The sequence below is a fragment of the Sorex fumeus genome, unplaced genomic scaffold, assembly GCF_029834395.1.
Source record: "Sorex fumeus unplaced genomic scaffold, SorFum_2.1 ptg000047l, whole genome shotgun sequence".
Taxonomy (NCBI): Eukaryota; Metazoa; Chordata; class Mammalia; order Eulipotyphla; family Soricidae; genus Sorex; species Sorex fumeus.
Window position 1 is genome coordinate 43,175,424 of NW_026606104.1, and position 69,700 is coordinate 43,245,123.

The following is a 69,700-nucleotide window of genomic DNA, read 5'->3' on the forward strand; positions in this document are numbered from 1 at the left end:
TGGAGCCCAAGCCTTATGCAGGTAAAGTAAATGCTTTACTCCTTTGAACCATCTCAGAACTTGACTAAATCCTTTAGGCCAGCTTGCAAGATTGGGGTATGGGGGCAGGGGTGTATGCCTGTGACTCTCAGAAGGGTTTTTGTTTTTGTTTTTGGGCTATACCTAGCAGTGCTCAGGGATTACTCCTGGCTCTGCACGCCGGCATTACTACTGGCAGGTTCTAGAGGCAGAGAATCCTATAGGATGCCGGAGATTGAACTCAAGTTGGTCATGTGCAAGGCAAACGCCTTACCCCTGTACTATCACTCTGGCCTCTATTTTTCTTTTTTTTTTTGGTCACACCCAGCGATGCTGCTCAGAGTTACTCCTGGCTTTGCACTCAAGAATTACTGCTGGTGGTGCTTGGGGGACGATATGGGATGCTGGCAATTGAACCCAGGTCGGCTGCGTGCAAGGCAAACGCCCTACCTGCTGTACTATTGCTCCGGCACCTCACTCTGGCCTCTCTTGTCCCTTTCTGATTTTACCCTTAACCACCCCAGAAGAAAACTGGGCGAGTACATGTGGGGTGCCCCTAAGGGAAGTCCCCCCTCTCTGCACTCAAAGTCAACACTAACCTGAAGTTCCATAAGGCCTCAGCTTCCGGGCGATGGCATCTGCTGTTGTCTCCTGGGAGATCTGCACTGTCAGTTCTAGGGAGGAAACATGAGTTGGGGAAACGGTCAGTCACACCTTTGCCATCACAGCCCCCTTCCACTTCTGCCCTCCGCCCCGGGAAGGAAGGGCCCTGGACGCAAAGGCTGTGCTGGAGGACTACCAATAGTACAGACACGCATGCTCATGTGCAGTGACGCCAAGCCAGGCCTGGAGGGTGGCAGGTGGCAACTGAGGACAGATGCCTCTTAAGGGATGCAGAGTTGAGAAAAGGTGAGGAAGATTAGGAGTGGTGGTCAGAGACTCCACTATAAAACCTGCCAGAACCTTCGTCACCTGCTCTCTTGGTTTCCGGGGCTCCACCTACCGTCCTGGCTCAGCCCTGAGCCCACCATGGTTTCGTGGCCACTATCGGGGGCGGTGACAGCTGGCGCAGTAGCTCGGCTTGAACGCCCTTCTGCCGTCTGTGGACGGGCTCGGCTCTTCCGAGTGCTGATGCGAATGATGCCTCGGACCAGGCGGCCCTCAGCATCCTGCTCGTCCAGGTGGTAGTCCTGGGTGATGCTGCTGATAAGGTCCGAGATTTTACTGGTCTTCTCCAGGAACACGGTGTCCGATGTGCACTTGGCCAGCTCATCAATCTGGTGCACGCTGAACAGCTCCGTTAGCTTCTTGAAGATGAGCACGTCGATCTCTCGGCTCGACATGGAGCCGCTGCCGATGTCAGGTAGGTCCAGGTCCGACTCATGGAAAGAGTAGTACTCCACTGAGTCGCGGGGGCTGCTGGCCAGGGTGCTGGGCAGGCTGTGCCGCAGGGTGGGGGGCTCGGCTAGGGGCTCCTTGCAGCAGGAGTCCACATCTGGGGCCGGGGAGGTGGCGCTGCGGTAGGGGTAGACGGGGATGCCTTTGAGCTTGACGTCAGGGTAGCTGAAGCTGCTTCCCATGGTGGACTTGAGTCGCTGGCCATCCCGTTGTCTTGGTGGGGCCCGGTCTGGGCTGGGGGGCACCCCATTGTGCTCTTTGGCCCAGCTGGCTTCAGTGGCCCCCTCAGTGGAGTCCCCAGGGGACAAGCAGGGACTGCCATCCCGCACACAAGCTCCACAGCGCTGGAGGCATCCCCGGCAGCGACGGAAGCAGAAGGCTGCTCGGCACCAGTCCCACACCCAGGGGCGCCAGAGCAGGCAGCAGGCGGGGGGCTCAGCCGCCGCCTCAGCGGAGCCTGAGATGAAGGTGAGGCTCTCTGGCCCATGGTGGCCAGGGTCCTTGGGGTCTGGCCTCCGGGTTCGACGGCTTGGTGGGGGCCGGGACGGCTCATCATACGTCTCCAGGCATAGCTCTGATGGATGACCCCAGGGGCCCAGGCGTGGGGGCCCAGAGGATGGGCGGGGGGCTCCTGGGCGGGGCATGCTCACTGCATGGTTTGCTGCAGCCAGACACCTGTGGGGCAGGAGGCCAGGAGAATGAGGAGTAGCAGTCAGGGTGTGATACCTGCATTATTGGGAGGGCATTAGACTGGGACTAAGTATTTCACAAACCCTCAGCTAGTGTTCCTGGGCTCCCCAAAGAGGGGTTCTTTCTGTAGTCCAACCAGACGACAGAGGGGCCAGAATGACTGTATAATGGGTAGGGTGCTTGCCTTTCATGCAGCCCACCTGGGTTCAATCCCAGCATCCCATATGATACCCCAAGCACCATCAGGAGTGATTCCTGAATACAGAGCCAGGATAACCTCTGAGTATTATCATAGCCCCAAAAACAAAACAAGCAAACAAATAACATAGCCAGATGACAGATTCTCCGGTTCACCCCATCAGGTGATCTGCATGGAACGCACACAGGGCCAGGGAGATGGCCCAAAGGACTGAGCATGTACTTTGTGTGTGGAGACCCCAGGCTTGATCCTCAGCTCCACGTGGTTCCCCTGAGCACCATCAGGAGTATACCCTGGGCATGGAACCTAGAGTATCCCCTGAACACTAATGTGATCCTGAAATCAAACCAAAAAAAAAGAAGAAGAAGAAGAAGAAGAAAATCAGAGCTCTTGTGCACAGCTGATGTGGGAATATGAGGCAGTGCAGCTGCTATGGAAAAGAGCACGATGTGGAAAAGGTCCCTCAAACACTTAAACAAAGAACTGTCACACAGGGCAGGAGAGATAGTTAGGGCACTTGCTTTGCATGCGGCTGACCCTGGTTCAATCCCTGGCACTGTATATGGTCCCCTGAGGCAGCCAGGGTGATTCCTGAGGAGTAAACCACTGAGTTCATGAGCATCACTGTGTGTGGTCCAGCACCCTCCCCCCCTCCACACACACACACACACACACACACAATAATTCACATAAATCCAATCATTCCACTTCTAGGTATACAATCAAAAGGACTAAAAATAGGAATTCAAATGGATATTGTATACCCATGTTTATGGTAGGGATATTCAGCATAGCCTAAAAGTAGCAGCCAAAGGGGCTGGAGTGATAGTACACTTAGAAAAGGTAGGATGCTTGCCTTGTACACAGTGACCCTGGTTTGATCCTAGGCACCAAGTATGTTTTTCTGAGCACTGCCAGGAGTGATCCCTGAACACAGAGCCAGGAAGTGTGTCCTCCCTACCCGAATTAAACAAAACAAAAAAAGTGGCAGCCCAATGTCAACTGATGGATAAATGAATAAACAAAATGTGGTACAGTTTCCTTGACTGGTGCTACCTCTGTATGAAGCCTTAAGCCTGGGGCTGGAGCAATAGTACGGCGGGTAGGGCACCTGCCTTGCACCCAGCAGACCAGGGTTCAATCCCAGGATGCCATATAGTCCTCTGAGCCCTCTTAGGAGTGATCCCTGAATTCTGGTCAGAGCCAGGATTAAGCCCTGAGCACTCCCCGCCCATCCCTCCCCCTCAAAATAAGTAGCCTAAAGAGATTGGAGCAATAGTACAATGGGTAGGGCCCTTGTCTTGTACATGGCTAACCCAGGTCTGGCATCCCATATGGTCCCTTGAACCCATCAGGATGATCCCTGAGCACCACTATGTGTGGCCCCCCGTTTTTTTCCCCCCGAAAGCCTTAGTCAAAAATACATTTAGCCAGGGATCTGGCTCAGTGGTAGCAGGCCTGCCTCGCATGTGTGAGGCTCTGGGTTTGAACTCTGGCACTGTAATTAAAGTAAAGGTAAAGGTAAAGGCCCTCCCGTTGATCGTCGATTTGCTCGAGCGGGCCCAGTAACGTCTCCATTGGAGACTTTGTTGTTACTGTGTCTGGCATATCGAATACTCTCGGTAGCTTGCCGGGCTCTCCGAGAGGGGCGGAGGAATCGAACTCGGGTTGGCCATGTTGGCTGCTTGTAAGGCGAATGCCCTACCGCTGTGCTATCGCTCCAGGCATTAAAGTAAAAAAAGAAAAAGAAAATAGAAAAAAAATAGAAAATCATTTAGCCTCTGTGCATCACTAGATGTCACCTTGGTGACCATGGAAACCATTAGGCCTGCATCTCGGGTTTATCAATAGGGGTGGCTCTTTTTTTTTGTTTGTTTTGGGTCACACTTGCTGATGCACAGGGGTTAGTCCTGGCTCCTGCACTCAGGAATTACTCCTGGTGGTGCTCAGGGGACCATATGGGGTGCTGGGAATCAAACCCGGGTCAGCCACATGAAAGGCAAATGACCTACCCACTGTACTATTGCTCCAACCCCTCTTATTTTATTTATTTATTTTTTAATGTATTTAGGGGCTAGGGATTTAGCCAAGTGACAGGGCACATGCCTTGCATATATGAGGTGGTGGGTTCCATCCCAGGCACTGTTTGGCCCAGTACACAGTAGAGCTTTGGCTGTTCACCGTGTGAGCAGCGTGACTGGAGCTGGACTCACTGCCACTGCTCAGCATCGCTAGTCCAGGCCGCTAGCTGAGAAAAAGCTCAAACTTCAAAGTACAATTCTTGCTGAATGCGTACTGCTTTAAGCACAGTATAAAATCAAAACACTGTGAGTTGAACCATGGTCTGTAAGGGACCATCTGTATACACATCAAGTGAACTATTATTCGGCCTTAAACATGAATGCAACTGTGTTGTTACAAATGGGTAAACCTTGAAGACTTGATTCTAAGTGAATGAAGCCAGACCCAAGAGGACAAACGTTGTATGGTCCCACTTCTATTCTTCTAGAATAGTCAGATTTATAGAGGCAAGAGGTAGCAGAGCGGAGGCTGGGGCAGAGGAAAGCTGGCCTTTAGTCTGGGAAGATGAAAACGTTCTGGTGATAGTGGTAGGGATGAGGATACACTCGTGTGAATGTGCCTAACGCCATAGGACTACGTGACTGAAACAGTCATTTAAAAAAGGGTTAAGGCCTGGAGTGATAGAACAGGAAGTGATAGAACAAGAATTGCATTAGGCTATCTGGGTTCAATCCCCACCACTCCATGTGGTCCCCTGAGCCCCGCCAGGAGTAAACACTGAGCACTGTAGGGTGTGGCGACAACATAAAAAGGTTACAAAATGATACATTTTCTGTTCTATATCTTTTACTACATAAAGTGAAACGTTTCCTGGGCTCTCACTTTCTGATGGTCTCCCCCATTTCTTCTTGCCATTGGTAAGTCCACTCCACACTCAGTCTCATCTGCTGCTGCTCAACAAACAACCTTCTAGTGACGAGCTGCAGAACTGATCATTAGCCTCTTCCCTTCCCCTCCTTTAAAACTGATGTAGGATGGGGCTGGAGCAATGGCACAGCGGGTGGGGCTTTTGCCTTGCACGCGGCCGACCTGAGTTCGATTCCCAGCATCCCATGTGGTCCCCTGAGCACCGCCAGGAGTGATTCCTGAATGCAGAGCCAGGAATAACCCCTGTGCATTGCCGGGTGTGATCCAAAAAGAAAAAAACAAACTGATGTAGGATATCACAGGACCCTCTCAATAGCGAGTCCCGTTCAGATTTGCTCTCTTTGCAACACTGAACATCAAGGACTGTTTTGCTTCCTTTCATTAGAGAGCTAAGCCAGGGCTGGGGATGTAGCTCAGTGGGAAAGTATTTGCACTGCACGTGTGAAAGTCTGGATTTAGTCCTTGACACTCCTCCCCCCTTACCTCCCCCCCACCCCCGCCCCTCTCCATGTAGTACTAGGGACTGAACCAGTATCTCCTGTATGCAAAATATCTTTCTTCTTTCCCTTTTTAACGAGGCTACCGGTAGACTCGGAAGAGTCTACCCCTAACCCAATACTTCATTCAGTCCATAAATACAGATCCTGGTTCCATGTCAGGAACTGGAATCAAAGATGATAAACCATAGACCCTTTCCTTGTGTCTCACAACTGGCATTGTAGGGAAAGCTGAAGCTTAAGAACTCAGGGCATTCGGGGCATCAGGGGAGTAAATACCTGCCTGGGAGGACGCGGAACGCTGTGTGGTGATGTATTTGAGAAGTTCCATGACCACCTTTAGGGTGCTGCCAGAGTAGCTATCCTAAACTTGGATTTCTGAGACACTGATTTAATGATCCTAGAAGGGGTGATGCATAAGGCACCTTTCACTGGGCTTCAGGATATCTGTGTATTCTGGGTGCTGGGAGATAACTCAGTGACTGCCTGCAAGTGTGAAGCCATGAGTTGGGTCCTTGGTGCCCCCTGCATTTGCCAAGCAGACCCTGATGGCTGCTGTTCATGATGGGCTGTTCTGCTGTCCTGACTCCTGGCACAGCAAGTTATTTTGGGCTGCAGCCCAGCTGGGTCTGCGTGAACACTCCTGAAGGGTGTGAGTCTTGGGGAGCACACAACAAAGAGATATGTGAGCACCAGTTTGACCATTGCAGAACCCCAGCAAGGGGCAGTACAGTCTGGCATGGATGCAACCCCTAGTCACTGCAACATCAACAGAGTAAAGGGAGGGGAGAGAGAATATTCATGTTATAGTTCTGATTTTGGTTCTATAGGCAAAGTGCCTTGAGAAAATCACTGTCACTCCCCTAACCCAATACCATCAAGGCCCCCATTCTTGCTATTTCCATTCCCTTCTACTTGCTGCACAGCCAGTAACAACTGAAAAACAGAAGGCCAGAGTGATATACAATGGGTAGGGCATTCGCCTTGCACATGGCTGACCAGGATTCAAGCAGTGGTCCCCTGAGCCTGCCAGGAATGCTCCCTGAGCACAGAGCTAAGAGTAAGCCTTGAGCACTGACAGATGTGGCCCAAAAACAAGAAAGAGAGAGAGAGAGAGAGAGAGAGAGAGAGAGAGAGAGAGAGAGAGAGAAAACAAAACAAATCACCACGAAACTGGAGAAACCTGACAGATATTTTAGTCCAAGAGTCAAGGTTAACACTATCAAAAACACGAAAAACTGACATCGTGTACCTCCTGACACTATGTACTTAGAAGAACATAATCTCATTCAGGATATAATAGGAACATATTATAAAGAAACATCAGCAGGACACAAGCTGAGGGTCATGATAACTATATGTGATCTTGTGATAGATTCTGAAAGCTGGAACTTGGACAAAGTAGAAAACTGGTGAAATCTGATGAGCAACCATTTATTATGTCACTGATAAATGTCCGAAATTTGATTACTGACTATAAAGCGCTTTTATTCTTAGGGAATATACACAGAAGTATGTATTAGTAATGGAGTATGTATAGTAAAGGTATAGTATAGTATGTATTAGTAAAGGCCTGTAACCTAATTCTAGGCCATGTGCAGATAGAGCGAGGGAGAGGGAGGGAAATTTAGCCATGATGAATGGATTGGGGGAGCAGACACAGGTGTTCTTTAACTATTCCTACTATTCTTCCAGCCATTCCTCCTGCCCAACTCCAGTGTTTCTTCCCAAGAATACTCAAGAACCCAGAGTCAGGGGCTGGAGCGATAGCACAGCTGGTAGGGCGTTTGCCTTGCATGTGGCCGACCCGGGTTCAATTCCCAGCATCCCATATGGTCCCCTGAGCACCCTCAGGAGTAATTCCTGAGTGCAGAGCTGGGAGTAACCCCTGTGCATCGCTGGGTGTGACCCAAAAAGCAAAAATAGCAGCAACAACAAAACAAACAAACCAGAATCAGATTCCCCAAAGTCTACTATTGGGTTCTGTTAGCTGAATATGACTCTGAAGGGCAGACATTGTGTCTGTTTCCTGTCTGCTAAAATGTCTGCAACAGGGTTGCGTGGGATAGTGTGTCTGTGGACTGATAGTGTGTCTTTGTGATCTTAGAGTAGGGGCAGGAACATAGGATGGAAAGAAAAGATCTTGACTCAGGCTAACCAATTAGGAGGTGGGGAAGCATATGTCTGGAGTGTGAGTGTGTGTGTGTGTGTGTGTGTGTGTGTGTGTAGTGTGTGTGTGTATATAAGAGAGAGACAGAGAGACACACACAGACAGACACACAGACAGACAGGCGGGCAGACAGACAGACACACACGTACACACACACACAGATCCAAGGGCAAGCAAACTAACATTGTAACAGATGACTTTAAAGTCCCTAAAATCTCTCAGCTCACAGACAAAAACCTTTGGTTTGAACAAAGTGCCAGAAGGTACGAACTCCTTCAATTGCTCAATAAACAGATTTCCTGAGGGCCTACTGTGTGCCAAACTCTGCTGAAATTCCACAGAGACAGTGATAAAACAGACAAAATCCCCTAAACTCAGGAGACTGTACTTTAGTGGCAGTTACATTGTTGTAAGTGCTTTACATGCATAAAAACAATGAAGCCTCACCACCCTGGAGATATTCTTGGTATCACTGTACCGAGACACAGGGCTATGAAATAAGTTGCCACACTCCAATTTGCACCCAAACAGCTGGCCGGACTCTTCTCTAGCTCCCCATCCCATCTATTCCTTTGGGAAAACAAAGGCAAATGAAAGTAGCCAGTTTCTGGCATGGGACAAATCTGTATCCACTGAGGAGTTCTGCAGGGAGCCCTGCATTCTCTAGTCTCAAGGGCAGGATGAGGAAGGACGCTCGGCTCTACACTGTTTCAGCCATAGGAACATCAATGGGTCACTAAACATGGGTCACTAAACATGGCTGGTTCAGTCACTATCTTCTCCCCACTCCTCGAGGGTTAATATTCAGTAAATTCACCGACAGTATTTGCTGGCACCTACAAGTGTCCTCACAGTACTAGATGCTGGGAAAACTTTGGTGAAGGGGATGGAAGCAGGCTCAGACCCTCCCTGCCGCTCACACTGCCCTGCAGGTATTACAGCTTCACTTTACAGACCAGGAGCCTGAAGCTAAGAGAGGAGAGAACTACCCAGAGATGCCCCTTGAGAGAGGGAGGGCTGTACTGAGTCAGCCGCGTAGCTGCTCTGTGCCACATAACTTAAGAAGGGGTGGAGAGAAAGGGAGCAAGGCCTGGGGGTAAGGACAGGGCCTGGCCTCAGTTTTCCCCTATCCTCTAGGCCCTGAACCCTTTTAAAGTCAAACTCATCCATTTTGTCCCAGTTAGGTGAGTTCTATGCCGCTGCCCCCAAGTGGCCTTAGGACCTGTCAGTCTTAGGAATCCGCGTCACTGGAGTCAGTGAGGTGAGCCCCAAATGACTCGGTGGCTGGAACCTTGAGACTGGGATTCCTGAGTTCAGTGAAAGTAAGCCCTGAATCCCTGAATCTCCGGGGTCCGTCTCTCCCCCCCCCCTCGCCCCCCCAGATATTCTCTGCTCTGGGTGGAGATGAGCCCCACTGTGGCCACGGGGTAAGACTCTTGGTCTCCATTTACTCACCTTTACCAAGGGAGAGATTAGTCCCTTCACAGGTCACCTGTATGCCGAAAGCTGAGCCTGATGCCTGACACCTGGACCCCTCCCGGGCACTGCGGGAGTGAGAAGTTCCTAGTCCCAGACCTGCCCACCTCAAATTTCTTACTGATGCTCCCCCGAGACCGTTTCTGGACAGTACTCCACAACTCCTCCCTGGCACAGACCCCGGTACTCCTCTACCTCACCCCCGCGGCGCCCCGCAGTCTTACACACCTGCCCTGCTCCCAGAACAGTTGTTGGCTCCTGCAGGGGCACCTGTGCCCCCTAGATCGCCTGTCCCAAAGATTCAGCCCGTGACTCGCGCACCGGTGGGCATTGTCTCGGGGACCAGGGAGAAGAAGCAGACCGGGCAGTGCCCCCGGGACGGCCTCAGCGTCTGCAGCAGCAGTGCCCTCGGGGCAAGCACGCCCTCCCCTCCCAGGCCCTCCCTCCAGCCTGCCACCCCCTCCCCATCCCGGCGCCGCGCCCCCAGGCCAGCGCACTCCCGCCTCCAGCCAGAGCAGCCCCGAGGGCGAACACGGGCCCCCCTCACCCAGCTCTGCGCGTCCAGCCCAGGCACCCACTCAGGCCGCTCCCCGGCCCGGCCCGCGCACCCCGGAAGTGGGAGGGTGGTCCCCGAGGAACCTGTCGCGGGACGCCCCGCCGCCGGCGCGTTGCCTCGAGGGTCTCTCCACACCGGTGCCGCCCAGGATCGCGTCCTCTCGGGCCCTCGCGGGGCTTACCTGTCCCGCCAGGTGAGCCGCCCCCGGCTCGGCCCCTCCCCCCGCCCCCTCGCCGCTCACCTGGAGCGCAGGTGTGCGTCTCGCGGGAGCGCTGCACGGGCCGCCGCTGGGGACACACTTCCTGCCTCCGCGAAGCGCCGCCGCCGCCGCCGCCGCGCACCTGGGCCGAAGCCCCGCCCCGGCTCTGCCCTGAGCAGCTGCGGGCCTGCACGCTCGGCCTCGGCTCTCGGAAGGTTCTACTGGCACCCACAAGACAGTTTTGCTGGCTTGGGTGCTGGGTCTGGCTGGCAGAAGTCAAGACTCGCGGGAGGGGCGGAGTAGAAGGGGTTAGACGGACGCTGGGACTCAGGCTCCAGATCTGTTAAATGGGCGTGTGGGTTTGCTCTTCAACCCCGTGTTCTCCCTTGGAAACGTATCTCACTTGTTTGTCTCTCTGTTGCTTTGCTCATTTCCACTCTGGAAAGCCTGTGCTCTCTCTTGAACATGTCACTTCTCTCTCTCTCCTTCATCTTTCCAAATAAATTTCAATAAAACTATCTTGTTTCACCCCCCAAAATTAAAAAGTAAATAAATGGGCCTGTGATTCTACCTTTCTCTAATTACCTGGGGAGCCCTTGGCCTGACCTAAAAGAGTCTGCTCCGAGGACTTATGTCCGTCCTAGGACGCCTTTCCTAAACCCTGGGCCTATCTGTTATGTAGATAATTTCCCTGCATTTCATATTTATAATCCTCAGCGCACTGTGGTTTTCTTGTCTTCCGTTTCCTTCTGCCACCTTTATCATCTGACCTTGAGGACAGGGTCTGGTCTGGTTCCCAGTGCTCCTGGTGCCCAGAACAGGATCTGGCACATGATGCTCAGCAAATATTCTCCATGGAATGGAAGGCTACACTCCAATTTCTCCTCTGCCCTGAGACAGACTTGAAAGCCCAGGTCGTCTGCTTGCAAGTGAATTGACCTGTTTCAGGAAAATCTGCAGGTGAAGACAAGTACTTCTATTCTGGAGCTAGAGAGTAGGGTGGAGGAGGTGACTACCTGTGTTGCCTTGAATGACACATCTCAGAATCAGCAGAGGGTTCCAAAATGGGCCTTACTCACCATGTCCCGTGGGGTCTCTGTGAGAAGCTACATCATCAGGTGACAAGAAGTGAGGGTGCAGGGTAACCTGCTCTCCTTAATATGAACTTAATGTAATGACAATAGTAATACCAAGAAACAAGTGACCTGTGGAGAGCAATTTCAGGACTCATGCTCAGCTCCTTACTTGCATTGAATTGCATTTTTAATCCATCTACTCTGAGGTAGCTTGGGGACCATTCCCTCTTACAGATAGAAAACTAAGGTTTCAGGAGGAGAAAATATTTGTTCAGGCAATTGGCACAAATGCTGTGGCATTGGGCCAGGTACTTTTCCTCTCTTAACTCTTTATCTGTGGAGATGATATATCTTGCACATAATGATGTTTTCATCAGTGAGGGATTACATAGACACCAGTGGTCTCTACTGAGAGCCCAGGTGGGTAGTAGGTTAGGCAACCAAGGTTTGTGTCAATACATTCTAAGATATTTGCACATGACTAAATGGCCTAATGACACATTTCTACTTCTGATTGTATCCCATCATTAATTGAGACTTGATTGTAGTACTCTTTCTAACTGGGGAGATTAAAAAAGACATGACTGAAGAGAGAGAACGGCAGGTAGGGCTCTTGCCTCGCTCAATGGCTTATCTAGGTTCCATCCCCAGCATGCCATATAGCCTCTGAGCTCCACCAGGAGAGATCCCCGAGCATAGAGCCAGGAGTAAGCCCTGAGCATTGCCGAGTATTGCCCCAAACACACACACACACACACACACACACACACACACACACAAAAGACACTAAATGAAAAATGAGATACACGAGATAGGACGAGATCTCCTGATACTTACTCAGGAATTCAGACTCCCTCCCCTCCGGGTGTAGCAAAGGTGCAGGCCCCAATCCAAGGCTCCCTCTCATCCTGCAATGGAGATGCTGCCTGTCTGAAAGAGGTCTTTTTGGGGAGGGGGGGTGGGCACTACACCTGTGCTTATTCCTGGCAGGAGACCACATGGGGTGCTAGATTCACCGCATGCAAGGCAGGTACCTTTCCTGCCCTACTATCAATCTAGCCTCAGAATGAACCCTTTGCTCCACCCACTTGAGTTGCCCAGTGGGGGGTACACTTCTTGGAGAATGATTCTCAGGCAGCATGTCTGAATGTTTCTTCTCCCCTCTCAGAACACTCTCAGAGCTGAGCGCAGGTGCCCCACCGTGGGGCTTCAACTCACACCCAGAACTCTCTGTGGCAGCTTCTCCCACTTTGTCTTGGCTTCTTTCCCACCTGGGGTAAGAGGCACATTGTGAACTTGCTCAGCACTCCCCGTGAGTCACAGCAGCTCCACTGGAACCTTGTGGGACCCAAGAGCTGCAGATGCTGCTGGGACATAGTCACAGACACTCCTGGACACGCACCAGGGGACAGGTGGAGTATTAACAGAAGCACTCTTTACAGGAACCCTGAATGGAAAATGCCCCAGTGCTATTGACATTGACAGGAATCAAAGAAGTGGGGTGGGTGGGAGAGAGACTACAGGGGGTGAGGTGCAGGCACCTTATACACGGCAGACCTGGGTTTGATCCTGGAACTCCATATGGTGCCCAGAATACAAGTTCAGATTCACCAGAAAGTTTTGGCTTACAAGTAATCAAGAACTGTGACAATTACCCATGAACACAGAAGCAGAAATAACCCCTGGGCACCAGCCAGGTGTGACTTTAAAATAAAATAAAGCAAAGAAATAGGGAATAAATAGACAGCAGTAAAACATGAATAAAAACAGAAATACGGGCTGGGGAGAGAGCTCAATGAGCCAGGACACATGCTTTGCTTGGGGGAGGCCCGGGTTCGGTCCCTGGCACCAATAGTAACTGGTGTATCGAGAGGAATAATCCAGGAGCACTATGTCCAGTAATCCTGAGCACTCCCTGTGGGGCCCAAAAACAAAACCAAAAAACCCCAGGGGCTAGAGATATAATACCGGAGTTAGGTGCATGCCTCACATATGACCAACCCTGAATCAATCCCTAAGCAATGCCCAAGCACTGAGCACCTCAGGATGAGGCTCAATACCTGTTCACACATGTACCCCGCTGTTGGATATCAACCCTAAGTGTTTTAGGTTTCACCGGTGAATTGCGGCTTTTCTCCTCCCAGAGAAGCTTAACGTGCCCTTGCTAATATCCCTAATTTGGTTAAAGTCTATCTCCAACTTTTCCTTTGTGTTGGATATTAACCCTAAGTGCTTTAGGCTTCATCAGTGAATTGCCCCCTTTCTTCCTCCCAGAGAAGTTTAACATGCCCTTGCTAGCATCCCTAACTTAGCTAAAGTTTATCCTTAACCTTTCCCTTATATTTTACCTCTCATTGTCACAGTTCTTGATTACTTGTAAGCCAAAACTTTCTGGTGAATCTGAACTTGTATTTGTACTGCTTTGTACTTGAAGTGCTGTATATTTGTACCTGCTTTTCTATCTCCCCTATAGCCTTTTTATATTTTACTACAGAGCAATGTTCTTTGGTTAAACACAGAAAGACCATTAATGCCATGCTCCTAATATTTGGGAGTTGACTGACTGAAATTTATCTGCTCCTGGGCATAATTATTTGGTCATAATTACTTGACTCAGGCTTCAATTTCTGTAGTTCCTATCACCCCAAAAAGGAGGTCCCGCCGTGGGATTGGGATGGACCCCAGAGCAAGTGGCAAAGCTACTCAGCATTGAAATGGGACATTCTAGAAAGCATAAATGCATGGTCTTGATGCAAACTGTTACAACCTAGGGGACAGGACCCCCATGGGGAAGGGCAAGCTGAACTGGCCTGAGGACTTAGTCTAGGATTTACGATAAAAGACTTTGCTTGCAATCAGACCCCAGAGAACTAAAGTGTTAAAGGATTTGCTTGCTCTCAGCCTAGAGAACTAAGTGTTGGGATCTTTGTCTCTTACTGAGTTTATCCAAACAATTGCAGGTATTGATAATTAATACAAATAGAAGGAAAGATAAAAGCAATGTACATGTCCCTGGGAGACAGAGTGTCTTCTTGAGTTGATCTCCCCAAGAGAATTTCCTCTGCCAAATATTTATCTATGTAAATAAACAATCACACCTGTCCTTACCTCAACCCCCCTTCAGATGTTCTGTAAGTCTGCTAGCAGCTCTGCATTAAACAGACCATTTTCATCATCAGACTGTGGTCCCCTTCCTCCCGGTCTCCCAGTCTCTCTGTGTCTCTGTTGGGGAACCCTGGGGAGGTGGGGAGGCAGGGAGGCGGCTCAGGGCCACTGAACGCACATGCACAGGCATGTCACAGCAGCAGCAACCACGGATTACTTTGTGAACTTACATCTGGCATGCCTGGGTGGGCACGAACCACCAACCTTTCGGTTAACAGCCACCGTGGGTTATTTTGTAAATTTACAACCCCCCCCCCCGACAAAAAAATCCAAAACCAGCAATATGATTGAGATATGGAATATAAATATTGAGTGAAAGAAAGAGAAAAACGTCCCCAAAGACTATCTGTGGAATGGAATTATATATATAATAAAAAGTATAAGGCAAGGTAAAGGTAAAGGCCCTCCCGTTGATCGTCGATTTGCTCGAGCGGGCCCAGTAACGTCTCCATTGGAGACTTTGTTGTTACTGTGTCTGGCATATCGAATACTCTCGGTAGCTTGCCGGGCTCTCCGAGAGGGGCGGAGGAGTCGAACTCGGGTCGGCCATGTTGGCCGCTTGTAAGGCGAACGCCCTACCCTCTGTGCTATCGCTCCAGCCCAATAAAAAGTATATATTTATTATATTATATATATACTTTATATAGATACTTTTCTGTTTGGTTTGGGGCCACACCCAGTGATACTCAGGGCTTTCTCCTGGCTCTGTACTCAGGGTGACTCCTGTTGGTACTTGGGGGACCATATAGGATACCAGGGATTGAACCCACGTCTGCCATGTGCAAGGCAAGTACAACTATACACTGTACTATCTTTCTGGCCCCTGGAATGGAATTATTATTATTATTATTATTTTTATGTAGGAGTACTGCTATTTATTCAGCTACTGATTAGCTGATTGAATTGGGCATGAACTCCACTGGAATGGAATTATTTTTATAAAGCTGAAAATGGAATTAATTTATTTAGCTATAACATTTGTTGGGTTATTTGCTTTTTGATGCCATACCTGATGGTACTCAGAGTTTAATCTTGGCTCTGTGCTCAGGAGTCACTTCTGACAGTGTCTGGGATCAAACCAGGGTAAGAAGTATGCAAGGCAGGCACCTTAACCCCTGTACTACCTCTCCAGGCCTTAGTCATAAGTTTGGGTTTAGGCATATGAAATCGGTGTTCTTTTTTAACGTAAAAATGACAAATTCATAAGGTTCAACCCTGAATTGTACAAAGGGAAAAAATTTTAAAAGAAAGGTACTTCCTGCCCCCACCCCCAGCCTCTTATTTTTATAAATAAAACTATTTACTACACACACACACACACACACACACACACACAAATAATTAGGGGTGAAAAATCCAGATTAGTAGTTACCTGAGAGTGTGGTGAGGGAGGGATTCAGGATAGGGGAGTGGGGCCATAAGTAGATTTAATTTTTAGTAATGTTCTGGTTCCTAGGTTGAGTGTTGGATTCAAGAGTTTCATTTTTTTTCTAGTTAAGCATAAATTTATTTTTTAAAATTTTTAAAAAAATTTTTATTAGTGAGACACCATAAGGTACAGTTGTAGACTTACAAATTTTTGTGCTTGGGTTTTCAGTTACACAATGATCAAATACCCATCCCTCCACCAGTGCCCATTTCCCACCACCACGGATCCCAGTATCCCTCCCACCCCCCATTTCCCCCTCCTACCCTGCCTCTGTGGCAAGGCATTCCCTTTTGTTCTCTCTCTCCTCTTGGGTGTTGTGGTTTGCAAAAGAGAAATTGAGTGGCAATCATGTTTGGTCTATAGTCTACTTTCAGCATGCTTCTCCCATCTTGGGAGGATCCTCCCAACACCCTTTATTTGGTGTTCCCTTCTCTATCTGAGCTCCCTTTCCCCCTAGCATGTGTGGTTGGCCTCCAAGCCATGGAGCAAACCTCCTGGTACTAATACCGGCCACTTTTGTGTGTTAGTCTCCTGTTTTGTTACTTTATGTTCCCCAGATGAATGCAATCTTTCTATGTCTATCCCTGTCTTTTTGACTCATTTCGCTTAGCATGATACTTTCCATGTAGTACCACTTGTATGTAAATTTTTTGTCTTCATCTTTTCTAACAGCTACATAGTATTCCATTGTGTAGATGTACCAAAGTTTCTTTAACCAGTCATCTGTTCTCAGGCACTCAGTTTTTTTTCCAGATTCTAGCTATTGTAAACAGTGCTGCAATAAACAAACAAGTGCAGATGTCACTTCGACTATACTTTTTTGCCTCTCTGGGGTATATTCCCAGGAGTGGTATTGCTGGGTCAAATGGGAGCTCGATTTCTAATTTTTTGAGAATCGTCCATACTGTTTTCCAAAAGGGCTGAACTAGTCGGCATTCCCACCAGCAATGAAGGAGGGTCCCTTTCTCGCCACGTCCGCGTCAACACAGGTTGCTTTTGTTCTTTTGGATGTGGGTCAGTCTCTGTGGTGTGAGATGATATCTCATTGTTGTTTTGATCTGCATCTCCCTGATGATTAATGATGTAGAGCATTTTCTCATGTGCCTTTTAGCCATTCGGATTTATTCTTTTAGAAAGTTTCTGTTCATTTTGTTGCCCCATTTTTTTCTCTTTTTGGGTCACACCCAGCAATACACAGAGGTTACTCCTGGCTCTACACTCAGGAGTTACTACTGGCAGTGCTCAGGGGACCATATGGGATGCTGGGAATCGAACCCAGGTTGGCCACGTGCAAGGCAAACGCCCTACCCGCTGTGCTATCTCTCCAGCCCCAGTCGCCCCATTTTTTGATGAGGTTGGATGTTTTCTTCTTGTGGAGTTCAACCAGTGCTTTGTATATCCTTGATATCAACCCCTTGTCAGATGTGTATTGGGTGAATATCCTTTCTTATTCTGTACTATCTTTGTATTTTGGTCAGTGTTTCTTTTGAGGTGCAGAAGCTTCTTAGTTTAAGATAGTTCCATTTGTCTATCTCTGTTTTCACTTGCTTGGCCAGTGGTGTAACATCTTTGAAGATACCATTAGCTTCAATGTCATGGAGGGTTTTGCCAATTTTGTCTTCAGTGTATTCCGATCCGATGTTGAGGTATTTAATCCATTTTGATCTTACTTTTGTACATGGTGTAAGGCAGAGATCTGAGCCCATTTTTTTGCATATAGCTGTCCAGTTTTGCCAGCACATTTGTTAAAGATGTTTTGCTTGCTTCACGTCACATTTCTTACTCCCTTATCAAAGATTAGATGATCATATGTTTGGGGGGGAAAAAGAATCAAGTTTTGATGCCTGCTGTGACATGGATGAAGCTTGAAGACATAATGCTTAATGAAAAAAGCCCGACCCAAAAGGACAAGTAGTGGATGATCTCACTTGCATAAAAGTGGGAAAAATCAAGAGACTCATTCATAGAGACAGAAAGATTAGAGGTGATGAGGGACTGGGGAAAGAGAATCTGGAGTTATTACTTAATGGGCACAGATTCTGTTTGGGATGATGACCAAATTTGGAAAGAGATGATGATGATGATGATGATGATGATGATGATGATGATGAGGAGGAGGAGGAGGAGGAGGAGGATGTGAATCTAAAGCCACTTTTTTTTAAACATTTATTTTTTATTATTTATTTTTGCTTTTTGGGTCACACCCGGCGATGCACAGGGGTTACTCCTGGCTCTGCACTCAGGAGTTACTCCTGGCGGTGCTCAGGGGACGATATGGGGTGCTGGGAATCGAACCTGTGTTGGCCATGTTGGCTGCATGCAAGGCAAACGCCCTATCCGCTGTGCTATCTCTCCAGCCCCTAAAGCCACTTTTTTTTTTTTTTTGCTTTTTGGGTCACACCCGGCAATGCTCAGGGGTTACTCCTGGCTCATGCACTCAGGAATCACTCCTGGCGGTGCTCGGGGGACCATATGGGATGCTGGGAATCGAACCTGTGTTGGCCATGTTGGCTGTGTGCAAGGCAAACGCCCTACCCGCTGTGCTATCGTTCCAGCCACCCTAAAGCCACTTAAAATTTTTTTTATTGAATCACCGTGAAATAGTTACAAGCTTTTATGTTTAGGTTACAATCACTTAATCACTTAATCACTTAACTTCCCGTTAGTCGTCGATTTGCTCGAGCGGGCGCCAGTAACGTCTCCATTTGTCCCTGTCGCGTGCTAGTGTAGCCCAATGGCATCTCTTCGCTCCGGGAACATGGAGGGCCTCAAACCGATCGTTCATGATCTTGACAAAGAAGTCTGACCATCTGGTAGGTGGGCGGCCACGCGGTCTCTTGACATCCCGTGGAATCCAATCAGTAACAGCTCTAGTCCAACGGTCGTCTTTAAATCTCATTACGTGACCAGCCCATCTGATTTTCGACACCTTGGCATATGAGACAGCGTCCCTGATCCTTGATCGTCGACGGATGTCAGAACTCCGGATTCGTTCTCTCATTTGAGTGAAACGTGTTATTCCAAGCATAGGTTACAATCACACAGTGATCAAACACCCATCCCTCCACCAATATCCCAGGTATACCTCCCCTTTCCCACCCTCCCCCTCCTCCATGGCAGACATGATTCCCCATAATCTCTCTCTACTTTTGGGCATTATGGTTTGCAATACAGACCCTGAGAGGTCATCATGTTTGGTCCTTTATCTACTTTCTGCACACATCTCCCATCCCAACTGATTCCTCCAGCCATCTTTTTCGTAGTGATCCCTTCTCTATTCCAGCTGCCTTCTCCCCTTTGCTCATGAGGCAGGCTTCCAGCTATGGAGCAATCTATCTGTCCCATGTATCTACTATCATTAGGTGTCAGCCTCATGTTATGTTGTTTTATACTCCACAAATGAGTGCACTCCTTCTATGTCTGTACCTCTCTTTCTGAATCATTTCACTTAGTATGATACTCTCTGTGTCTATCCATTTATAAGCAAAGTTCATGGCTTCATTGCTCCTGATAGCTGCATAGTATTCCATTGTGTAGATGTACCAAAGTTTCTTTAACCAGTCATCTGTTCTAGGGCACTTGGGTTGTTTCCATATTTTGTAAAGCCACTCTTAATATCACTGAATTGTAATTTTTTTGCCACACCCAGCAGTGCTCAGGGCTTACTCCTGGCTCTGCATTCAGGGATCACTCTTGGTGGGGTTCAGGGGACAATAAAGGTGCCAGGAATCAAACCTTGGTTGGCCACACCTAAGTCAAGAAGCACCCTACCCCCTGTACTACCGCTCTGGCCCAAGGATTATATATTTTAAATGGTTAGAATGAAGGGGCCAGAAGATAGTACAATGGTCAGGTGTGTGATTAGTGTGTTTATCCAGGTTTGATTCCCAGCACCACATGGTCCCCTGAGCATTGCTGGGTGTAGCCCTAGAATTCCCCCAACAGCACCAGCTGTGGTTCTGGTCCCTAGCACTGCAGGAGTGGTCTGAGTATCCTCAGGACCTCAGGGTTTCAAGAATAGCACTTCCTCAGGTCCTTGCACTGAACTAAGCCCGTTGCCAGGAATTGCTGGTAGGGTTCCTGGGCCTCCTGAACACTTGGGGGTCCAAAATGAACAAATAATAAAGTGGCAAGTTGTGCTTATATCTATGTATAGATACTTTACAAGAGGCACACCCAAGGGTGCTTAGGGAAACATGGAGCCACCCCAGAAAGTTTGACAGGGGGTGGGGTGGGCGTGCAGCAATAGTAATCAAACTCAGGGTCTTGCTCAAGTTAGACTGTGTTCTCTACCACTTGAGTTGTCTCTAGCTCATGTTAATACATATGTATGTATAAAGGTAAAGGTAAAGGCCCTCCCGTTGATCGTCGATTTGCTCGAGCGGGCCCAGTAACGTCTCCATTGGAGACTTTGTTGTTACTGTGTCTGGCATATCGAATACTCTCGGTAGCTTGCCGGGCTCTCCGAGAGGGGCGGAGGAATCGAACTCTGGTCGGCCATGTTGGCCGCGTGTAAGGCGAACGCCCTACCCGCTGTGCTATCGCTCCAGCCCATGTATGTATATATTTACATATAAACACAAGGAGAAAACAAATCAGAGCTGGAGATATAGTGTAGGAGGTGAAGCACTTTTTTAAAAAAATTTTTTACTAGTGAAACAACATGAGGTACAGTTGTAGACTTACAAATTTTTGTGCTTGGGTTTCAATTATACAATGATCAAGTACCCATCCCTCCACCAGCGCCCATTTTCCACCACCAGGGATCCCAGTATCCCTCCCACCCCCCATCCCCCCGTCCCACCCTGCCTCTGTGGCAGGGCATACTTTGAATGCAACTGACCCCTGTTCAAATCCTCAGCAACATATATGGTCCCCCAAGAACTGCCAGGGGTACAGAGCCAGGAATAGCTACTGGACACTTCTGTGACTCCAACAATCCACTGCCCCCCACCTCCGGGCCAAAAATAAAAGGGAAAACCCAAACTAAATCAGTGATATTCTTAAAAGCCAAACATGGGATTCAGGGATGTGATTCAGTGGCAAAGTGCATACCTGCAGTGCTTTAGACTTGGGTTTAATCCCCTGCAATTCAAAAACAAACAAACAAATAAACAAACAAACAAACCCAAACTTTGAGAATAGCAAAAAAAAAAAAAGGAGTCTACTAGAGTGCGGTTCCTGGTAACAGCTCATTTCTCAAAGGACTTCCCTTTTTGGTTTGGTCCTTACCATAGTCCTTGAGGCAGGCCTTATCATGATTGTCTTGTCTTACAAATGGTTACCCTGACGTTAGGGACCCTCACGTTAGACCCTCTGCTAAGGACATGCTTGCTATGAATGTAACAGTGGAGATGAGTGTGAACCTTGTGCTTTGTGCTCCCAGCGCACTCTTTCCTCCTGGATCCCCCTCTCTTCCCTTCAAGCAGTGTCTGGGCTGCCTTTCTTTTTCTTTCTTTCTTTTTTTTTTTTTTGCTTTTTGGGTCACACCTGGCGATGCACAGGGGTTACTCTTGGCTCTGCACTCAAAAGTTACTGGCAGTGCTCAGGGGACCATATGGGATGCTTGGAATTGAACCCAGGTTGGCCGCGTGCAAGGCAAATGCCCTACCGCTGTGCTATCTCTCCAGCCCCTGCCTTTCTTTATTTTTTAAAGTCACACCCAGCAGTGCTCAGGGCTAACTCTTGTCTCTGAGCTCAGGAATTACTCCTGGTGAGCTTGGAGGACCCTATGACATGCTGGGGATCAAATCCAATGGTTGCAAGAAAGCAAGTGCCCTACCCCTGTGACAGCACTTTAACCCCTGGGCTGCCTTTCTAAACAAAGCCACACAGCTCAGTTTCACCTCTTGGCCGTGACAGGGGTCCTCATCATGATTCTCTGCTTGCACCGATATTGTTCTGTTCTGAATGACGATTTCTTTTCTGGTCTTCTTTCCTGGTCACCGTTTTGGGTTCCTGGGCTGGCTGGTGACAGATAGCACTGTAGCTCCCGTTGTTCATTTATTTGCTTGAATGGGCACCAGTAATGTCTCCATGGTGAGACTTGTTGTTACTGTTTTTGGCATATTGAATACATCATGGGGAACTTGCCAGTCTTTGCCTTGCAGGCTGGATACTCTCGGTAGCTTGCTGGGCTCTTCGAGAGGAATGGAGAAATCAAACCCAGGTTGGCCGCGTGCAAGGCAAACGCCCTACCCGCTGTGCTATTGCTTCTGTCAGTCATATACATTGTACACATACTCAGGTATAAGATCACTCAGCCATATTACATGTATACACAGATATACTCACACCCATGCTCAGGGATAAGTTCACACAACCATACATCACCCACATATAAACTCACATACACCGAGAGACATAAACTCACACATGGGCTCATACACATATATACACACTTAGACCCACACTTAGACACAAGCTCACACAATAATCCACATACTCACATACAAAGTCATATTTAGATACACATAAACTCACACACATGCTCACACATATACACACATATATTCACATGCATCTACACACATACACACTCAGATACAGTTTATAAGTCATATCACTACCCACATATAAAATCACACATTGCTATACTTAAACTCACACACATAATTACATACACTCAAACATGTATTCATAAGTATTTACTGACATGCAGACACTCATATTCACATTTACATAAATATATATACAAAATAAAAGAGAGAATAAAAAGATAAATGTATATACACATTCACATATATACACTCACACACATATTCACACATACTCATACACAGCCCCTCACACTCCAGTGTTCTGCCCAGGATTGAAAAGTACCAGATACAGCTTGACCGCTCCCAGCCCCGGGCAGACACAACTGGCCGCCTCTGGCCCTGACCTTCACGCTCACACCAGGCTCTCTGGCCCTCGCTGCCCTCCACCACGAGCATCCCACACCCACTGGTGACAGATAGAAGAGAAAAGGAGGATATCAGGGATGGTTGAGTTTTTACTTTCATTACTAGATGAATGAAAATGGGGATTTGGGGTGTTAAAAGCGTAAACTTGGTGTCAGACCTCTTTAGATTTGAGGATTTGCAAGATATCAAGGAAACATCATGCTTGTATATGTATATGGATGACATTCAGGACTATAATAGAAGCTGCAAGACCTGTCGTGATGCGTGCGGGAGGAGTAGTGGGGTCAGAGAGTGGATCCAGCCTTTCACACCGGCGTCTCGCTTGGTGTGCATCTCCTCTATGAACACTAGGGGGCGGCATCCAACAGTGGAAATTGCCAGAACTTCAGCGTGAGTCAAAATCTGAATTGGAATCCTAGATGACTCCTTGTTGTGCTGCAGGGTGAAATGAGTCTTTTTTGCCCTTTTTGTGTCTTTGTTTCTTTGTGCAATGACTGTCGGGGGTGGGGTAGGGGTGGGGTTCTGCTGGATTGCAGTGCAGCAGGAGTCTCCTTATGACGCTGGGATGGCAAATGGCTTGTGGGGAGGTGCTGGGTGTCATTGTCATGTTTGAGGTCTCACATCTGTAAGGCAGACACTTTGCCACTGAATCATATCTCGGTGCTCCGCACTTACTTACTTTTTTTTATGTAGGAGTACTGCTATTTATTCAGCCACTGATTAGCTGATTGAATTGGGCATGAACTCCACCTAACTTTTATTTTCTTCATTTTTTATAATTTTATTTATTGAATAACCGTGAGAGCAGTTACAAGATTTGGGTTTAATCTTGGTCATACAATGAAACACCCGTACCTTCACCAGTGTCCATTCTCCACCCCCCAAAGCCCCAGTATACTCCCATTCCACACCCTCCCCCTACCTGTAGGGCAGATGATTTCCACATTATTCTCTCTCTACTTTGATTACATTCAATATTTTGACACCAGACCCACCATTATTATTTGGGATTTTACCCCAACACTCAGATCTGCTGAAAAGGCAACAGTAGACAATTTGTTTTCTATTGCTGGATAAGAATAACATATGATGTCGCATGGCTGCAGCGGTGCAATTTTGAAATTCCAAAATTTTAACAATTAAATCTGGATGGATTTCTTCCAAAACCTGCTGGGTTCCAAGATTTGTTACTGAGTCTCTGGGATCATGGCCGTTAAGGAGCTTGATCAGGAGCCAGAAAGGCCATTCATGGGTGGCAACTTGGGGTCTCGTTGGGATGGGGAGGAAAGGGCTGGCTCCACCCCCATCCCGTGAGGCCCCACGTGTATCATCACTGAGGGTCTAAACCTAACTGTCCAATGGCCTCTGGAGGATGGCGGCCAACAAGCCGCCTAGGAGGAGCAGGTGGAGGGACAGCACCCTTTCCCCCCTAGGGTGGCCCAGTGACAGTAAACTGCTGCAGGTCCCAATGCATTTCTGCCAAAAGCCACTGGGTTCCGAGATTTGTTTCTGAGTCTCTGGGATCATGGCCGTTAAGCAGCTTGATCAGGAGCCAGAGAGGCTGTTCATGGGCGATGACTCGGGGTATCGTTTTGCTGGGGAGGAAAGGGCCATCTCCACCCCCATCCTGTGAGGCCCTGAGTGTCTCGTCACTGCAGGCCCAGACTCTTCAGTGGCCTCTGGAGGATAGCGGTCACCGAGCTGCCAGGGGCAACAGGTCAAGGCACGAAAGCTATTCCCACCTGGGGTGTCCCAGCGCCTATAACCTACTGCAAGGACCGGACACATTTCTGCCAAAAGCCTCTGGGTTTCAAGATTTATTATTGAGTTTCTGGGATCATGGTCACTAAACGGCTTGATCAGGAGCCAGAGAGGCCATTTGTGGGTGGCGACCCGGGGTCTCATTGGGATGGGGAAGAAAGGGCCGGCTCCACCCCCATCCCATGAGGCTCCGCATGTCTCATCACTGCAGGCCCAAACCTGACTGTCCAATGGCCTCTGGAAGATGGCAGCCACCAAGCCGCCTAGGAGGAGCAGGTGGAGGGACAGCATCCTTTCCCCTCTGGGGTGGCCTGGCGACAGTAACCTACTGTGGGGTCCAGAAGCATTTCTGCCAAAAGCCGCTGGGTTTCGAGATTTGTTTCTGAGTTTCTGGAATCATGGCCATTACTCAGCTTGATCAGGAGCCATAGAGGCTGTTCATGGGCAGTGACTTGGGGTCTTGTTGGGGTGGGGAGGAAAGGACCGGCTCCACCCCTATCCCGTGAGGCCCTGTGTGTCTCGTCACTGTGGGCCCAGTCTGTCCAGTGGCATCTGGAGGATGGCGGCCACCAGGCCGCCAGGGGAAACAGGCATAGGCACGAAACCTATTCCCACCTGGGGTGGACCAGCGCTGGTAACCTACTGCAGGGACCAGATGAATTTCTGCCAAAAGCCACTGAGTTTCGAGATTTCTGAGTCTCTGGGATCATGGCCATTAAACGGCTTGATCAGGAGCCAGAGAGGCCGTTCATGGGCGGTGACTCGGGGTCTCGTTGGGGTGCGGAGGAAAGGACTGGCTCCACCTCCATCCCGTGAGGCCCCCCGTGTCTCATCACTGCGGGCCCAAACCTGACTGTTCAGTGACCTCTGGCGGATGGCAGCCACCAAGCCGCCAAGGGGGACCAGGCGGAGGGACAGCACCCTTTCCCCCCTGGGGTGGCCCGGTGACAGTAACCTACTGCGGGGTCCTTTACCTTTCTGGTACTTACCCCCGGTACTTACCTTTCTGCCAAAAGCTGCTGGGTTAGAGATTTATTTCTGAGTCTCTGGGATCATGGCCATTAAGCAGCTTGATCAGGAGCCAGAGAGGCCATTCGTGGGCGATGATTTGGGGTCTCGTTAGGGTGGGGAGGAATGGACCGGCTCCACCCCCACCCCGTGAGGCCCCACATGTCTCATCACTGAGGGCCCAAACCTGACTGTCCAGTGGTCTCTGAAGGATGACGGCACCGGGCCGCCAGGAGGAGCAGGCCAAGACGAAACCTATTCCCACCTGGGTTGGCCCAGCACCGGTAACCTACTGCAGAGACCGGACGCATTTCTGCCAAAAGCCGCTGGGTTTTGAGATTTGTTTCTGAGTCTCGGGGATCATGGCCATTAAGCAGTTCCATTAGGAACCAGAGAGGCCATGCCTCCAATTATATAGCTGTGCTGGAGGTGGTTTGTAGGTGTGTCTCCCACATATCTAACTTTCGGCCGTTTACTTTCTTGGTAAACTTTGCCCCACGTTTTTGGGGTCTGGCCAAAGGCACAGCAACAATTTTGGGGGTATCTGGAAATCTGAAGGCACCATCAGGCTGCTGATGCATTCGCCTCACAGGTACAGATTGACCTGCTGGCAGCACCATACCCCCGGTACTTACTTACTTTTTAAAAAAAATTTTGGGGGGTTGCACACACGGCAATGCTCAGGGCTTACTTCTGGCTCAAGGATCATTCTAGGGAGGCTTAGGGGACCATATGGGGTGCTGGGGATTGAACCTAGGTCATCTATGTGCAAGGTAAGCACCCAACCTGCTGTACTATCCCTCTGGCCCCACACTTAATTTTTTTGAGCCTTAGCTTTCTCATCTGAAAATGGATTTAATGACTTAAAGTGAGGTAGGACAATGCAGTGTTTCAGAGCAGAGTCGGGGCTGGGGGCCATTTCCCCTCCTGAACTCATTTCCTCTCCAATCATTAGAGGCAGTTGAGGAGGCTCATTTATATAAAGTCTCAGCAGAAGGTACTTCTACTAGTGCTGAGAACCAAATTCAGGACCAAATTCACCTTGATTTGTGAACCATATCTACCACTTCCAGCCGTATATCTTTGCCCAAGTTTTGAACTTGTCTGTGCCTCATATGACTTGTCTGTAAAGTGGATGGAATAATAGTTTCAGGTTGTGATCACAACAGAGTTCAGCACTTGGTGAATGCTAGATTGATGATAGTTTTTTTTGCTTGTTTGTTTTTAACCCCTTCTTCCTGTCCCTTTTCTAGCCACTGTCTCAGAAAATTAAAAAAAAAATGACTACTTCTGACCATGTCTACTTACTATATATTAGTTATTTCATGTCCCTAATTTAAACCACACAACTAAATAAATGCTTAAAAAATTCCATTTTATATATTTTTGGTGTTCTCAGGGCTTACTCCTGGCTTCATGCTCCGGCATCACTCCTGGCACCGCGCAGGGGACCATATGGTGTGCTAGGAATTGAACTCAGGGCAGCTGCATGCAAGGCAAGTACATCATGTACTACAGTACAAATACTTTTATACTTTTTTTACTTCAGTATCCTTACTGATAGTAAGGAAGAGTACTATCTCTCTGGCCCCCAAATCCTCATTTTATATCTAGGAAAATGGAGGCTGAGAAATTTAAGACTCTTGCCCAAGGTCATGTAGTAAATGGCAGAGTTCAGAGCAGAATCCAAGTTCATTTTGCTTGGTGCCTGTGCTCTATCCTGGAAACTGGGCCCTTTGGGGCTGTCCCAGACTCCAGCAGAATGGGCAATTTTCCCCTCACAAATTTTCTCCTATGATTAGCTTCAATTCTGCCAACCATACTCCTCTTCCCCAGAGAAAATTGCCTAGAATTCTAAATGGAGAGCTAGAGAGATAAATAGCTCATCTACCTGATGATAGATGAACTGAACTGAACTGACTCAGTGGGGTGGAAGGGAGCAGAATGATGGAGGACAGGCAGAATTGGAATATGAGCAGACTATCTCTGATTGGTCAGGTTGTTAATACAAGTCAGACAGTGGGCCAATGACTGTTCAGAGTTGCCTTACTGATTTCTTTATTTGCCAAAAGAAGGTGTGTCCCAGAGGCCAGAAGGAAACAGGCAAAGCTGTGAGTAGTTACCATGGGGATTGAGTCAGGTGAGTTGGTCTCTGGGCTGGGCCTGTGACATGGGTTGAGGTACAGCTCATGCCTTAAAATCTGAAGGGCCTCAGCAATTTAGGGCTTCAGTAGCCCTAGGTTGGGCTGTTAGATATAAAACCCCTCATGTCCTCCATTCACTGGGGGTTTTCCTGGGGCTTTCTGGCTTTCTCTAGTGTGATGCAAAGTTTCGGGGCCTGGTGAGGGTGGTGGGCTGGGCACCCATCGCATAATTGGTAGAGGCAGAGCTGCTCCTTTGGTCCTGAATTTGGTTCTCAGCACTAGTAGAAGTACCTTCTGCTGAGACTTTATATAAATGAGCCTCCTCCACTGCCTCTAGTGATTGGAGAGGAAATGAGTTCAGGAGGGGAAATGGCCTCCAGGAGACCAGACAGCGAACAAGGTGTGGGTCCTGGAGACAGTGAATTTCAGCTCCAATACTATCAGACAGGTCTGGGTACAAGTCCTTCCTTTGCTGGCGCGATATGTGGTAGAGCACATCTTGCATGTATGAGATCCTGGGTTCAACCCTTTCACTGCATGCACTTTTTCTGTGCTGTCAGGTGTGGACCTCACAACAATAGCAAAAACAGAAACAAAACAAACAAACAAACAAAAAAGCAACCTCCCCCAAACCCCTAGTGGGTTTGTTCCTAGTGGCTTTGTGAACCATGCATGGAAATTTGCATTTCCCATGTTAGTAAATTTCATTTACTCACTCAGGCCTTCTTTTTATTTGGGGATGGGGTGGGGAGCGATTGGGTTTGTGGATCACACTTGGCTGTGCTCAGGGCCCCTGCCTAAGTGAGTAGACTTGGGAGCCTCACTTCTCTGAGCCTCTGTCTCCTCTAGACAGCTCTATGGAGAGGACACACCAGCTGAACACAGAAAGACCGACAGGGACAGACCCGAGCCAGAGTCCTCTGCGCATAGTCATGCAGGTGCGGAGGCCGTGCCCCGAGGTATGGAGTGACCTGGTCTGTGGCGGGAGGGCGTGAGTGAGAAGGGTGGGATGGTGACAGGTGGGTTCGTGGCAACATGAGGCTCTGAAGGCTACTTCGGAGTTTGTTGTCTTCTGTGCATGGCAGGGATCAGCTGGCAGGTCTGTGAGGACATCCCGGGGCTGCCTTCCATTTGAGTTGAATAAGAAGTTAGTGGGAGGTGGTGGGGCTGGAGCCTGTGGAGGTTGCGTGGGGCCTGGCTGACTGTGAAGGGTGAGAGCAGCCCCGGGAGGATGCTGGGAAGGTGGTGTGGACCAGACTCTTAGAGATGTACTAAGCACAAGGCAGAGTGGGGGTTGCTCACCTGCCCCCCTCCCCTGCCCGAGCTGATACCTCATTTCTGGGCTTCTTTCAACCAGGGCCAGTTCTGACCATCTTCTCCCTCAAGGAAGCGGGGAAGCGTGGGGAGGGTGCTCTCTGAGCTTACAGGGAGACCCCTCACCCCTCAGAGGCTGGCATGGGAGGGAAGGCACTGCTCAAGGTGCTCTACTCTATGCCTGGGTTTTTCTACCCTGCTCGAGGAAGGCAGAGCCCTATGAAGAGAGGGTCATGACCTGAGATGGGAAGAGTCAGCCTAGGACCCCTCTTCTGAGAAGAGAATCCCAGTCTTGTTCTCAGGCCTCCCTTGGGGAACCTAGCCCTTAGGGGTCCTCTGTCTGAGGGGATGGAGAGGCAGAGCTCTGAGGAGCGAAGGAGGACAGAAATGGTTTAGGAGTGAGAGCTCAGGGCCTGGGAGAACATGGGAGGCCTCTGGCTAGGTCTGGGCTGGTTCCCCAGCAAGTCAGATTTAGTCCTGGGGGATCAGCGGGGGAGGATGGGAGGGAGCACAGAACCTGGCCTAGTTTAGGTCCATCCTCAGTGACCTTGAGTTTATCTGCACTTTCAGGCTGGTGCTGAGGGTCCCCAGGCCTCTGCCAAGTGGAACCAGAGAAGCTCAATAATGCATGAGCGAGTTGAGCTCTGACCTCCCCTCAAAGGGGAAGGAAGGGCTGCGCAGCCGCACATCAGCACTCTGCCCTGCTCTGCTCTTCCTTCCTCCCATGGGGCTCCGCAGGCAGCTGAGTCCAGGCTGAAGACACTGGGGGCGCGGGGGGGGGGGGGGGCGGGGGACTGTGTTGATGGAAGGGGAGGCCCTGGCAACTAATGCCCTCACTGCAAAGGCAGCTTTTCTCTGGCAACAGAGTGCTCTGGGGCAGAGCTGGATGGCAGCCAGAGCCCAGGAAGTAGGGCTTGGGTGTGTGTGTGTGTGGGGGGGGGGGGTTTGTGGGGAAGGCTGGGAAAGGAAGACAGAACCTCTGAAAGACCAGGAGAGGGAAGTGGAGACAGAACTGGAGTCCAAAAGAGACAGGGAGATGGTGGAAGGGATCTAAATTCTGGTGCCTACATGCAGGTAGGCAAGAACTGGGCTGGTTTTTCATATTCATAACCCTCTTTCGTTTGGCTGGTAGGAACTGCAGTCTCTCTGATTGCTGGTCTCTCTCGCTGACCCCGAGTTCAGAATTCAGTTGAATTGCCCCTAGCTGCTGTCAGGGAATTGGCTGGTGTGGGGAAAATAAGATGCATTTGGTTACTGGAAGTGTCAGAAGCATTCTGTGAGTCATGCTCTGAAAGTAGAGGGTAAAAAGAACAGAAAATTGTTTTTGAAATAGTTTTTCTTGGAGGGCTAGAAAGATAGTATAGGGACTAAGAAGCTTGGCCAACCCTGGTCTGATCCCAAAAAACACATATGGTCCCCTGAGCATAGAACCAGAAATAATCTGTAAGATGTGCTGAGCATAGCCCAATTCACCCACTAACAAAAGTGTCCCTGGGTCAGAGAGATAGTACAGCAGGTAGGGCACTTGCCTTGCATGCAGCCAATCTGGTTTGATCCGTGGCATTTCATATGGTCCCTGAGCCTGCCTGAAGTGATTTTTGAGTGAAGAGCCAGGAGTAACCTGTGAACACTGCCAGATGTGGCCCACAAACTAGAATGAAAAAAAGGAGATGCAATGAGCGATTATGCAAATCCCTTTTTATTATTTATTTTTATTTTGGGGAGGAGCCACATCCAGTTGTGCTCAGAGATCACTCCTGGCTCTGTGTTCAGGAATCATTCCTGGCTGGCTCAGGAGAATATTTGGTGCTGGGAACCGGACCTAGGTCAGCCACATGAAGGCAAGAGCCCTACCGACTGTACTATCTCTCCAACACCAAATTTTGTGTATTGTAGAAATAAAAAAATATTTGAGGGGCACTCTGAGCTGTGCTCAGGCCTGACTCCTAGCTTTGCACTCAGAGATCACTACTAATGATCTACTAGAGGGACCATATGTAGTGCTGGGGATTGAACCCGGGTTGGCCAGGGCAAGCGCCCTACCTGCTGCACTATTGCTCGGCCCCTCCTTTGGTTCTTTTGTAATAAGACAATAGTAATATAGGGGGGAAAACCCTAAAACCCCTTAAAAATTTTAATTAAAATTATTATTTTTTAATAATGGTGCATCTTTTGTCGAAATAATGAATGTAATCAAAGTAGAGAGAGAGTTAAGCTGAAATCATCTGCCTCACAGGCAGGGGGAGGGGTGGGATGGGGGGTATATTGGGGTTCTTGGTGGTGGAAAATGTGCACTGGTGAAGGGACGGGTGTTTGATCATTGTATGACCGAGACTTAAACCTGAAAGCTTTGTAACTTTTCTCAAGGTGATTCAATAAATAAATCATTTAAAAAAATTTTTTAATTATTATTTTTGTTTTGGGGGGCAGGGTGAGCACCTGGCAGTGCTCACGGTACTTTTGGCTCTCTGCTTAGGATTCACTCCTGGCAGTACTCAGGGGACCAGATGTGGTGCTGGGCATCGAAATCTGGTCAACTACATGCACAGCAAGTGCCCAACCAGCATACTATCTCTTTGGTACCTCCCACCCCCAGTTTTTTTTATACATGCAAACATGCGCTCTTCCACTGGCACCACATCCCTGGCCCCTTCCAAATTGCTTGACCTTAATTTCCCCCACTGAATCTGTTCCTTCCTGGCCTTTCCCATCTCAGTCAAGGAAGTTTGATGCACTCTGTAGCTCCACAAACCCAGAGAGCTTTCCCTCAGCTGTTTCTAGTTTCTCCATAAGTCCCCTCAGTTCACCTCCCTGTAAGATGCAGCTTCAAATGGATTACTGTGGTGACCTCTTAACCGTTTCCCTCATCCCTTCCATGCTCCCCTTTAGTTCATCTCTATGCAGGGATGAGCTTTAAAAGCAAATGATACCACGCCAATCCACAGTTAAACCTTTTGTTGCAGGCAGATGGGTAGAGAATCCTGGTAGTGCACTTTTGAGAAATAAACCTAAAAAGAGATTTCCTAGCTCTGAAGTCGCACCCACACCACATCCCTTTAACGTCACAAATGCTCAGCCCTTCGGAGAAGAGAAACTGAGGCATCACCCAGAAACAAAAATCCACGGACCTGCACAGAGAAGGGTGGACCCCTCAGGAAAGGATAAGCTACAGAAGAATCCATGAAATTATGAGAAGACAATCAACAGTGCCAGGCCTTCCTGTGATAATGCCCAGGTTAACTTCAAAACTCCAGAAAAACCCGTTTGAAACAATAGTATAAGCCATTTGGGGCTTGTTCTTCAAGCCTCTGTTCTCCTTAGAACCTGTATCTGTTTTTATTTTAAATTCAAGATAATTTATCTTTTATTGCTTGTTACAAATAGTAGAAGATGTCTATAAGGGTCTGTCTCACATGATTCAACAACAACAACAAAATAGTATGAGATATTGCGTGGCTGCTTTTGCGGCTGCGCACTCCTAGGATTCTAAAAATTAAAATAATTGGGGCCTGGAGCCATCCCTGCAGTGAGCTGCTCGGTTCCAAGATTCATTTGTGAATCTCTGGATCATAGCGGTTAATGCGCTTAAATGGCACCCGGAGGCAGTTGAACATGTATCTTGATGTTTCTTTGCTTGCCTATTTCCGCTCTTGATAAGCGTGTGTTCTCTCTCAAACATATACTTCTCCTTCTATTTCCCTTCACATCTTTCTAAATAAGTTTCAATAAAACCTTGCTTCACCATTTCACCTCCTTCTGCAATTCTGTTCTCTGAGGGAAAGGCCACAGACTCATAATGCCTGTGCTGAGATTAGGATAGACCTGATTTAGGCCAGGCATTTTCCGAGCACTAGTGGCTGAAGTGGCTTGAGCAGAGAAGTGGAAGCACTCTTTTCTTGATATTTTTCTGTGAATACTTTTCTCTCTATTCCCCACTTTACGAGCCACCATCAACACTTTCAAAGGCTTCTTTTGCACTCAGAGTAAAAGCCATGCTCCTCTAGTCTCCAAATCCTCTGTCCTCAGGTCTCCCTGGTCCCCCAGCCCTAAGCCCTGTGATCTTTTCTGTCTCAGGGCCTTTGCACCTGCCTTTTCATTTTTTTCCCTCCCGGGAATTCTCTCTTTCAAATACCTCATCGAGACTTGGGCTCATTATTCAGGTTGCAGCTTAAATGTCCTTGGGAGACCTCCCTCTGCCTCCCCCTTCTCCTGTGTCACCAATTTATTGGTGATTACGAGGAAGCATTGGCAGAAAAGTAGAATGCAGGTTCTGGAGGCAGTTGCCTGGGTGCTGAGTGCTTGTTTTAACTGCACTGTCCTTCAGCTCCTTTAAGCTTCTCAGCTTCTCACTTTCAGTCCCTCAGCTCCTTCAGCCTCTGTAATATGGGGAGTACTTGGAATAGAGTGATTACTATGGTGAGTTGGACACTTGCCTTGCATGTGACCAATCTGGGTTTGGTCCCCAGCATCCCATATGGTTCCCCTAGCCCTGCCAGATATGACCCCTGAGCTCAGAGCCAGGATTAAGCTTTGAGCACCCCTGCATGAGACCCCAAGACAAACAAACAAAAAAAAGAAAGATGGGCAGTGATGGGCCCAAGTAATAGAACAGTGGGAAGGTGTTTGCCTTGCATGCATGAGGCTAACCGAGGTTCAGTGCCTGGAACCCTACATGGTCCCCTAACTTCTGCTAGGAGTGATCCCTGAGTGCAGAGCCAGAAGTACGCCCTGAGCACTGCTCAGTGTGACCCAAAACAAAGAAATGAAAAAAGAGAGATGGGTGGTGCTAGTCAGATGCAGAGCCATCAGAGCTGCAGGGAGGAAGCACAAGAACATCAGCATTTTTGCACTGTGCCTTTCACTGGATTCATTTATTTGATTTTATTTTTTAAATTTTGCTGTTTGGGTGACTCTGGCGATGCTCAGGGGTTACTCCTGGCTCTGCACTCAGGAATTACTCCTGGTGGTGCTTGGGAAACCATATGGGATGCCGGAGATTGAACTCAGGTTGGCCGCATGCAAGGCAAATGCCCTAGTTGCTGTACTATTGCTCTGGCCCCACTTATATTATTTCTGAAATATATACTTTGAAGGAACAAGGCTTGCTGCTGTCCTGCTGTCCTTTCAGTGCCCAGCACAGTGGCTGCTGCCTGGTAAGTGCAGTAATATCAGCCTTTGGGACTTACACTCCAGAGATCCTGGAACCAAGCTTTGTCCTGATCAAACACCTGCCCGTTTTAGAAATGTGAAAGCCCATACAGTTAGTGGTTTGAGCAGAACTCCTAGGGATATTGCTCCTTCTAGCTTCTAAAGGAAGTGATATTGCTGTGTGTGAAACGTGATGAAGTGCCAAAGGCACGTGGAACCTGCTACTTCCACTGAGAACACGAGTTGCGACCTTTTATTCTAGGAATAATAACCAGGGTAAGGTTTGATCTCAACAGAAAAACAAAAGCTGGGCACTCTTTGGTGGGAGCTGCAGATTGTGGAGCCATTAGCCTGGATGGTGCCACCAGGCACTTTGTGTCTTCATGGAAGAGCCCTTCAGTTCAGGTAAATGCCCAGCCCACCTTCACCCCCGTGTTTACTTCAGACCACATTCACAAATCCAGAGGCCACATTTGTAAAATGAGGGAGCAGAGGCTTACTTAGACTTACTTACTTACCTACTGGCTCAAATCCACAAAATGAATTAAAGTCAAGTTTAAACTTTTAGCCCAAGATTTTTGTTTGCTTTGGGGCTACATGCAAGTCTGATGCTCAGAGTTTTCTTCTGGTTTTTCACTCAGGGATCACTCCTGGTGGGGGCTCGAGTGCTGAGGATTGAACCTGGGTTGGCCCTCTGCAAGGCAAGTCCCCTACCTGCTGTACTGTCTCTCTAGCCCCAGCCCAAAATTCTTTTACACAATAATTGATTAAAAAAAGCCTTTAGTATAAAAATGGAGAAAAAGAGGGACGGAGTATGGAAGGGAAGAGGAGAAGGTAGAGGAGGTGGGAGAGGAGGAGGAAGAGGAGGAGGAGATGTCCCAGCAGGTGCCCCTGGCAGGCAGGGCCATTGTCAGCTCTGTGGAGGCATCCAGAGACCTGGGGGAGGCAGGGGAGTCTGCGGGAGAAAAAGGAGCTGGCGGCTGGGGCCTCATTGGGTTATTTTCAGAGCTGCTATCTTTGTCTGCATCTGCTAAATTATTAAACTGATATCACATCCTAGAGGGTGCCAGGCCAGGTTGCCAGGGAGAGGCTGAAAGGAAGGGTTGGAACATTAGCAGAGACCTTACATCATCTAGGCTGGAATCCAATTAACCTCCGCAGGCCTAGGCAACTTGGGCTTTGACCTTCTGCCCCACACCCCAAGCACTCTCTGAGGATTGAGAGGGTTCAGCTTGAGGCCACAGGCATCTTCTTCCCCCCTTCCACTCTCTGTCAGGCTGTCTCCTTTGGTGGCTGTCCTGAGTGGGACGGGCTCGGGGGTGGCATGTGGACCGTGCACAGAACTCTGGAACCAGATCAGCTTGGCTGCCTCTTATTTTTTACGGTTTGTGACACAGATCACAGACTAAAACGATGGCTTGAGTGACCTTGGACAGACCCTTGCATCTCTTGGAGTCCTTGTCCGTGGCACGGCTACTGGCAGCTTCCTTGCTCAAACCCCGGAGTTCAGAGGGGAGCAGTGCCTTCCTCAGCCTGCACAGCTGGCAGAGGCTGAGCTTTCATTCCAACTCAAATCTCCAGTTCCACAAGCCTTTTCTCTAAACATCCTTTTTACATACTTTAGTATTTCCTGAACCTGCCCACACCCCACCCCGCCCCGTGCATCTTTTCTATAAAAAGGAATGTGAAGTTTGTTTAAAGGCCAGGGGGAAAATAATCATGAGAGTTGAGAAGTGTTTGTTGAGCTTTCTGTGCTGTAACAGGGGCCCTGACAGTGGCTCTGGAGTAACCAGCCTAAGGAGAGTGAGGTGTAGACTGTTACGGAAGCTGGGAAGGAAGTTGGGGGCTGCCAAAACTCTCCCTCCTGGTCCTGGGTACACAACGTCCTCATCCTTCATCTTCCCCCTTCCCATCCTCCCACCATCTGTGCATCACTCACTTTGATTCATCCTTCAGGTTCAGCTTAAATGTCACCTGCAGGGAACTCCCTGATCACCTCCCTGCTCATCCAGGCTGCTGCTGCCATTCTGAATTCCCGTTGCTCGGTTCCCATTACCATTGCCATGCCCATCTGACTATCATCAGATCATCAGCAGACAGGTTGAACGAGTGAACTAGTGAATGAATGAACTGATGCAGTCAGGGGCTTCTCCATTCTCAACAAGCGCTACCTTCAAGTCAGTTTCCAGTTCAAACTCACTGAGTGCCTCATTGACTAGATTCTCTGCTTAACTTCAGGAGCAGCAAGACAACCTGGGCATGGAAATGGGGAGGAGTAGGGTGATTATTAAATAACCAAACAATAGGGGCTGGAGCAATAGTACAGTGGGGAGGCTGTTTTCCTTGCATGCGGCTAACCCAGGTTCCAACCCCTGCATTCCATATGGTCCCTTAGGCATTGCCAGGAGTAATTCCTGAGTGCAGAGTCAGGAGTAACCCCTGAGCATCACCGGGTGTGACTCACAACCTTCCCCCCAAATAAACAATAAACAGACATATATTTCTTTATAACTTGTGGGAAAAGCCATAGAGGACAGGAACAGGAACCATTTCAGAGAAGAAGAGGTAGGGGAAGGATGACTTTGGAGCAGGTCATATCTGTGTTTGGATCCTTCATTTGGAACATGCTTAGGTAAGCCTCTACAAGTCTGGTCTCTGGAGAAAGAAAAACTATTGAAGGGATGTTGTGAGAGATGAGATGTTCATCTATTCAGTGAACACATGTTGAGGATTTCCACCTATCAGAGACACCGCTTGCCCAGGTTCACCCAGCTGGCTGAGATGTATGGAATTTGAACTTGGATCCTACTGGTTCTCTGGATCTGGCTGAACAGAGGAGTTGGGGTGGGGGGGGCATGATACTGACTTTTTCCCCAGCTTCATCACCAGAAATTGGCACCAGTGACCTGAATAGCTCTCCTCACAGTGGGGGTGGGTGGAGTGTTTGCAAAGAGACCCAAGGTCATGACAGTAAGGAGACCTTGCAAAGGGCTGATGCCCTTCAGCACCGCATAGGAGTGGAGGAAGAGGCGGGGTCTCCATCATCCTCATTAAGCCCCTTCCCATAAGCATTCATGCTCCACCAAGTTCCTCCTCTCTTGCTGAGCAAAATCAGGTCATGGAGCCCCTCTTCTTATGCTCACTGAGCTCCTCCTCTCCCTTTCCATGGAGCCTTCAGGATTCCCAGCCACTGATTCCCTCCTCCTGCTTCCTCCTAAGCTCACCTCCCTTCCTCTTGGCTTCTCCCACAGACTCCAGATTCTGCTTTCCTTCGGGAGCCCCTTTCTGAAGCTGCGAATCTGGCTGCCTTGCCCACGCCCATTAGCACAAGTCTGTCAGTCTCACTCAGGGAAAGGCACCTAAGCACTTGGAGAACAGGGCGGGGCCATGACACTTCATCTAGAGACACAGTGACAGTGGAGAAAGCTTTACTGCTGAAAAGTGGCAGACTCACGACTACACCTCCTCCCCTACCCATCTTCTCTGCGTGGTCATAAAGAGCAGTTTCTTTCAGTCTTTCTTCCTTTCTGGAGAGGGGCATACCTGGTGGTACTCAAGGTTTGATACCTGGCACCTTACGGTCCCCTGAACACCACCACTGCTGGGAGTGACCCCCTAGCACTGACCCAGGAGATACTCCTGAGCCAGATATGACCCAAACCCCCCAAATTTAAAAAAATAAAATAAAAAAGAGAATTTAGGAGCTGGAGAGATAGTTCAACAGGTAGGTGCTTGCCTTGCATGGATTTGACCTTGGTTTGATTCCCAGCACCCCATGTGATTTCCCCTGAGCACATCACAGAAGTGGTTCCTGAGTACAGAGGCAGGAGGAACCTCTGAGCATCCATTACTAAGTGTGACAGAGAGAGAGAGAGAGAGAGAGAGAGAGAGAGAGAGAGAGAGAGAGAGAGAGAGAGACAGACAGACAAACAGACAAAGAGAGAGAAAGAGAGAATGTAAAAATGTAAACAGTGGAAGGATCAGGGAAAAGAGATGTGGCAAGTGTTGGGAAGAGACATGGCAAGGTCACTTAGATAAGAAATGGACAGAACTCAGTCCTATAATTTTGCCAGGATAATTTAGAATCCCAGTAGTTAAGCCCCCGGGGAGCAGGAAAGAATGAACTGGTAACTTTCAGTGGCCATGATTCAGTTACCCACCTGAAACATGATCTTGAACAAGGAGCTGCTCCACCTTGTGAATCCTCTTTCCCTTTTGTGTAAAAGGTGTGGGGACACTTCCTTGGGGCAGTAGGGACATGGAAACAATTTTACACATTGCGAGATTTGGAGCTCCTCTAGGGACCACCAAATTTGTGGAAAGTCAAGCCAGATTGAGTGGCAGCGCTGTGGTTTGTTTTTGCAAGCAAGTCTTGACTGGACGGGAACCAACCCGACCAGATCCCCATCCAGACACCTGCTGCCTCTGCACTGAAGCTCTCTAAGGCCACAGGAGGAACGGAGGAGGGTCTTGGCAAGCCTCCCCAGTACTAGTTCAGACTTTCGCTGTTACAAAGTGCGGTGTGTGGCCTCAAGCGGAACCCTTCTTAGGTGGAGACTGGGAGCCTTGATTTCTAAGCACGGGCTTCGAGAGAGTTTACGATTCAGGTCTAAGCCCCGAGACGATGCGGTGACCTTTAGAACGACACCTACGCCCTACCCGGGGCCGAGCTGGACCAGAAGCGCCGGGCGCAGAGGGAGAGGCGGGGTCAGGCCATGCCAGCCTCTGATTGGCTGTGCGGTCCATCGCTCCGCCCCGCGCGCTATAAGGTTCCCGGGCGCCTGGCACCGCGCCGGCGTGGGGGCTGCGGCTGCGACTTTTGCGTGTGCTCCGTGTCCATCTTCCCCCGAGCGGGGGCCGGGCCCGCGGTCGCGGGCTGCAGACCGCCGGGGGGCGGGGGATGCCGGGCTGCCGCATTAGCGCCTGCGGCCCGGGGGCCCAGGAAGGGACGGCGGAACCCGGGTCCCCGCCGCCACCTCCCCGGGAGCCCCTGCCGTCCCCTCAGCCCCCGCCCCCAACTCCCACCTCGACCGGGACCCCAGCTCCCGCCTCGCCGCTGACCGAGACGGCCCCGGCGTCAGCGGGCTCGGCCGAGGGGCAGGAGCTGCAGCGCTGGCGCCAGGGCCCTAGCGGGGGCGCGGGGGGCACCGGGCCGGGCAGCGGCGCGGGCGCGGCGGCGGCGGCGGCGGGGGCCGGGGGCCGCGCGCTGGAGCTGGCCGAGGCGCGGCGGCGCCTGCTGGAGGTGGAGGGCCGCCGGCGCCTGGTGTCGGAGCTGGAGAGCCGCGTGCTGCAGCTGCACCGCGTCTTCCTGGCCGCCGAGCTGCGCCTGGCGCACCGCGCCGAGAGCCTGGGCCGCCTGGGCGGCGGCGTGGCCCAAGCCGAGCTCTACCTAGCGGCGCACGGGGCGCGCCTCAAGAAGGGCCAGCGGCGAGGCCGACGCGCCCGGCCGCCCGCGCTGCTCGCCTCGGCGCTGGGCCTGGGCGGCTGCGTGCCCTGGGGCGCGGGACGCCTGCGGCGCGGCCACGGCCCGGAGCCCGACTCCCCGTTCCGCCGGAGCCCGCCCCGCGGCCCTGCCTCGCCCCAGCGCTGACCTCCGCAGCAGCAGCCCCGGCCGTCCCCGACAGGTCATCGCCCAGGTGCCAAGGGACGGAGGGCGGACGCCGGCTGGATGGACAGCGTCACCGATGCGGACCGAGCGACCCGGCGGCTACTGGAACAGTCGGCCTGGGGGCCGGGGCCCAGGAAAGGAGGTTGAGGTGCGCGTTAGGAGTTGGTGTCTCCTAGGGGCGCGGGGTGGGTCGTGGTCTTCCTTCCTCGGCGCTTCTGGAGGCCGCAGGGTCCCGAATAAAGTTGTCCAGTTAACTGTAGTCTCCACTCCTGGAGCACCAAGGCCCCCCCTCCGTTACAGAGTTGGGCAAATTGGGAGGTGCACAGGCCCAGGTGGGCTTAGAGGTGAACTTTGACCCGTGGAGCCTGCAGCGCTGACGCAGCACCTTCCACCTGCATTGCCGGTCCCAGGGCCCTTGTGGCTGCTGCTATTTCGCACCACCCAGCTCCATTCCTAAGAGGGGGACAGGATAATAAGGGACCAGGATGGGGTGGGGGTTGGCACAGCTGCGTGTCCGCGCCTCCCACCAGTTCTCCCCCCTCGGGGAAGATGGAGCCACAGAAAGGTCGCGGTGGCACTACTGTCCCCCAGAGCCCATGTCCCAGTGCTTCTGAGGTGGCACCAAGGTAGCTCTCCTGGGATGGAGCCAGTAAATATTCTTTAACAGGCCCCAAGGGTGCAGCTATGTCATTTGGCTTCTAGAAAGGGGGGATCTTAAAGGGCCAGACCTGGGACTGGAGAGAGAGTATAGTGGGTAGGGCACTTGCCTTTCACATGTTGACTGGGTTCAATCCCTGGCATCCCATATGGTCTCCCACCACCCAGGAGTACCTGAGCCCAGACCCAGGGGGTAAGCCTTAGCACTGCTGGGTGTGGCCCAAAATGAAAATATAAAAAAAACAATAAGGGCCAGACCCGAGCTGAGATCTGCTTGGATCCAGCGCTGAGGCCCCGCCCCCAGCTGTGAAGGGCGGCTGCTGAATTAACTGTCAGTCTCTGTTTCTGTTTGTTTGGGTTTGGGGGCCACACCCAGTGGTGCTCAGTGGCTTCTGGAGCAGGTGGGAGTGGGCCGTGTATTCCAGCCCTGTGAGTCATCTCTGCTCTTTACTTGACTGTGAAATGGGTGTCCTTACCCCAGGAAGGGCTGCACCAAGCTGGGCACCAGGTCCCGGCCCCCTGCCGCACATCATGGGAGAATGGTTTATTCTCTTCAATCACACCTAGAAACTGCTTCTCTCGCTGGTGGAGCAGGAGCTGAAGTCTTTATTTTTGAATATCAAGGTCACATGGCAGTAGGAAACGAACCAGGCCCTACCCCAGTGCCATGGGAATGTGGTTTAATCCTGGAGTCCTAAGTCTGAGTGGCTGAGCTCGAGGGGTCCTCCCCCAAGCCCCTACCCCATCCTCTCCCAAGGTACCAAACTTTGGGGGTGGTCTTTCAGCCAACAGCAGTCAGGCTTTCCTGAACCTGCTCTCAGCTGGAGAAGGGAAGGAGGGCTCAGAGACTGAGGAAGCTTGGGGACGAGAGAAGCAGGTAGCATCCTCACCTCCCCAGAGGGGGAGAATCTCCTGAAGGCTACGTAGGTCTGGAAACCTGAGAAGGTGAGGCCTTCTGGAGGTGACCCAGTAAGAGCTCAGGCTGCAGCAGTGGGCTGTGGCCAGGACTGTTTGTTTTCAGGGTTGCATAGGAAGGAGACATTTGGTCTGGACAAGCTTTTAGCTAATGGCATAAGTGCTTTGTGCCATCATAATAGTGCCTTTCACTGGGATTTATTGATAATCCCTTTGTCCTGATTTACAGGGCAGGAGGTTGGAGGTTAGAGATTTGCTGGAGATGGTGTAATGTGTGCAGGAAACAAATTGGTCCTAGTTCATGGGTGGTGGACAGTCCTGTACCTTCCCTTCCAGATGGCCCACTGCTTTGGTCAGTGACTTGAACCCCAGCCCTTGCTTTCAGCTCTGCCAAATATGTCACCTTCCCACCCCTGCCTGCTTGCCTAACTCGCCCAGGGGCCCCTGGATAAAGCCAGCAAGCATGAGCCTGGCAGTCCAGGGCTCTGAATCAGAGGCTCTGAAAGCCTCATGTCTGTCTTCCAGTCTTCCTCCTGGTGCCCTTCCCTGACTGGGGCGGGGGAAATTTGTACTAGAAGGCTGTTTTTGTTTTGGAGCCACCCTGTGGTGCTCAGGGCTTTGTGCTCAGAGGTCACTAGTGGAGATGCTTGGGAACCATGGGATGTTGGGCCTCCTGCATGCAAACCATGTAGTCATGCCTGTTGACTCTGACCCTGGAGACAGGTTTAGTTTTGTTTTGCCTTGCTACACCTGGTGGTGCTCAGGGCTTACTCCTGGCGTGGTCATATGGTGTGCCTGAGATGGCACTGGGTCAGCAGTGACAAGGCAAGCATCCTCCCCAAGCCTACAACAGGGGTCATGCCTGGCTCATGCACTCAGGAATTACTTCTGGTGGTGCTCAGGGGACCATATGGGATGCTGGGAATCGAACCTGTGTAAGACAAACGCCCTACTCGCTGTGCTATCACTAGCTCCTGCCCTTGGAGGGCAATTTTAAGGCCTTCACAAATGAGTGGCCTCACTTAGAAGACTTGCTACACACACACACACACACACACACACACACACACCCATCCTTGACTTCCCACATTCTCGTTGACCACATCCCTTCATCCCTGGGGGTACAAATATCTTCAGGAAGACCTGTGTGAGAACATGGCTGCCTCTAGTGAGCCCAGGGTCTCAGAAAAGGGGAAAAAGACTAGTGCCTGGGACTGGGAGGCCGGTTCAGGATTCTCGTTTGGGCTCTCTGCCCCGAGCTCTCCTGAGGAAGCCCCTTCCATCTTGGCAGCTCTAGCCTAGTGGCCCAGCTCTGGGTACCACCACCAGAGGGCAGTGTGGGCTGCTTTCCTAGTTGAGGGGGTGTGGCTTGGGACTGGCTTCTGCCCAGGCTCAGACCTCAGATGGCCTTGTGTGTCGGGCTGGTCTTCCTAGTCTTGGACTTCAAGGATCTGGTGGAATGAGAGAACAGCGGCAGCTACTTAGAGAAGGGGCGCAAAAGGGTCCTCAGGGAAGAAGAGGTTGTAGCTGTTGTCTTGATTTAAAGCTGGAGCCATGTTGCTTCCTACAGATTTGTGACCCTGAACATTGGGTAGAAGATTGTGCCACTGCCTGAGAGCTGGTGGCCTCCTAGAGGTGCAGCCGAAGCTCCTTGGGCTGCGGTCTTGGCGGTTCCCCTCCCCTGACAGCCCTAGAGAAAAATCCAGAGGCACTGAGACGCCTGCCCTTGGTCCTGGGGAGGGTGAGGGGCGTGTGTCTGGGACGGCTGGGAGATCCTCGTTCCCTCTGTGACCACACCCTGACCAAATGAAACAGAGAAAGCACTGATTCTAGAAGAGCATGCCAGGCTCTGCTAAGCAAGACTCATGGCTTTGTTGCACTCAGGATGGTGCCTGGGGCTCTAGGCGCCTGAGCAGGTGCTCCAGCTCCTTTCTGCTAAACACGTTATTCTTGGTTTCATTCCTCCTGTTCGCTCTGCAAAGTCAGGGTAATTAGCCACATCTCTGGGAGCAGAGAACAAGGGTCAGGGAGGACAGGTGACTTGTCCCAGGACATGAAACCTGTCAGTGGGGTCTAAACCCACACGCTTTAGACTTTTCATTCTGTAGCTCGGGCTCCATTTGGTGGCATTTTGGGGCTTAGTCTTCGAAGTCTAGGCACAGTGCTCCCTGGCCCTTGGTTCTGGAGAGGAGGAGGAGATGCTGGGGGCTGACAGATGGTGCTCCCACACAGGTTCAGGAACAACCCAGGGTGACTCTACTGCTGGGTCGAGGTGTGTGTGTGTGTGTGTATATGTGTGTGTGTGTGTGTGTGTGTGTGTGTTGGCACATGGGCACATCTGGCTTCCAGAAGGGCAGGCCAGGGGTGCTCAGGACCTCCACTTGCCTGGGAGGTCTGCTTTTTCTCCCCTCACACTTGGACTGCAGTGTTGGGTGCCAAGGAGTCAAGAAACCCTGGTGGCCAAGGAGAAGGGTGACAGGATCTTCGGGGGGGTGGGGGTGGGGCAGAAAGTGCCTCAGCCTTGGAATTGGACACACCTGGGATTCAGTCTTGTCTGGAAAGTCTTGGGCAAACAACTTCTCTGAATCAGCAAGTTTCTGCCTTTTCTGGGAGTTAGGGAGGAGGTAACTGGGAGGTCTCAGCAAGTGTCTAGTGCATGGTGGAGCTCTGTAGAGGGTGGTGTGTCGCACTCAGGAGAGACGGGCAGCAGCCATCTGCTTCTGTCAACATCACCATATCAGGAATTCAGAACAGTCCCTGCCCCCTGCACCCCTCCATATGCCCTCCCACACCTCACACACAAGCCCTGAGGGACTCTTCTAAGGGGAAGGCAGAGGGGCAGGCGTTAGGCGTTCATCCTAGGAACATTCCATTCTGGCTGCTCAGACCAGTGGGGATTCCAGCCAAGGACAAAGGCCCAAAGGGAAACGTTGAGCTCCCAGTCTTTTTCTTTTGTCTTTTTGGGTCATACCTAGTGATGCTCAGAAGTGACTCCCGGTTCTGCGCTCAGGAATCACTCACTCCTGGTGTTGCTCAGGGGACCATAAGGAATACTAGGGATTGAGCCCAGGTTGGCCATATGCAAGGCAAGTGTCCTACCTGCTGTGCTGCCTCTCCAGCCCCATGAGCTCCCAGTCTTTCTAGGACCCTCTTTTGGAGGTAATTGTTGTGTTAGGGTGGGGATGGGGGCTCGGACGGGGGCTCGGTGTGCTGGGTAGCTATGGGAAAGAAATAATTAAAATTTTTATGATGATTCTTTCCAGTACATCCCAGCTCCTCTGCGCCCTGGAACTGCTCTGGTCAGCATGCTGGGATTCTGCTCCTTCCCTGGGCACCTCCTCCAGGAAGCCTTCGCCAGTGGACCCTCCACAGCCTGGTGCTCTCCTCCTGTCCCAGGCAGCGGCGGGGGTTGGCCGCTGGGAGGCTATCTATACTCTATTTCTTTCTATTTGCTAAATTTGATTTAGGCTTACTCTGCACACTTAGCAACATGGTAAGGTGTCTCTGGTGCAGATTATTTGAGAGTGCAGTATATACTTCCAATGTGGAAACACAAACTTTGTCTTTAAAATGTAGTCATCATTCTTAAATAAGTCATAGCATAGTGGGGCCCCATTTTTGTTGATGCCGTTGCTTCTGAGTCCATGGGCTCTGGGAGACAAGTTGAAGGGTTAGCACTGGCCTGAGAAAGCCTTCATTTTCCTGGTTCCATGGGGGGTGTCCCTGTAGCACCTCAAAGAGGATCAGCTACTGATTCCTGGGGGAACACACCTCTTAAATGACAGCAGCACAGTTCTAAATAGTGAATGACTCTCGTGTGAGGCCCTGGGTTTGATCCTCTTCCTCCCCACCCCCTCCCAAAAAAAAACCAAAAATTCTCAGCAAAGTTTTAAATGAAAAGATGAAAGTATTTATTATTTATTCAAGTGTCCTGATATTGGAGTAGGAGGGGGCGCACTTCCTCACACACAGCTCAAACTTGTAGAACTCTGCAAAATGAATGTATCTGGAGTCCGTCCCCTGAGTTACCTAATCAGGAAGAATAAATGTCAGCAATGCAAGAGAAATGTGTGTGGCTCTGAGGTTCACTTTGCCTGTTCCGGACCGTCTGCCCTTCCTTTGTGTCTGTCACGGCTCGGGAGACGCAGTTCCTGGGACAGCTCCCGTGCAGTTTCATTTGGCAGTCGGCCTGGGGGCTGGTCTGGTCTGCAGCCTGCTTCCCTGCACCTGGTGCAGGGCTGAGCTTCTCTAGGTTGTGAAGAGGAAGCCAGCGCATGGGAGAGCTTGTGTGAGACTCTGGAGGATGGTGTGGCTGCTGAGGACGCCAGGCCCTGTCAGATCCTTGGAATAAACACCCCATTCTCCAATCTCCTGCAGGGGCCCCGCACTGGCCTGACTCCGCAGGAAGGCAGGGAACAACGGAGCCATTGATGTGTGATCCAGAGGTCAGCCTCTCGGACAGAGCAAGAATGACACAGTGTGGGACTACAGGGGCCGGGTCAGGCCAGGGGAATCTCTTCTCTTCCCTCAAAGTTCATGAGCATGCTTTCCCCTGCTCTGGAGCCCTCCACCCACCAAGGGTCATAATCAGTGGCTTCTTGAAGAGCATGGAGGAGGGCAGACATCCCCTCTCTGGCTCTGATGCCCACTTTGTGTGTCTGGGGGAGGGGTGGATACACCCAGTGACGTTCAAGTATCATGTTCCAGGAATGGAGCCAGAATCAGCCCCATGTAAGGCAAGTACCATAACCCCTGCTCCCTGTGCAATCTCTGTACCCTCTGATTCCTACTTTTTTTTTTAAAGGTGCAAGGGCACACCTGGCAATGCTTGGGACTTACTCCTGGACTCCTGGCTCTGAGTTCAGAAATCACTCTTGATAGGCTTGGGGGACTATCTGGGGTGCTGGGGATTGGACCCAGGTTGGCTGTGTACCAGGCAAATGCTCTACCCACTCTACTATCACTCCAGCCCTGATTCCCAATTGATTCCTGCCTGTCCAGCATATTAGCTGTAGGAACTAGTCATGTGAGGAATAATGTCAGCCAGTGAGTATTTTTCTTATACCCAGAAACACTGTACCACCCCAAAACACACCTCTAGGCGCGCCTGCTGCCACAGGCCTCTGACAATCAAAAGTCATGGCTGGTATCACATGTGCATCAAGGAAATACCTATCTTGGCATACTGCTATGCTCTGTGGTCATACATGACACAGTGGTATAAGCCCACTGTCACATGGTCTGTATGGGGAGTTACTGTGTGAAATCACAGTATTAGGATTGTGTAGGGCTTAACAGGAATCACAATTTTTTACTCTTCTGGCCTCAATTTCCTTGCTGGCAACAGAAATGTAAAAATTGCTTTTCCCTTATGTCAGAGTTAGTACAGGGTTAAGGCACTTGCTTTGAATGCAGCCAACCCGTTTAATCCTGGAGGCACATACCCGTTCTGCCATCAGCAAGGAGTCATTCCTGAATGCTCCCAGGAATGACACAACCCCAACCCCACCCCCAAAAAGATCTCCCAAACCAAAAAAAGAAATCTTGAGCTTATTGAGAGGATAAACTAAAAAGTGATAGGGAAGACCTTAGTCTGGCTGGGACCAAGTGTTCCAGAAGGGGGACTGGAGAGACAGGATACTGGGAAGGGCTCTTGCCTTGCATGCAGTTGAACGGTGTTCAATCCCTGACACCTCATGTGATCCCCCAAGCCCTGCTAGGAGTAATCTCTGAGCACTGCCTGATGTAGTTAAACGAGTGTTCTAGAAGGCCAGTGGCCACTTCCCTCATGCCTGCTGAGGTTGTGTGCACACTGACCCTCAGTAACACACCCCTTCCTCAGGTGTTGGTCACTCCATTCCTGTTGTCTTTCAGTCTTTTTCAAATGTCCTTCTTTCAATGAGTTACATCTTGGCATCATAAATATTGCAAACTCCTGCACATTGAATTTTTGACTCTACTAAATCATCGCTGAGCTCCTTCTCTTTTGTTTTTGGGCTGCACTCGGTGTGCTCAAGGGTTATTCCTACTCTGCGTTCAGGAATTACTCCTGGCTGTGCTTTAGGGACCATATGGGATATTGGGGATTGAACCTGGGTCAGCCACGTGCAAGGTAAGTACTCTACCCACTGTACTATTGCTCCTGCCTAAGCATCACTGATCTAAAACTATCATTTCACATCTTGAGCCTGGGATTGCAGTCTTCACAAGGATAGTGGTCTTGCTGGTCAGTGTATTCTCAAGTTCCTGTGGGGCAGCCAGCATTAGCTGCCATACTGTCTCTTTAGCCCAGTAGAATTTAATTTTTGTTTCTGACTTTTTTAACCTCTGAAACAAGCACATTGAGGTACACCCCATTCCCCACTCACCAAGCCAAGCCTGTGTGTATACTGTGAGCCTCATGCCTTGGTCAGGAGCAAGAACATACTTCATTTCATCCAGAGTCTGTGTGCAGGAGTGGGAGTGAGGTGGACTCTGTTTTAAGAGCAAAGAAAGCCTTTCCACTCACCCTTCCAGTCTTTTTTTTTGTCAGGGGCTGGGTAAGGAGCATAGGCCACACCCAACGATGTTCAGGGGATGATGCAGTCCCAGGGATTAAGGCCTCCTGCATTTAAAACATGTGCTAGCCTTTTGAACTCTCCTGCCCAATTCCTTCTTTCATTTTTTTTGGTGGGGCAGGGTGTCAGGGCCACACAAGGCAGTATTCAGGGGCCATTCCTGGAATAATTCCTGGCAGTGCCTGGGGGACCATATGTGATGCTGGGGATTGAACTGGGGTTGGTGGGATGCAAGGCAGGTGCTTTACTTCCTGTTCCCTCAGGGCACAACCAGTCAGAGCCTGGACGCTGCCCACTGTTTATCCAGCCTCTTTGATCCAAGAATTGTGAAGCCCTTAACATATTCAGCCTCATTAGGGCCTCTGAAGTGGTGGCTTTGATGGTTCCAGCCAGGGTTGAAAAAGCAAGGCCACAGAAGAGGCCTTAGGTCACTAGGGTGAGTCCTGCCACCTCATCTGCTTGGTGGGTGCCTGTGGGTGCACCATCCCTGCTGATGAACTCAAGGTAGTATAGGAAGTGAGGCACTTGTCTCCCATCCCAACCCTATCTTATCCCTCCAGCCTAGGTTCACCTCACTTGTTGTCCATCTGCATCCTGAGACTGGGCAGGGTGGGAGGAGGTGCAGAGCTGGGGCTTAAGTAGCTGGAGCCCTGGAGTCTGAGGCTAAGACTCCCAAGTCAGTGGGATTCCAGGGAGAAGACCCTGAAATACTGACTCTTCCTGGAGACCTGAGGAGTCAGTGCGTGTAGCTCCCCTGGGCGGGCAGGCTGGTGGCGGAAGGAGTGGCATTACCTCTGCCCCAGCTGGGACTCGGATGCCTGGCAGCTCAGCATGGAAGGCCCATCTCCCAGGAGAGAGGGTACAGGACTCCGTGTAGACAAACTTGTTTTCTTTTTCTTTTGGCAGTTTAGGCCATACCAGGTGGTGCTTGGTGGCTGTTCCTGACTCTGCCCAGGAACCAGGGGGACCATATGTGGTGCAGGGGATCAAACTAAGGTCATGATCACGGCAACCACATGCAAGGCAAGTGCCTGACCTCCTGTACTATCTCTCTGGAAGTGTAGACAGTCTTTATTGGCAGGTGTTACAGGAACAAAGGCACAGGGCTGGAAAAGAGGCAGGTGTGGCTCCCCTCCCCAGGTGCTAACGGCTTCACAGCTAGTGGGGCAGGAACTGTGACTTAGGCAGCACTCTGCCTCTAGCACGCTTGAAAGGACACGTTTCTAGGTGAGAAGCAGGGAGCCTCACCACATACCAGGAGGTGCATGAGCTGTGTCCCTCCTGCCACTGCACTTTTCAATAGTTTGGGATAGGGGTGCTAGGAACTGGGCTAACCTCTTACTCTCCACACCCAGGAAAGTGCCTCATGTCCCTGTTTTCCTTTCTAGTGACTGAACCACCAAACCCTGCTAGTGGCCTAACCTGACCCAAACTGAGTATTTCCTTTGACTTTTTTTTTTTTGGGGGGGGGAGGCGCTGTCAGGAATCCAACTAAGAGCCTCGCAACATGCAAGACAAGTGCTCTACTATTGAGCCACATCCCTGGTCCTATATACCATATCTTGGTAACTGTGTGGATTGCTGGAATGTGTGCAGGTTGGTGCTAGCCAAAAAGTCTTTCCAGGCCACAGGAATGAACCCAGGCACAGAAGTTACCACCCCGGATATGCTTTGTCACCTGAAGGCAACTGACCTTCAAGATAAATAGCCCTGCACCCCACAATCAGAGGGTGGTGCGATGACCGAAGGGACCATGTGCCAAAGAGCCCCTGGCTGGCCCGCAGCCCTGAGCCCTCTCCCTCAGGGGAGGCTGGGACTACGCGGTTAGAGGGCTCAGGTCCTCCACGTGACCCAGGGTCCGAGTCAGTTACAGGGCAGCCAGGTCGGGTAGGAGTGGGCCCGGGCCAGCAGCGGCTGCACGGGGGTCACATAGTAGTTAACAGTGGCAGGCACCAGCCCATCCGGAGGGCGCCAGGCCAGCGCGGCGGCGGCGGCCGGGCCCTGCTCGGCCAGCGCCTGGAGCGCCAGGGTGGCGATGAGGTCCAGCGTCTGGCGGCGCTCGTGGTTCATGAGGCACACGGTGCTCTCGTTGACCACGCGGTGCAGCGTCACCAGGCAGGCGTAGCGGCGGGTCGAGTCGGCCCCGCTGAAGTGGGCCTCCAGATAGCGCTCCAGCGTGCGCTGCTGCTCCACCAGGTCGGGGAAGTCGATGAAGAAGCGCGAGCACATGTAGCGCTGCAGCGCGCACACGTCGGTGCTGGGCCGCGGCCGGAAGCCCCGCACCAGCAGGTGGCAGTACTTGAGCAGGCCCCCGCCGCGGATCTCCTCGGGGCTGCGCGTGGCGATGACGCGCTGCCGCAGGTGCTCCAGCGCCTCGGAGAAGTCCCCGTACAGACTCTCGCCGGTGACGGTCGGGTGGAAGGCCTCGGACATGGGCGTGGACGAGCACTGGCCGAAGAGGAGCAGTGAGTCCAGGATGATCTGGAAGGAGTCCACGCTGAACTCGAACTGGCGCCTCACCGAATCCACGAACTTGAGCTCCACGTTCTTGCCGCTCTTGTTGGACAGGGAGATGAGGCTCCAGCGATCGGAGTCCGTGCACACCTTCACCAGCTTCTGCACATAAGCCTCCTTGAGGGTCAGGGGCGTGATCTTGGCCCGCCGGACGCCGGCTGGCAGGAAGTCCAGCAGGCAGGCCAGCACCACCTCCTTGGTGAGCTGGAAGGCCGCCTCACTGTGCAGGTCCATGCGGAACACCAAGTCCAGGTCCTTGTAGCCCAGGCCGTTCTCGGGGTGCAGCACGTGGCTGGCCGCAGAGCCATGCAGCCGGACACTGTGCACGCAAAGACCCCGCTCCTCCAGGCTGCTGCGGACCACCTGGATAGGGTGGGCAGGAGTGAGAGGGGTCAGCAATCAGGACATTGTGTGCAACACAGGATCACTGACGGTATCTTTCGAAGCCACTTAATTCTCTAAGCCTTGATTTCTTTCTGTTTCTTTTTCTTTTTTTTTAACTGTTTTTTAAACTGAAACACTGAGATAGACCCTTACAAAACTGTTCATGATTGGACTTCAATCATACAGTCTTTCAATACCCACCCCTCCACCAATGTACATTTCCCAGCACCAGTGTCCCCAGGTTCCCTCCCATCACCCCACACACACCCTGCCTGCCTCTATGGCAGGAGCTTTTCTTCTCTCTCTCTCTCTCTCTCTCTCTCTCTCTCTCTCTCTCTCTCTCTCTCTCGTCTCTCCCCTTTTGGGCACTGTTAAGGCTTGATTTCTTAATCTGGAGAATGGCCCACTTGGAAGAATGACTCAGAAAGAACAGTAATAAAGAATAGCAAGCACAGCAAAGAACTTACTGAATGACAGGTCCTAATGCAACTTTAAATATTAGGATATAAGTTCAAGGTGATTCTCACAATAACCCCATGAAGTCCTATTATAATAGTCCTATAATTCCCACTGAATAGACAGGGACTAGAAGCTCAGAGAGGCCAAGTCATCTGCCTCAGGTCACACAGCAGGTGAATGCAGATCTGGGACTGAAACTCAGACAGGATCTATATCTTACTCACCTTTCTAAAGCCACCAATAAAGCACAGCCCTGGACCAGGCACCGTGCTAACTTCTCAGAATGTGAGAACTGTCACCTGTAGGTCGCACTCTTTCCTACATTCACCTTCACAATAATCCCAGTTCGAATATTATGATCTCAACTGGCAAACAGGGGACTGAGGCACAGATGGGCTGGGAACCTGCTGGTCCAAGGATCTGGGCTGAGATTAGAGCCCCTGTCAGCCAGGTTCTAGGTGGTGCGTGTTCTCCTGACTATGACACACTCACTTTAATTCATCTTTACAAGGTGCCCAGTGAGGCAAATATACTCATTTTCTGATGAGGAAACAGAGGATTACAGTGGTGAAACACCCAAGGTTCAGGGGGCAGAAGGAGTCCATGAGCAGCCACAGGACTAGAAGGTAAAACTCACCGCCGCCCCCCCCCCCCTTCTGCTCTCAGGACTGGGGAGAAGTTGGGATCTGAAGAAGTTCCCCCCAGGCCTCTGTCAATTGGCAGAGTCATCACTGGCTTGGGGACCTCTGGCTAAAGGAGCTGGAAGGAACCTGCTCCTTTAGCCAGAGGCCTTGCCTGGGCCCAGAACCTGGCTGGGAGAAGAGAGGAGGTGGACACTCAGTTTTCTCAACAACCCAGAGTGCTTTACACACCATCCTGAAAGTGACCTGGCTGCATTCCTGCCTTGAGTGATTCTGCAACCCCGCCTTGGTGCCAAGTCAGCGCCCAGCTCCAGGCCAGGCTACCCTCCTTGCCTCCCAGGGAATTACTGCAAAGAATGTGCCCAACTGCTGAGAAGGCAAGCCTAGGTGAGGCAATGTGAGGCGGGCGGCTCCCTCCAGGAAGGCTTCCGGGAGCACAGACTGACTAGGAGAAGGGACTGTCATGTCATGGAGATGGGAGGAGGGGAGACAAGAAACAGAGGATAGGCACCTATTGGGTGCCAGACATTGGGCCTTCTCATCAGAACCTTTGGAGGACAGATCTTTGTGATTAGCGTTTAGGTTTAGGGCTACACCCAGCAATGATCAGGGGTTCCTCCTGGCTCTGCACTCAGGAATTACTCCTGGTGGGGCCAGGGGACCACATGTAGTGCCAGTGATCAAAGTTTGGTCAGCTGCATTCAAGGCAATTGCCCAACCTACTCTACTATTGCTCCACCCCCCTGTGGTCAGCACTTTTATTTATCACTTAAATTTTATTTTGTTTTGTTCTATGGGCAACACCCAGCAGTGCTCAGGGGTTATTGCTGTCTCAGGAATTACTCCTAGAATTCTTGGGAGACCATAAGGGGTGCTGGGGAATCGAGCCTGGATGGCCACCTGCAAGGCAAATGCCCTACCCGTTGTAATATGGCTCTGGCTCCTGATCAACATTTTAAGATGGAGAAACCGAGATCCCATGAGTGAAGTCATTTGCCCAAGATTGTGCAGAGGTGCTTCAGTCCAGGTTTGGCTGACTCCACAGTCTGTCTTCTTTCTAGCATACTTCTATCCCAGGGACCAGAGCAGAGACAAGAAACCAGGGTTCCAACCCATATCCCCATCCCCCTCTCAGAACAGCAAAATGAGAGGAGTCGAAGCTCAGTGCCTGAGTAGCTGGGGAACAGGAAGGTGGAGGTTGGGGGTGTCCTAGCCAGATGCCGAGGGAAGCTAGGGGTAAGGGACCAACCTCTGCAGTCTGGCCTGTGGGACAGCCTGCAACTTGGCACTGGCTGCTATGCCTATGTTGGCAAGGAGAGAAGCTAGCCAAAGACCTTGTCTCAAGAACCCTGCTAGACCCACAGTACAGACCAGTCCCCTCCCCAAATCCCATGAGAGCTGACTGGGCCTTACTCAGTGCCCACTTCAGGGCATGGCATCTGGCTTGGTGAGTAGGAAGCAGTATCCTCGTTAAATCGCCTGCGTCAGGCCATGTGGCCAGCTGTGTCAGCCAGCCAGCGGCTGTTGTCTCTTTCCCAGGTATGACTACCACCGGCTTGGCAGGCAGTCCCCAGATACTGCCACACCCCACAACTGCAGGGCAGCTTGGAGCCTCCTGAATCAGACTTTCCAGCCACGGAGGGGGCAGTAGCTGCACCCTCCTTTCTCTTGTGTCATGGTACTCTCAGAAGCACTCTGCTGCAGGCCGTATATAGCTGTCAGTCGTTGGCTTCCAGCACTCACATCCCAGGGACCCAGAGATGTAGCTCACAGGTGAGCCTTGCATGCATGAAAACGTAGGCTCCATCCCCAGTACCAAAACCCCCAAACCTACCTCCTGAGCAATTCAATGCAGGCCCTCTGGCTGCAAATCGTGAAAACAGATTCTCTAATTCAATTCTGTGGATCCAAAGAAGGCAAAGGACTTGTCCAAGGTCTCCTAGAACCTTTAGGTAGCCAAATTCATTACAACTGGCCTTCCAGAACTCTAGGCAATGAGGCATCCTGCAGGAGAGGATCCCCACTAGCCCAGATTCAAGCAAGAATATGCATTTGCTCAGATTTGTGAGGGAAGCAAGTAAGAAAACAGGTCAATACTAAACTGTGGGACCACTTAGTCCTGGTAAGAAACCCAGAGTCAACCAGCAGCAGAACCAACGCATACACACATGTGCACACACAATCATGCGTGCTCACACATGTGCACAAACACATACATGCAAGCATGCATGTACAAACAGCTCAATATTTGCGAAGTGGCCAGTTGCAGACTCTGCAAGGAGACAGTGGAGGCAACAGTCCAGGTCATGTGAAGACACCTGTTCCCTTTAGATTCTACAACCGGAAGGGACAAACCATCCTCCTTCAACAGACACTGGGATCCTCAAAGGGAACTGACTATCCAGGCCCTGAAGCTGGAAGTCCAGTCCAGCTTAGAGGTCTGCTGCCTCTCGTCACCAAGACCAACCAACAGCTCCCTGTTCTGGACTGACTCTCACTGAGGATGTGCCACCATACTACAATGATGTCACCTCCAATGGGCCCATAGCCACTGTGCCATGGCTGGGAACATGAACAAGTTGGGAAACGGGGTCCCAGTCACCTCCATGGCCCTGCTGTCCTCACCATGGTTTGGGAGAGAGCAGATCAGAGGAATGGTGTGTTTTTTGTTTGTTTGTTGGGCTACAACTAATGGTGCTCAGGGACTGCTACTGGCTCTGTGCTTAGGGGTCTCTCTTGGCAGTGCTGGGGTCCAACATAACTCAGTCACTTGCAAGACATGTGCCTTAGCCTCATACTATCTCTCTGGCTCAGGAAAAGGTGGACTGGACCAGACCAACAGAGGCAGAAACCACCTTTCCAGGATGCCCATCCCTGAAGGTGGGAGCTATCACAGTGGGCTACCCCCACTCATGTCTGACACTACAGTGCTGAAGGTAGAGCAGGTGGGACCAAAAGGTTGACCTGAGAGTCCTGGGGAGACAATCCCACTGGTTTCCTAATTGCCCCATGACAGTGGCAGCAGAGGAATGCCACACTGAGTACCACTGGGACAATGAGTGAATCAGCACTTGGGCATCTGCCCCCACCCTCACATTCCTTGGTAACCCCCCAACAAGAGCTCCCGTTCCTTGCCCCCATGGAAGCAAAGGGAGCAAGATTCAACAGATTCACCCATTTTAGGTGCCCACTCCCCAGAAAGGCCATCTGCTGGTAGGAATGGTGGCTGGGTTTTCTCTTTCTATCAGAAGCTTTGCCTAAGACCTGGAAGTTGAGTCTTGGGAACAGGGGGAGGGCGGGGGGAAACCCTGACTAGGCAGCAGCTGGCTCTAGCAAGAGCCCAAATTCTTCCAGGTGTAGGGTCCCGAAAGAGCTTAAATGGATTCAGTACAATCCCTGAATCCCAGGGACTCAACTTAATACCTCGAACTGCTTGTTCCACTCTACAAAGAGGGGGGCCCTGGCCCCCAGCATCGAACCCATCAGCACGACCAGGCTCAGTATCATTGGTAGTGGCACTTGCCCCCCTCTCCCCATACAACCCAAAACAAGAAAAAATAGATTCTGGGCTGGAGCGGGTACAGCGGGTACAGCGGGTAGGGCGTTTGCCTTGCATGCGGCCAATGCTGGTTCGATCCCCGGCATCCCATATGGTACCCTGAGCACTGCCAGGAGTAATTCCTGAGTGCAGCACCAGGAGTAACCCCTGAGCATCGCCAGGTGTCAGCCCAAAGACCCCCCTCCTAAAAAAATACATTCTCTCAGGTTCAATGTTCACCTCTTTAGGTTATCTTTTATAGTGGAGTCACAAGGTAGGTACAATAAATCACATTCTGGCAGTGAGAGCATGACAGGGCTATACTATGGGGGTGAAAGAACCAACTTTAGGATGCCGAGGTGTCTGAGCAGGGTATTGGGGTTGCTAAATTCTCTCTCTTCTCAGGAGATATGTAGGACTTGGGGCCTGACACCTGGACCCATTTAGAGTGTTGGGGTTGTGTGTGTGTGTGGGGGGGCGCCTAAACTAATGTCACCTCCCAGGCAGAACTGATCTGCTGCTTTGAGGGAAGGGCTCCTTGCCTGGGACTTCTCCTGAGCCTGGGCTCTGGGGGCACAGGTTCTGCCCCTGGAGCTCTGAGAGAGGAACATGAGATGGGAAGGTCCGGCGAGGAAGGTTTGGGGATGACAAGAATTATTTTGGATGTAAGCACGCACATCTACCCCCAGGGGCCGTTCTCACCTCCACCCGGAGCCAGGGTCCCTCTTCATTATCTCCCTCTCGAGTCTTCTCCCCCCTTGCTCCTCTGCTGCCTCCTTCCAGATGAGCCCCTGCCGCCTTGCAGCCAGCAGCGCGCAGCACCGAGCCCACACCCCCGCCTTCTCACCTGCACTATCTGCCGCGGGGGCACGCTCAGGGTGGGGAAGTTGCCGCGCCCGTGAATGGGAATTGGCTCGCTCAGGAGCGCGTCCAGCCGCTTCACCTGGGACCAGCCCAGCCCACTCAGGTGCCGTCCGGGGGAGGCCGAGGAGGCCTCCGGGTCGGGGCCGTCACCTGCCAGGGCAGCCGTGGCCACCGCCGAGGCCGTTGCCATCCCCATCTGCGCAGCCGCTTGGTCCGGGCTCTCCGCTTCGCTCCCCGACGGCATCGTTAGCCGGGCCCCGGGGCCTCGAAGGCAGAAACCCAGGGGTGATTAAGCGGAGGAGGCCGGGAGAGCGCTGGGCCGAGGCCAAGGCTGGGGGTGCGGCTGCAGCGACGGGGCGGCAGCGACGGCGAAGCAGACCCAAGGCACACCTCCGACGGCGACGGCCAACCGAACCCAGAGCCGCGCGCTGCCGGCCCACGCCGCTCTTATAGGCCGCGGGCGACTTGCCCATTGGTCCCGGAGGCCGTGACGCAGGGGAGCCGCCCCGCCTCCCAGCGCCTCTGCTATTGGCTAACAGAGCTTTGCACCTGAGTCACTGGTCGCCAGAGAGTCAGCGATTGGCTGGAAGGCGCACCCCTGCCCCGCCCCCTGCCTGCACTGAATTCCCTCTTTTGGGCCTTCTGCGAGCTTCTTTCGCGTCACTGATTGGTCAGGAGGCAGCGGCGTGCTGGACCGAAAGGGACTGCGCCCTCCAGGGGCAGAAGGGAGGGTGGTTACTGTGGGGTTTGTAGCGGGGCTGGAATACTGAGATCTATCAGTTCCCCCTTAATCCCCCCGCAAGCCGCATCACCCACCCCATACCCGCCCCAAGGAATTTGGGCATTCCTGACCTGGTTCTGATTATCCTCGCTATTTTCAGAAAGCCTGGAGAGATGGCACCACTTGTTAGAGTCCACAGAACGCTCCTTGTGCTCATTGTCCGTCTTCCGAATAGAGGAACGGTAACGAGCATGTGTGAGCGAAGGTAGATACTTACTGTTGTTGTGATTATTATAATAAAGGCTCCAAAGATCGAACCCAGGGGTCTCAGACTTGAGGGCCACGTGATTGGCTTTCACTTACTATAATCTACACAGCATTTTTGGTCCCCTTTAGAGGAGGGGAAACCTGCTGAAAGAGGGCGCCTGATCTCCTTGAAGTCCCACAGCAGGAAAAGTTGTGCACTGATCCTGAGCTCAGAATCTACGATGCTTCTTCTTTCCACTACATTTGCGCGGACCCCAGGTTTTAGCGGCTGGAGGCTGGAAGGAAGCTGGAACAGAGGTGCTGGTATTGCTGACCCAGCCTCTGGAACCCTTCTGCAGCCCCTTTTGGCAGGGGTTTCTGTGCTACTGTGGGAAGTCTAACTTGGCACCCTTCCCAAGTCCTGTTCGCCTTTAGGCAAATCACTGAGTCTCTCTGTACCACTTTCCTTAATAGCAGTAGAGAAGGTGCTCACTAAATAGTTAAAATTTTTTAATCTGATTTTTTTAAAGTTGACAAAACATGTTTATATGTTTTATTGAAATAATGTTAATGGGGCTGAAGTGATAGTACAGTGGGTAGCACCCTTGCCTTGCAACCACATATGGTCCCCTGAGCACTACCAGGATATTTCAGATTGTGAGTGTTAAGAAGCACAGAGCCAGGAATAAGCCCCGAGCATAGGGGGTAGCAGCAATGGCGAAGTAGACCCAAGGCACACCTCCTGGGTGAAAACCAACTGAACCCAGAACTTCTTTCCTGTGGCCCAGCGGCCCCTTGACCCTTGCACAATTATATATTGCTTTTTTTCTCCAACTTTTCAGAGCCCAGAGGGATGAAGCTTGTTATTACTTTCTTTCAGATGTATTTCCTTTTTCTCTTATTTTTTTGTTTGTTTGTTTGGCACCATATCCGGTTTGACTCCACACTTAGGCATCACTCTCAGGTTCTTGGGGGACCACATGGTGCTGGGTATGGAATCCAGGCTACACACATGCAAAGTTTGTGCCCCAGTCCTTTGAGCTATATACTTGCTCATCCCCACCCCCTGACTTTTGTTTTGTTTGGGGTCCATAGTCACTCGTGCTCAGAAAGTCTCCCTCAGACTAGGGCTGCCACTGCCTGTTCTGGGGGGCAACTCAAACAGAACCCTGCCCTTGTCACTCCCTCCATCATGTCTGGAGTCAGGAGCTTCCTCTGGTCCAGGACAGGGAACCCAGTGCTTGCTCCAGTGTGTGACAGTGTCACTTGGGACAAGTCTCCTGCATGGTCTTCATCCCAATTGTTTGCAATTTTGTTTTGCCTTCTCTGGATAGATCATGATCACCATCATCCTCTTGTTCATCGATTGCCTTGAGCAGGCACCAGTAACGTCTCCTTCGTCCTAGCCCTGAGATTCTAAAAAGTGCCACATTCAAGGTTCTTTCAGGGTTAGGAGAATGAGACCCATCATTGTTACTGGTATTTAGCATATTGGTACGCCACGGGGAGTTTGCCAGACTCTGCTTTGTGGGCAGGTTACATTCGATAGCCTGCCAGGTTGTCCAAAGCTCTGGATAGATAATAGATAAGAAACCTCCTGTGAATGGGCCCACAGTGTCCAAACCCTTGATGTATCATTGCCTCTATGCCCCAGCAGAATAAGAAAGGGAGGAAGTAATATTTGCTGAATACCTACAAGGCATGAGATGAGTTTATGCACAGGACCTCTAATTCCTAAAAATACACATTAGGATGTGGGCTCATTATCTTCAATTTACAGATGAAGAAATCAAGGTTTAGAGAGGTCAAGTGACATGCCTAAGGTCATACAACCATTAATTGGCAGTTTGCAGTGCCAGTCCAGGTCTCCTGACTTCAGAGACTATTTTTTTTCAGTTCCAGGGATTGAAATCAGGGCCTTACACATACAAAGACCCAGACCCTAGAACCCCATTTATTGAAGGGGTAAAAAAAGGTAAAGGTAAAGGCCCTCCCGTTGATCGTCGATTTGCTCGAGCGGGCCCAGTAACATCTCCATCGGAGACTTTGTTGTTACTGTGTCTGGCATATCGAATACTCTCGGTAGCTTGCCGGGCTCTCCGAGAGGGGCGGAGGAATCGAACTCGGGTCGGCCATGTTGGCCGCTTGTAAGGCGAACGCCCTACCCGCTGTGCTATCGCTCCAGCCCTTATTGTGGGGGACACACACAAAAAAAATTGGAGCTCAGGTCAGGATTTACTTCTAACTCTATGCTCAGAGATCACTCCTGGTGGGCTCCAGGGGCCATATGAGGTCCCAAGAATCAAACCTAAATGGACCATATTCAAGGCAAGTGCCCCACTTGTTGTATAATATTGCTCCACCTCTAGAGGTTAAATTTTAAACTATTCCTAGTGAAAGAGTTGGTATAGATCATAGTCATACTGGACACAGACCTTCCACCATCCCAAGTTCATTAATTCATCAACCAACCCAGCTACTAGGTACCAGACTAAGTTTCTATGATAGGTAAGGTTCCCACTCCTGTAAAACTGGCATTCTGGTGTTGAAAGACAATAGTCAAGTAATAAATAAGTAAGATTTTTCAGATTGTGAATGTTAAGAAGAAATGAAATAGGTTAATGGGAGAGAGAACAAGTGAGCAAGTGTGTGTGTGTGTTTGTGTGTTTGTGTGTGTGTATGTTGGGGAGAGAGAGACAGAGACAGAGACAGAGACAGAGAGAGAGCAGTGTCTGGGGTGATTCTGGGAACAAAGGTGCCAGGCCACACATTCCTAGACTCTGAAGACCCAAGCTGGGAGGACTTTTGAAAGCCACTTGTCTCCTGTTCTTCCCGCTTTAGAGTTGGGGAGTCTAGAGTCCAGAACGCAAGAGGATATACCCCTGGGAGACATGGCCAGGTTGGAATGACACAGGGGCAGGGCCTGGTCGGGGGTGACCTGGTGCTGGGCTCTTCCCACACATTGATCACTATTTTCTAAGGAAGAAACCTGAAGATCTCTCTTCCTCTCTGCTTCTTTCTTTCTGGGCTAGGAAGAAGAGCATTTAGTAAATTCATCCTTGGTGAGTCACCCTTCTGGTGACTCTTCTAAACCCAAGCTAAGTGGACCAATCTGCCCAGTCGCAGGATTTGTGCATCACTGGGCTGGGGAAGGAAGGGTTTGGAAGAGAAAAGAGGAGATTGCTCAGGAAAGCTGAGGAGTGTGTTGCATTTTCACCAATTCTAACTCGATTTTGGATTTAGTTTTTAGGTCATACCTCATAATGTTCAGGGGCTACTCCTACCTCTGTGCTCAGGGGTGGCTCTTAGCAGTGCTCTGGGGACCACAAAGGGCTGGAAATCAAACCTGAGCCTCCAGCATGCAAAGTGTGTGCTCGGCCTATTGAATGCCTGAGTTGTTCAGGGCTTATTTCTGGCTCTGTGCTCAGGGATCACTCCTATCAGGGCTCAGGGACTATATGCAGTGCTGGGGATTGAAGCTGGATAGGCTGTGTGCGAGTACAGCTTTACTGGCTGTACTATCTCTCCAGACTGACCCCGGATCTATTGTTGTTGTTGCTGTTTGTTTTTTGGATCACACCCAGTGATGCTCAGGACTTATTCCTGGCTCTGTACTCAGGAATCACTCTCGGGACCATATGGGATGTTAGGAATTGAATTGCTTGCAAGGCTAGTGCCCTATCCACTGTACTATCACTCTGGTCCGATTTCCAAATTTTAATTGTCCCTGAGAATGATAGGGAATAACAGCTGGGGTATAACTGAAGAGTCCAACTAACTTTCAAATATTATACATGAGCTTTGTCTCTTTTGACAACGTTTTCATTTTTATCCTTTACAATTGATTTTTAAAAAATACTTTTGGAGGGCCGGAGTGATACTATAACGGGTAGGGCATTGCCTTGAATGCAGCCTACCCTGGTTCGATCTCCAACATTCCATATGGTCCCCTGTGTATCACCAGGAGTAATTCCCCAGTGTAGAGCCAGGAGTAAGCCCTGAGCATTGCTGGGTGTAATCAAAAAAGCAAAAAAAAAAAAAAAAAAAAAAGTACTTTCAGTTGGGATATAGCTCAGTGGTGGAATACTTGCTTTGCATGTGCAAAGCCCTGGATTCAATCCCTGGCACCAAATAAATAAGTTAACAGGGGACATTTTATGATAATTAGTCTTTGTGACATGGGTATGCCACTTTTCTTGTTTGAGCCTTTATTTCCTTTTCTGTGAGATAGGAGTGAAACAGGAATCAGTTTCCATTCACTCTTGCTATGACTTGAGCTGATGAGAAGAGAGAAAGGGTCCTGGGAAGGGTCTGGCTTCTTACACTGTTCCTCCTCATCTCTAGGACTCTGGACCAGAGTGTTCTGGGATGTATCCACTATGCCAGGAATTACACTGGGCACTGTCCAGTTTCTCACTGAATCTTCAGAACATCATCTTTTCACACAGACATCATCTCTAATTGCCTCTGTGGATACTAAGACTCAGAAAAGTGATGAATGTGTGCAAACTCACAGCTCCACAGAGGGTCTCTGCAGTCATGCGTTTGCTGTATCCTGGGCCCTGCCCTCCCCAGACCCTGCTGAGGATGGTTCCCTTTGTTCCATTACTCACAGATAACCCTGCTCACAGGGAACTCCTCATACATCTGTGGTTCTTGTTCTCTCCAGCCCCTCACGACCATAGTAATTTCCCAGACCTTGTCATTACCAGTAACTGTACTGCAACCTTGCATATTTTTTTTCTTTTGATAAAAATCTATTTTTCCTCCCTGGGCAACACCCAGCAAAGCTCAGGGGTGACTCCTGTCTTTGCACTCAGGAATCATTCCTGGCGGTTCTCAGATGCAAGGATTTGAATCCGGGTCAGCTGTGTGCAAGGCAAGTGCCTTACCCACTGTGCTATATTTCCAGCCCCATTCAATCTTGCATAATTTACATATCCGCACTCTCCCAAACCTATCCTGTGTTTCCTTTCCTGCTCCCCCCGCCAAACCCAGAACCCTGACTCCCATATTTCTAATCCATTGAGGCTCCCACTTTTTCTCCACTGTTCTCATCTCCCTCATGTCCCAATGCTCCTTCTTAACCAGCTTAGATTCCATGGACCATCATTATAATTACTTCCCTGCATACACCCTCAACCCCCTTACTCCTCTCTCGTTAAATTGCACTCACCTAGTCAAACCACACCCTATTTAATCCAACTCTGTGCTTGCACCCACACCTGATGAAGCTAGAGAAGAGACCCAGCCCTGCTGACTGGTCTCACTTGACCAGTCACGCCCACCACCCTCCAGGGGGCCCTGGACACCTTCCAGATAAGCCAGTCCTTTGGCTTTCCCAGGGTCCTCGTGCCCTGCCCTCCAGCCCTGTCAGTCCTTCTTCCTTAGTTGATGACTTTGCTTCCCACCTCACTGAGAAAGCAGAAACAGTCTTTCCCCATGGGCCTGAGAAATGGCTCAATCGTGCTTTGCATGTCAGAGGCTCAGTTTTACTCCCTGGCACCACATGGTCCTCTGAGCACTGCTGTGAGTGACTCCACCCAGCATGCGGCCAGGAATAAACCTCCATTCCAGCACCTCTGAATATGGCCCAAAATCAGAAATAAAGAAAAACAGGAGGAAGGAAAAAAGGAAGGAAGGAAGGAAGGAAGGAAGGAAGGAAGGAAGGAAGGAAGGAAGGAAGATAAAAAAAGAAAGAAAACTAGATTTCTTAGATTCTAACCAGCTCCTTTAGCTCCTCTGGGTCTGCCTCCTTTGATTTTTCCTGCGACCTCAGTGAACCCCACTCTCTGTAACTATCAGATTCCCTGGGCTTCAGCAGTTTGAGAACTTCACCCTGACTGGTTCCTCCTCACTACTGGGTCATTTCAATCAGCATTAAAACACAATATCAGGAACCAGAGAGATACAGTGAGTAAGGTGCTTGCCTTGCATGTGGAGAACCCAGGTTTCATCCCCAGCAGGCTGTCTGGTCCCCTGAGCTCTTCCAGGAGTGATCCCTGAACACAGAGCCAAAAATAAGCTCTGAGCACTGCTGGGTGTGGCTCTCTGTCCCCCAAAGAAAATGTCTGTATGTCTGTGCCTGCTGCCCTACTGGTTCTGTTCTCTCTGTGGTGGTTAGTGCAGTGCTTGGCAGTGCTGGGTGGGGGCTTCAGTGCTGGGAATTAATCCCCAAAGAATCCACAAACCCAGAGCCACACCTATAAAGCAAGTGCTCTAATCCTTGAGCAACACCCTCAATCTTACTCTCTTTCTCTTCCTTTTTTTTTTTTTTTTTTGGTTTTGGGGTCATACCAGGCGGCAATTCACAGGATTTATTTATTCATGCTTGACCTTCAGGAATCACTCCTGGAGGGACTCAAGGACCATATCGGTGCCAAGTATCAAATCCTGTTGACCTGTTGTACTATCTCTTCAGTTCCTTAACTCTTTCTTAAATACACTTTAGGCAAGCTATTGTACCTACCATGCCGTCAAAATTGCTTTTGTCAAGGTACCTGTTACCTTCACATTGCTAAATCCAATCAATTTTGTTAACCATTTTATTATATATTGGATTCACATCTATATTTCATATAACATACAATTCCTTCATAGCGAATGAACAATTCAGTGGTATTTAATAAACACAAAGAGTTGTTCAATCAGCGCCATTTGTCAATATTAGAACATGTTAACCAATCCCCAAAGAATCTATGTACTATTTATTTATTTATTTACTTATTGGTTTTTGGATCACACCCAGGGTTACCCCTGGATCTGCACTCAGGAATTACTCCTGGCATGCTCAGGGACTATATAGGATTCCGGGGATGAACCCAGGTGACTGTATGCAAGACAAATACCTTACCTCTGTACTATAGCTTTGGCCCCAACTTTTAAAATTTATTTTTAATTTAAAATTTCTTATTTTGGGGGCTGGAACTATAGCACAGTGGGGAGGCCATTTGCCTTGCATATGGTTAACCTGGGTTCAATTTCCAGCATCCCATATGGTCCCCCCAAGCACCACCAGGAGTGATTACTAAGTGCAGAGCTAGGAGTAACCCCTGAGCATTGCCGGGTATGACCCAAAAAGCAAAAAAAAAAAAAAAATTCTTATTTTGTTTTTTTGAGGGCCACTCCTGGCTGTGCTCAGTCCTTATTTTGGTTCTGTGCTCAGGAATCACTCCTGGCAGGGTTTCAGGTTCCATATTGGGTGCTGAGGATTGAACTCAGATCTGCTGCATGCAAGGAAAGTGCCCTAACTTCTGAACTATCTCTCTACTCCCTGTAATGTTTCTGTTGAGGGAGGGTTTGGGTCACAACTGGCAATGCTTAGGGGCTATTTCTAGCCCTGTGCTCAGAAATTATTGCTGGCGGTGCACGGGGGATCATTTGGATGTTGGGGATTGAACCTGAGCTGGCTGCATAAAAGGCAAGCATCCAACCCACTTATTCACACTCCAGCCCCATCCAGCCCCTGTACTTTTATTTTTTAAATTTATTTATTTATTTATTTATTTGCTTTTTGGGTCACACCCAGCAATGCTCAGGGGTTACTCCTGGCTCTGCACTTAGGAATTACTCCTGGCGGTGCTTGGGGGACCATATGGGATGCTGGGAATCGAACCGGGTCAGATGCATGCAAGGCAAACACCCTACCCGCTGTGCTATTGCTCCAGCCCCCAGCCCCTGTACTTTTAACCTACTTATTTTTCTTTATTGAATCACTGTGAGATATATACTGACAAAGTTGTTCGGTCATACAATGTTCTAACACCCATCTCTTCATCAGTGTAATTTCCTCCCACCAATATCCCCAGTTTCCCTCCAGACACACTACCCACCCCTGTATTTTTTATTTTTAAATTTTATTTGCTGGGTCTGGGCTGGAGCAATAGCACAGCGGAAAGGCATTTGCTTTGCACGCAGCCAACATGGCCGACTCGAGTTCGATTCCTCCGCCCCTCTTGGAGAGCCCAGCAAGCTACCAAGAGTATCTCGCCCGCACGGCAGAGCCTGGCAAGCTACCTGGCAAACTACCCATGACATACTCAATATGCCAAACACAGTAACAACAAGTCTCTTGTTGATGTTACTGGGCCCGCTCGAGCAAATCGATGAACAACGGGAGGACCGTGATTTGCTGGGGCTGGAGCAAAGCACAGCAGGGAGGGCGTTTGCCTTGCACGCAGCTGACCTTGGTTTGATCCCTGGCATCCCATATGGTCCCCCACGTACCGCCAGGAGTAATCCCTGAGTGCAAAGCCAGGAGCAACCCCTGAGCATTGCCAGATGTGACACAAAAAGAAAAGAAATTTCTTTAATTTGCTTTATGGGAAATACCCAGCAATGCTCTGTGCTTGAGGGGCCATTGCAGTGCCAGGCACCAAACCCAGGCTTCCACATGCAAATATGAGTTGCAGCCCTTTAAGCTATCTCACTGGCTCTCTCTCCACCCTTTATAGCCAATTCCCACTTCCTACAGCCCTTACGACACCCCCACCCCACTCCATCCCTGAACCCTAGGAAGGCACTACTCTGTCTTTCTTCTGCCTCTATACAGGTAGGACTAAGTTTGACATTTCATATAAACAGAAATATACAAAATGTCTTTTTGGGGACTGGACAGATAGTTCAGTGGGTAGGGCACTTGCCTTGCATGTGGCTAACTTGGGTTCAAGTCTCAGCACCCTTAGAGTCAGGAGAAGCTCTGAGCACTACTGGGTGTATCCAAAACCCAAAACACAACACAGTGGTCTTTTGTGATGACTTATTTAGCATGTTTTCATGATGTGTCTGTGCTACAAAGTTTTGATTTCTTCTTTTGTTTTTTTGGGTAGCTCTCATCTCAGTTGGCTCAAGCTTCAGTTGTGCTCAGGGGACCATGCAATATAGGAGGTGGAAGTTAGGGCTTCACACATGCAAAGTAAGTACTCTGCCAATGAGCCGCATCTCCGGGACCCATATTTTCTTGATTATTAAATACTATTCCATGGATATATGGGCATATCACATTTTATTTATTTGTTCATCACTTGATGGCCATTTGGTTTGTTTTCATTTTTTCTATTATGAATCCTGCTATGGTTATTCATGTAAATGGTTTGTTTTTAAAAACATTATTATTATTATTACAACTGCTATTTTGGGGGGGCTGGAGCGATAGCACAGCGGGTAGGGTGTTTGCCTTGCACGTGGCCGACCCGGCTAACCCAGGTTTGATTCCTCCGCCCCTCTCGGAGAGCCCGGCAAGTTACCGAGAGTATCTTGCCCACACAGCAAAGCCTGGCAAGCTACCCGTGACATATTCAATATGCCAAACACAGTAACAAGTGTCACAATGGAGACGTTACTGGGCCCATTCGAGCAAATCGATGAACAACAGGAGGACAGTGACAGTGACTATTTTTGGTATATTTTTGGTAGAGAGTTAGGACGACTCCCAGCTCAGGGCTTATTTCTGTGTCTGTGCTCAGGGATCACTTCTGATGGGGCTCAGAAAACTATTTGGGGTGCTGGGGATTGAATCAGGTCAGTTGTGAGCAAAGCACTTTGACTCCGGGTATTATCTCTCTGGCCCTTAGCTTTATTATTGTAAGAGCAGTGTTAGGCCTGCTATTCCACAGAGGCAAACTCTCCCCATCGTCAGTCTAATTCCATCAGGGCAGTGAATGTTGTAATTGATGAACTTATATCATCACATTGTAATCAAGCAAAATCCATACTTTATTTTAAAGATCACACTTGGTGCTGTGCAAGGGCAAGTTTTGTGTGGTATGTATTTTCATTTCTCTGGGCTACACCTTGAGACTGGCTGGCCTTGTAAAAAAGCTTTATGAAACACAGTGAGGAACTCTTAAGAAATGCCATGTCTTTCCCAAGAAGGTGCTCCTTTTAATCTTCTCCTTCTCCTTCTTCTTTCTTTCTCTCTAGATATGCAATGTCTCTTGGTTTTTGGGCAACACTCAGCAGTGCTCAGGGATTACTTCTGGCTCTGTACTCAGAGGTCACACCTGGCGGAACCATCTGGGATGCCAGGGACTGAACCTGGGTCAGTCTTGTGCAAGGCAAGCACATTACCTACTGTACTGCTATACTATTTCTTTGCCCCTCCTCCTTCTACATCTTACTAGTCATTTTTCCCCCACATCCTAACCAGTACTTGTTGCTGTCTGTCTTTTTTTTTTATTATAGTCGTTTTAGTGGGTAATCATGATAATGTGATGTGGCTTAATTTTAATTCTCTGGTGGCCAATGATGTTGAACATCTTTTCATGTACGCATTGACTATCTGGGAATGGTCTTTGGAGAAATACCTATCCAAATTCTTTGCCTATTAAACATTTTGGTTTCATTTTTTTGCTTTTTTGAGGGGAATACCTAGACTTTTCTTTCTGCTTTTTGGGGTGTTACATAGCTCAGTGCTCAGGGGTTGCTTTTGGCAGCACCTGGAGATCATGAAGTTCAAGGAATCAAACTCCAGGCCTCACATAAGCAAGGTAAATGCTCTCCCACTGAACCCCATTCCGGGCCAAGACAACTTCCTGCCACCATTTCCCTCTCTCTAAACTTTTAAAAAGTCATTGTGAGGAGTCAGAGAGATAGTACAATGTGTAGAGCACTTGCCTTGCATGCAACCAATCCAGGTTCAATCCCTGGCACCACATTTGGTCTCCCTGAACCCCACCAGGAGTCATCCCTGAGCACAGATCCAGGAATAAGCCCTGAGCACATCCAGGTGAGGGCCCCAAACAAAAAATAAATAAATAAAATAATTGTTGAGTTTGGCCGGGGCTATGGGCCAAACATAGATGAGGTCCTGCGTTTGATTTGTGACTGTGGAGCCTCACCAGGCCTGAGCATCACTACCAGCCCAAGAATCTGATCTGGTGCCCAAAATAATAATACATTATTGTTGGGCCAGGAAGATACTTCAAAGGGCTGAAATAGATGGTCTGCATGCAGGACCCCCGGATTCAATGGCCAGCAATGAGTCAGGAGTACCCCTGAACACCACGGGTGTACCCAAAGACCCAATATATAAATATTTGTTGAGTTTTAAGAAGCTTTTACGCAAACAGGATGAGAACGCTATTCAGGTCTCCCAAAGAAGAATAGAAAGAGCTATGCTTGGAATATCACGTTTCACTCAAATGAGAGAAAAAATCCGGAGTTCCGACATCCGTCGATGATCAAGAATCAGGAACGCTGTCTCATTTGCCAAGGTGTCAAAAATCAGATGGGCTGGTCACGTAATGAGATTTAAAGACGACCGCTGGACTAGAGCTGATTGGATTCCACGGGATGTTAAAAGACCGCGTGGCCGCCCACCTACCAGATGGTCAGACTTCTTCGTGAAGATCATGAATGATCGGTTGGAGGCTCTTCATGTTCCCAGAGCGAACAGATGCCACTGGGCTACACTAGCACGCGACAGGGACAAATGGAGACGTTACTGGCGCCCGCTCGAGCAAATCGACGACTAACGGGAAGTTAAATGATTAAGTGATTAAGAAGTTTTTATATGTCCTAGGTGGAAGTCCCTTATAAGCTCTTAGGATTTGAAAACTTTTCTCTCTAATTCTAATTGTCATTTCCTTTCTTGTGGTGCTGGACATGGAATCTGGGACTTTGTATCTGTGAGACAAGTCTTCTGCCACTGAGCTCCATCCTGAGTCCACCCGCTGTTAATTCTTTTCTTTTTCAGGAGCATCTCCCAGGCAGTGCTCAGAGGGACTGTGGGATATAAAAAAATAGTATGAGACTAACATCCAAGGACAGTAGAAACAAGGGCCGGGAGGACCACTGTGATAGTAGGGAATGACCAATCTGGACAAGAACCGAGTGGTAAAAGGAGGTAAAGGGATATACACGATAACCTTTTTGACCTGTATTGCAAATCAAAATGACCAGAAGGAAGGGAGGGGGGGGAGAGAGAGAGAGAGAGAGAGAGATCTGGGTAAGGGGTGTCTAGGGGAGGAAAATTGGGGACATTGTTGGTGGGAAATGTGCACTGTTGAAGGGACAGGTGTTGGAACATTGTACAATTGAAATCCAACTCTAACAACTTTGTAACTGTATCTCAGGATGATTCAATTAAAAAAACAAAACCAAAAATCACAGCCTCCTGGTTCCCTAAATACCCAGCCCAAAGGCAGCTCCCCGAGTTCCCCCACGGCTTTTCCAAGGGTATTATTTCCCCAGCCAGACCTTTCCTAACCCCAGAGTGGTAGCCTTGCAGGCCCAGCTAGCCTCTCCTCTGTTTTGTCCCATTTGAGAACAAAACCTGCCGAATATTTGCCTAGTTGCTTGTTGCCTCTCCCCTGATGGGCACTCTAGGAGGGCAGAGATGCTATTTTTGTTTCCTGGAACCCAGTTGACAATTGTTCCTTTTCAGTAACTATTCTAGGGCTGAGTGAAAGGTTGCGGGAGGAAGGAGCCCTGCGTAGCACCAGCTCTTGCAGGATCGGTGGAGAGGGGCCTAGCCACATCTCCACTTGCAACAG

At 50.1% G+C, this 69,700-nt stretch overlaps 3 protein-coding genes across 4 annotated transcripts in view; 1 reads left to right on the forward strand and 2 right to left on the reverse strand.

Annotated features, from left to right (window-relative positions):
- KDF1 (keratinocyte differentiation factor 1) overlaps nt 1-10,284 on the reverse strand; it is an 11,255-nt gene extending 971 nt beyond the window's left edge. Inside the window, exons 1-3 of one of the 2 annotated variants that reach the window (XM_056123578.1) lie at nt 10,195-10,284; nt 1,022-2,091; nt 618-692 (exon numbers count right to left, since the gene is read on the reverse strand). In XM_056123578.1, coding sequence (XP_055979553.1) covers nt 618-692; nt 1,022-2,060 — 1,114 coding nt within the window. In that variant the 5' untranslated portion in view covers nt 2,061-2,091; nt 10,195-10,284. Of the gene's footprint in view, nt 1-617; nt 693-1,021; nt 2,092-10,005; nt 10,157-10,194 lie in introns of those variants that run through there. The other variant, XM_056123577.1, reaches the window with a different exon arrangement.
- Nucleotides 10,285-38,869: 28,585 nt separating this feature from the next.
- TRNP1 (TMF1 regulated nuclear protein 1) lies at nt 38,870-45,349 on the forward strand. The gene is made up of 2 exons (XM_056122852.1): nt 38,870-39,858; nt 44,546-45,349. Exon 1 carries the CDS (start codon nt 39,003-39,005, stop codon nt 39,690-39,692), a length of 690 nt encoding a protein of 229 aa, XP_055978827.1. The 5' UTR covers nt 38,870-39,002; the 3' UTR covers nt 39,693-39,858; nt 44,546-45,349.
- Nucleotides 45,350-48,538: 3,189 nt separating this feature from the next.
- TENT5B (terminal nucleotidyltransferase 5B) lies at nt 48,539-56,636 on the reverse strand. Its single transcript, XM_056123480.1, has 2 exons — nt 56,223-56,636; nt 48,539-50,716 (listed from the first exon to the last, which is right to left on the reverse strand). Exons 1-2 carry the CDS (start codon nt 56,481-56,483, stop codon nt 49,703-49,705), a joined length of 1,275 nt encoding a protein of 424 aa, XP_055979455.1. The 5' UTR covers nt 56,484-56,636; the 3' UTR covers nt 48,539-49,702.
- Nucleotides 56,637-69,700: the final 13,064 nt, after the last annotated feature.

Bases quoted from the DNA above. Each gene is read 5' to 3' on its own strand.
- TRNP1 (XM_056122852.1), top strand. From the start codon at position 39,003: ATGCCGGGCTGCCGCATTAGCGCCTGCGGCCCGGGGGCCCAGGAAGGG.
- TENT5B (XM_056123480.1), bottom strand. From the start codon at position 56,483: ATGCCGTCGGGGAGCGAAGCGGAGAGCCCGGACCAAGCGGCTGCGCAG. The intron at 50,717-56,222 runs GTGAGAAGGCGG...CACCCTATCCAG, and splicing joins CCCCGCGGCAGATAGTGCAG to GTGGTCCGCAGCAGCCTGGA.